General features: G+C 49.1%; 7 protein-coding genes and 1 pseudogene across 8 annotated transcripts; 2 read left to right on the top strand and 6 right to left on the bottom strand.

Moving 5' to 3' along the window:
- Positions 1-10,841: 10,841 nt before the first annotated feature.
- Positions 10,842-11,529, bottom strand: LOC112888489 (probable calcium-binding protein CML29). The gene has a single exon (XM_025954710.1). It carries the CDS (start codon positions 11,430-11,432, stop codon positions 10,959-10,961), a length of 474 nt encoding a protein of 157 aa, XP_025810495.1. The 5' UTR covers positions 11,433-11,529; the 3' UTR covers positions 10,842-10,958.
- Positions 11,530-14,978: 3,449 nt separating this feature from the next.
- LOC112889310 lies at positions 14,979-16,589 on the bottom strand. The gene is made up of 4 exons (XM_025955876.1): positions 16,453-16,589; positions 16,209-16,313; positions 15,782-15,869; positions 14,979-15,183 (listed from the first exon to the last, which is right to left on the bottom strand). Exons 1-4 carry the CDS (start codon positions 16,459-16,461, stop codon positions 15,131-15,133), a joined length of 255 nt encoding a protein of 84 aa, XP_025811661.1. The 5' UTR covers positions 16,462-16,589; the 3' UTR covers positions 14,979-15,130.
- Positions 16,343-20,144, top strand: LOC112889308 (tyrosine-sulfated glycopeptide receptor 1-like). The gene is made up of 2 exons (XM_025955875.1): positions 16,343-17,716; positions 17,870-20,144. The coding sequence occupies exons 1-2, from the start codon at positions 16,618-16,620 to the stop codon at positions 19,801-19,803; spliced, it is 3,033 nt and encodes a 1,010-aa protein (XP_025811660.1). The 5' UTR covers positions 16,343-16,617; the 3' UTR covers positions 19,804-20,144.
- Positions 20,145-25,395: 5,251 nt separating this feature from the next.
- LOC112889091 (tyrosine-sulfated glycopeptide receptor 1-like) lies at positions 25,396-28,764 on the bottom strand. Its single transcript, XM_025955579.1, has one exon. The coding sequence runs from the start codon at positions 28,762-28,764 to the stop codon at positions 25,504-25,506; it is 3,261 nt and encodes a 1,086-aa protein (XP_025811364.1). The 3' UTR covers positions 25,396-25,503.
- A 5,923-nt stretch (positions 28,765-34,687) lies between these two features.
- Positions 34,688-36,343, bottom strand: LOC112889090 (tyrosine-sulfated glycopeptide receptor 1-like). Its single transcript, XM_025955578.1, has one exon. The coding sequence runs from the start codon at positions 36,341-36,343 to the stop codon at positions 34,688-34,690; it is 1,656 nt and encodes a 551-aa protein (XP_025811363.1).
- A 3,878-nt stretch (positions 36,344-40,221) lies between these two features.
- On the top strand, positions 40,222-41,957 carry LOC112889089 (annotated as a pseudogene).
- Positions 41,958-45,926: 3,969 nt separating this feature from the next.
- Positions 45,927-46,562, bottom strand: LOC112890845. Its single transcript, XM_025957712.1, has 2 exons — positions 46,146-46,562; positions 45,927-46,038 (listed from the first exon to the last, which is right to left on the bottom strand). Exons 1-2 carry the CDS (start codon positions 46,552-46,554, stop codon positions 46,001-46,003), a joined length of 447 nt encoding a protein of 148 aa, XP_025813497.1. The 5' UTR covers positions 46,555-46,562; the 3' UTR covers positions 45,927-46,000.
- Positions 46,563-49,098: 2,536 nt separating this feature from the next.
- Positions 49,099-54,492, bottom strand: LOC112890844. 2 transcript variants are annotated; one of them, XM_025957710.1, is made up of 12 exons: positions 53,250-54,416; positions 53,037-53,145; positions 52,531-52,614; positions 51,969-52,085; positions 51,687-51,881; positions 51,409-51,600; positions 50,839-51,317; positions 50,525-50,624; positions 50,334-50,393; positions 50,156-50,248; positions 49,958-50,077; positions 49,099-49,635 (listed from the first exon to the last, which is right to left on the bottom strand). In XM_025957710.1, the coding sequence occupies exons 1-12, from the start codon at positions 53,330-53,332 to the stop codon at positions 49,312-49,314; spliced, it is 1,956 nt and encodes a 651-aa protein (XP_025813495.1). In that variant the 5' UTR covers positions 53,333-54,416; the 3' UTR covers positions 49,099-49,311. The 2 variants fall into 2 exon arrangements, with proteins under 2 accessions (XP_025813495.1, XP_025813496.1); XM_025957711.1 differs by lacking the exon at positions 49,958-50,077 and having other exon boundaries at positions 53,250-54,492.
- Positions 54,493-60,768: the final 6,276 nt, after the last annotated feature.

Raw genomic sequence — 60,768 nt, 5'->3', positions numbered from 1 at the left:
CGCTTCAGATGATTTAGGATTCTGCAGGAGTTTAGGGTTCTTTGGAAATCGACATCAAAGCTATCAAATCTATGTCTAAACATTAATGAACCACGTCCACGCGTAATGCGATACGGGAAAGAACTGACTCTGTTTGTTTTGTATTTGGCTTTGTTCTGTATTTCGCCATTGGTTAGTTTCTATTCCTGACACCATTGCTGCACTGTATTTTCAGCATTTCATAGCTAATTGCAGAATTAGTGATTACTCCTGAATCCTGATCATTGCGTCTTGTCATTCTGTTTGGCAAATTCATCGCAGTCTACTTCAGAAGATTGTGCAGAAAAACAAACACAGAAGTTGATCTGGACGCACAGGATATCAGAAAATCCAATAGGTTCCTGTTCTTCAAAACTAGCATGCTACTACTTAATTATTCCTCAAGTTTACACTTTACACCAACGTTGAGCTTGCCGTCGGGCCTTGACCTCGGGCACGGCGAACTGGAGCAGGAACAGAGAGTCCAGTCCGAACTCCCGGCCGGTCCGCTCTGAGAAGGACGACGAAGAGCCGAGGACGAGCATAAGTCCGTTCACAACAAGGAGGTGACCGTCACCCTCGCCAGACGAGCGTCGGCACGGCGGACTGCAACAGCGGCGTGCATGGCGAGACATGGGACCTGGCCATGGCTTGGTCGGGCGACGAAATAACAACCGGGGGTGGACGGTAAATGAAATACCGTCCACCCCTAGGATCCCTCATGGCCATTCGATCGGACTTGTGCGGCCAAGTTTTGCGTACTCACCGTCTCAAAGGTCTCAAAGGGATGATTTGGAGAAGTTATTGACCGCAGTCAACTCTCGGGCAGCAGGACCCTATCGTTGGATCGAAAGAGGGGGCCGGCGGCTACCTCGAGCCGTCGAGCGCCATCACGGCGGACTGTAGCTGAGCGTGAGCTTCCCAGCGTTCATCAGGTCCAGGAGCACCTCCAACGTGAGCCAGCCGTCGCGGTGAGTTCCGAGCCGTTCCCCTGCCGGCGGCCGCGCCATACGGCCATACCTCCGGGCTCCAGCTTTCCACCATCACCAGTCCATCAGACGTTGCCTAGCGACACGCGCTAGCGGGCCCTGGAACTCGGGGGGCGCCGGGGCGGTCACGAGGCCGTCGTTGTTGGAGTCGAATGCCTGGAAAGCCTACACCAGGTTGCTGATGAAGCTCAGCGCCTCCAAAGTCCACCGTCAGCGCCTGCCCCCAACCACCCCCCCCCTCGGCAGCCATTTCTGGGTGTAAGTGTAACGCACGGGCAAGGATCTCAAGGGGAACCAAGCAGAGGCGGAGCTTCCAATATGGCGAGCTCTGGCGCCCGCCATACCTACCGCTGGCGCAGAACCCCATGTACCCCTCTTTCCCTCAATAATTTTGGCCCTGGATCTGCTGGCGCCGCCATAGTTGTTGACCTGCTGCTGCTTGCTGTTGCCCTGGCCAAAGGTGGAAGAAGACACGTGAAGGGCTGAAGGGGTATGAGGCCTTATGGGCCAAATATGTTTTGTTCATTTTCTGGCCCATTTCAGCCCATCCAGGCTTCTTCTATCTTCTCTATTCGATCTCCACCATGGCACTACGGCAGCAGCCAGAAGCCCTTCGCCTCTCCGCCCCTCAAGAAAAAAAATCCCCAATTCCCAATCCACCCTAACCCTAGGTCGCCCATGGTGGGAGCAGGTCCAGAAGAAGATGGTGGGCCAATCTCAAGCTCTGGTGCCGGCCATGGGCGCCCTCCAGATGGAACCGACAGGTCTCGAGATGGAGCTGCAGCAGCAGGGCGCAGACGAGGAGCACCTGCCACGGGAACGTCTGGTGCTGGGAGGGGACGAGGTAATGGACTGCTATTGGGTATCTTGGGAGCTTCTCCTGACTCTACAACACCTCCAAGCATGGGCTCTAGCTCTAATTGCACAGGAGCAGTAAAGAAACGCTTTAAAAATTTAGGTAAAAACTTATGCCATTTTATTCAATGTGTATGCTACGAAGTGATAATTTTGAAATTGTTGCTTTCTTAATTAAATTATTTTTGTAGATTTGAAGAACTTCTTTAGTACTTCATCTAGTGCTAGTGGCAGAGGGTCTAGTCCAAGCACTCATGAAAGTGCTAATCATGTTGCAACTCAACAAGGTGAAGTAGTGCAAAGGGCTATAAACCAATTAGAAAATGTAGCAGAAACAAATGATATTGTTGATGATTCACAAGCTTCAGAACTTATTAAGGTTTTTCTTCCGGATATTCACCTTATCTCTGACCCTGGACTTCGTATACCGATTGAAAGGTTTCATCCAAATATTAGAGGTGATGTGAAGAAGGCTTATTTGTTGAAGGGACCAACTAGACCACATGGTCATAATTTTCCCCGCAACCATGATAATAGATCATTTTCAAAAATATGGTTTAAGAAGAATGATTGGTTGGAATATAGTGTGGAAAAGGATGCAGCTTTTTGCTTCTATTGTTTTTTGTTTAAGCAAGAACCCCTTGACGAAAAATTTGGGCATGATGTTTTCATCAAAGTTGGGTTTAGGACATGGAAGAATGCATACCATGCATTTCCACTTCATGTTGGTGGGCCAACTAGTTGCCACAATAGAGCTAGAACAGCATGTGATGATTTTAGAAATGAAAGGGCAAGTATCAACCATAGAGTCGAAAGACATGACATAAATACGGAAGCACGTTATGAAACTCGCTTGACATCTTCTTTATTGATTGCAAGATTTCTTATTTCACAAGGTCTTGCATTTCGTGGACATAATGTGAAATGAACCGGATTCCTGAATCGAGGAATCCGACTCCCTGTATCGTCGTGATAGTCCCTGGATCAAGCGCTATCACACACAGAACTCATTTCAGGCATAATATCACAGTCATGCTCATTATGAGGTCAATCACGGGTTTAATTATTACATAAATCCAGAGGATCTATAGTACGGAATTTATTACAAGCCTCTCGGCTAAATCGAACAAGCAGAAGGCGCAAAACGACAGCTAGGTCTTCGGCCGTCCTTCATCTTCGGGAACCTCCTCCACAGGCGACTTGAGCGTAGCTCGGGCCTCAGTCGTACCATCCGTCGTCGTTGGGGTTGAATTCCGGGTCGGATCCTGCATCGTACCAGGCTATCCCCAAGGAATGGGATAGGTTCACGTCACCATCTGTATGCAAGCTTTATTGTGGTCTACACTACGGATAAACAAGAGTTCAAGAGGTAAAGCTGGGGGTTTCCCTATGCATGCAATATATATATATATATATAAGAATACACAACTTCTTTCATTCCCGACTCGGGCTCTTCCGGCATTCCGGACTCCCAGTCACACACACCTTCCATAACCACCAAGTCGATGCGAGGACTCCCTCTCCCCGCATCTCAACTGCCCCCTGGCAGGAAAAATAATCTAGAGGGAGGTAGAAAACATGAGTAACACAAACTAATAAGAGCAACAGAGGAGTAGGGATGTCCATAACCGAGGACGCGGCTATACGTATAGTTTTCACCCTGCAGGGGTTGTACACCTGGACCCACTCGAATCGACACTAGTCGGAGATCAGCCGACTAGTATACGAAACACCGGTCTACTGAACGGAGATAGGAGCCACGGCACCATCCGGCTTTCCCGGGTCTTGGGCGCATCCTCCCACGAGAGGTCGCCCCGGGACTGTGAAGCCTCCCATGCGTCTCAGGGAACGTGAGGTCAGCACCACCTTCCCCTGCACCGATTCTCGATCCTCCTACCGGCTTGGTACCACGCTGGCTAATTCCGGACCGGGCCCACCCTCATAATGGGTAAGTGGTGTGCACGCTTAACAAATTCCCACAAGTCATGGTTACTCTCACCCGGTCCTTATCTGCCGGAGCGGGCATCTTCGCCAAAAGCGTATCCACCACGGTGGTCCGCGACTGCACCCTTGACGGGCGCCCCAAACACCTCAAACACGTAACCAGAACTGTACCCGCCACAGGTACTCCGTAGGGTGTGCCAAGATATACACCCCAAGCCCTCGATCCACGATCGAGTTAGGTTGCCCACTCCCAGCTAAACCCTAATCACCAACTCCTGAAGAGAACCACTTCACACACGCCAAGACTATCCATCCATATCCCACACATACACATTCAAGGATTTACAAGGCATTTCATATAATAAACAAGTAAGATAGGTTGGCAAGGAGTATGGTTCGTAAAGAGGCCATGCAGGTTTATCTCGACATACATATATACACATACAGCGATAGCATATCTACAAGCAAATGCCTAATAGGGATTCAAATCGTAGATGGGCGTGAACCTGGCGTCTCTTCGAAGTCCTCCTGAGCCTCCGGGTAGTCCTGGTCGTCGGTCAGCTCCTCGAGGACGGGTCCTATTCGTAAATACGGGTAAGAGTAGGGGCCAAAGTGCAAATATGCACAAAATGCTGCAAATAAGATCCAAATCACCACAATACTTATTCTAACAGGTGGTTCATGATTTTAGAAGAATTATGAAACTGGTTTCATAATTTTCGGAGGTCCGGATAATTTATTATGAATTTTCTAAGGAAAAACTTATTTCTGAAATTAATAAAAGAGTTTCAGAAAAGAAAAGCCTTTAAACAGAGACACGTGGCAGCACCAGGGCGTGCCACGTGGCATGCTGACGTCAGCAGTGGGCCCTGCTGACGTCAGCGTTGACCGGTCAATGTTGACCGGTCAACGGTCAAGGGTCAGGTCAGCGGTCATCGGGCCCCACTGGTCAGCCCAGGCACGAGGCTGACAGGTGGGCCCCACGGGTCAGGCCTGGGAAAGGAAAAAGAAAAAGGGTCATGGCTTGCTTCTGGGCTGAAAGCGGGGTTGGGCCGGCTCAAGGCCCAGCTAGGCTTGGCTAGGCTCGCGGCGTCAGCTCGGCCTGCGGCTCAGCAGGCCGGCTCGGGCAGCGGGCTGGCTAGGCTCGCGGTCTGGCTCGGCTTGGATTCTTCGCAGGCCGGCTCCTTCTCCACCGTGGGCTGGGCCTTCTTTCATCTTCTCCTCGTTGGGCTGCCCCTTCGCCTTCCCCTCCTCGCGGACCGGCGGCTTGTGGTCTTCGTCTTCGCTGACAGGGCGGTCCCACTCGTTGGCCTTCGTGGGATTAGGTGCGGCGGTTGGATCCGGTGCGGCAGAAAGGGGATGCGTGTGTGCGTGTGAGCGCCGCGGCGCGTGTGCGAGTGAGAGCACCCGGAGGGTGCTCGGGGAAAGGTCTCAACGACATGGCCGCGACGCGAACACGAGAGGCGACGGCGTGGCCGTGCCGTGCGCGGGGCACCGGCGCCCCGGGCCCACGGCACGGTACGGCGGCGAGAGGCGACGGCGGCTGCGGGGATGACGGCGGCGCGACAGGCTCCTGCACAAGAATAGCGCCAAGGCCGGGAAGGGAAGGGGTCCTAGGGATGGCTACACAGAGGGATCATCGGCTTGGCCGGCTGCAGCGGGGAAAAGCAGAGGATACGGCGGCAACAGTGCTCACCGGTGGGGCTGACGGGGAAAGCGGTCGGTGCGGCGGAGGGTTGGTGCCGGGACGAGGCGAAGCAGGGCCATGCAGCGCGGGGTCGTTGGTGTAGTCGATCGGGGCGCCGGCCTGGTGAAGCTCCGTGCGGCGGCGACCTTCTCCTCGTGCGGCTCCGGGTGGCGTCGTCCTCCTCCTCGCGCGGCTCTTCTCCTCCACCTCCTCCTCTCTCTCTCTCTCTCTCTCTCTCGGGCGTGGCGGCGGCGGAATGGAACAGGAGTGCGAGGGTGGCTAGGGTTTTGGGGCGGCGGCCGAGGGGTTTTATGGGGTGACCCTAGGGCTTGCGGCACGGGCCCGGACACCGAAGGCGGCGATGCCCGGCGTCCGTGCCACGGCCACGCGGCGGGCATCGGGCGGCTGCAGCGCGGTTTAGGGCTTGGCAGCGCGGGTGGCCGAGGCGTGGGGGAAAAGAGGAACGCGCGCGGGCGGTTACGGCGCGCTGTCGCGGAGCGGGGACAAGGGCGCGCGGTTGGCAGGTGACGCGAGGGAGCGGGGGCCGCGGCGGGGAAGAAAGAGGGAAAAGGGGAGCGGGCGGTTGGAGGTTCCTGTCGCGGAGCGGCGGCGAACGACGACGCGGGTGGAGTGAGCCGGGAGAGGGAGCGGCGAGAGGAAGGGGAAAGCTGACGGGTGGGACCCGCCCGTCAGCTGCCCCGGGCGGAAGGAAGGGAGGCGTCGCGGCGGTTCGCGAAGCTGGGCTGGGCCGGCTCGCGCGGGCTGGTTTACGCGCGGAGAAAGAAAGGGAAAGGGGGAAAAGAGAAAGGGTGCAGCTGGGCCGGTTGCGTGGGCCGGTGGCCCACGGGGGTATTAGAGGGTGGTTTCTTTGGATTTGAATTTGATTGGCCCCTTCCAAATTCAAATCCACACCATTTGAATCAAACAAATTCGAAAATCCAACTCAATTAAAATGCAATAACCCTTCAAACCAAGACCATTCACAAAATTTTTGAAATCCACCATTTTTATTACCAAACCTTATAAATACTAACATGGAATGTTACATAATGAGTCTCCCTCTTTTTTAAATAAAGGGAACTTCTTAGAGATGCTTGAGTGGTTCAAAAATAGAAATTCGGAGGTGAAAGTTGCATTTGAAGAGTCAATGTGGGGATCTCATTTTATAACACTTCTCCGTATTGAGTCAATGTGGAATTCTACTGTTAAGGTCTTGTCTATGATTCATGAGGATGAACCTAATCCTGGTCGAGCTGGTGGATTGGTAAAAAAAATGGAGAGCTTCTCTTTTGTTTTCAACATGAAGTTAATGTTGAAAGTGCTTCGCATTACAAATGAATTGTCTCTCCTCCTGCAAAAAAAAAGATCAAAATATCATGCAGGCCATGTCTTTGCTTACCGATATGAAGGCACCTTTGGTAACTTTGAGACATGAAGGTTGCGAGCCCTTACTTGAAGAAGTCAAATCATTTTGTGTTGCAAAACATATTCCAATCCCAAACATGGATGAGCCAATACAAAGATGGGGCAGATCAAGGCTTGATGGAAACTTAATCACTCAAGGGCGTCATTATCGAGTTGATACATTCTATGCTGCGCTTGATGCTATTATCACAGAACTGGATCATCGCTTCAATGAAGTATCATCTGAGCTACTTACTTGCGTAGCATGTCTTGATCCTAGAGACTCCTTCTCTAGGTTTGACATTGATAAGATTGCTCGTCTCACGGAGATCTATGATCAATATTTCTCAATTGTTGAGCGTTCAATGATAAGGGATCAACTTGAGACCTTCATTTTACATGTGCGAAGAGTTGAGGATTTCATTCCTTGTCATGATCTTGGAAGTTTCGCGATTAAGATGGTCGAAACTGAAAAACATATTGCATTTCCTTTGGTCTATCGACTTATTGAGCTAGCATTACTCCTTCCAGTGGCAACAGCATCAGTGGAAAGAGCTTTCTCGGCCATGAATATAATCAAGACAGATTTGCGCAATAGGATGAAGGATGAGTGGCTCAATGATTTGATTCTATGTTACATTGAGAAGGAGATTTTTAGAGCTCTTGAGTATGATAAAATTAAGAAAACATTTCAATCCATGAAATTTCAGAAAATGAGATTGCCAAGGCCTCCGAGAAGACCTAGACATGCTTAGTATCTTAATTGGTATGCATATTCTAGTTTTGTTATGAATTTTTTTTCTATACATGTTAAATTAGTTTTGATCACTAACTATATCTTAAATTTGCAGGTTCATCGTTTATTGATATGTTTATGTGGATTGTACTGCTCGCAAGTAATTTTAATGCATCATATAAGAGGTAACATCTATAATCTCTATGGTGCTTTTGATTTGTGTCTTGCGTTTTAGTTTGTGTCATGCACTCGCCACACCATAAATTTGTTGCTGGCTCCGCCACTGGAACCAAGTGGAATTAATAATTTCTTTAGTTCTAAGTTGCCTGCCTGATTGTTGGTGGCTGGCCCAAATACCGTTGCAAGATCAAGCTACAATACATGCGGTGCATATTAGCTAAAGTTGTTGACAGCAATCAACCTATGGCTCTGTGTCCCAGTGGCTAAGGGGCGTTGGGCCACCTCGAGCTGTCGAGCGCGGGCACGGCGGACTGCAGCCGGCCGCGCAGCCGAAGCTCGACGGCGCCGCTAATCGCTTCCGCGAGCACCTCCATGCCGGCGAGGCAGCCGCCACGGCGCCTGTGCGTACCTGCTTGCCGCGCCCTCCGCGTCGGACTTCGAGGATCGGGGTGCAAGCAACAAAGTGCGGGGGCGGCGACGAGGTCGTCCATGAGCTTGAACTCATTGCTGACGGTGCCGTCGATGGCTGTGCCTATGAAGCTTGGTGCAGTTGCAACCACGACCTGAGGCGCGTCGTACTGCTGCAGCGCCGACCTCGCCCTGCCCGAACTCCCGGCGTTCGTCGCGTCCAGGAGCACCTACGACGAGCCAGCCATTGCGTTCGCGCGCGGCGAGCCACTCCTCGGCGACAGGCTTTTCGACGCCCGATCAAATGGATCGTAGGCAAGCTCGCCGTGAAACCTGGTGGTGTCGTCGCCGCCACCGGCGGCTTCCCGGACGGACGCAGGGGCAAGGCCAACGCGTGCACGCGCGAGAATGGATCAGCCGCCGCGCTTGGCAAGACACAGACTAAAGCCCTGGCATGGTCGGGCAATGAAACAACGACCGGGGGTGGACGGTAAATGAAATACCGTCCACCCCTGGGATCCCTTACAGCCGTCCGATCATACTTGTGCGGCCGAGATCGCGCATTTACCGTTTCATGGGGACAGTTTGCAGGCGTTGTTGACCGCGTTCACGCTCGAGCGAGCAAGAGCCTGACGTCGCATCGACGGGGTGCGATCCCCCACCCCACTCGGCTACCTCGAGCCGTGGAGCGCCGGCCGCAGAGCGGAAGGCAGAAGCGCGCCGCGGCGTTCATCACGTCCACTACGAGTTAACTGCTGCGGTGAGTTCCACTGGAGCCGTTCCCCTACCTCGTGGCCGCGCCCTACCTCCAGCTTCCCACCACCACCAGACGTGGCCGGTGCTCTGTTCCATGGCTACAGGCTTCACGAGTTGCCAGCGGTGTCGGCGCGTCTGCCTGTCGCGTCCTACGAATCGAGCTTCCAGGCTCAGGGACTCAGGGTGCAAACAGCGAAGCGGGACAGCGGCGGTGTCAGGCCTCGACTCGGCGATGTACGCCGGCGACGAGGATGGAAGCTCGACGGAAGACGAGCTCACACAGCGGAACGCACGCTAGACACACTTGGAACACACGGTGGTTTTTGGTGCTGCGTACGACGAGCAACTTTTTGTTCTTTCTCTTCTCTTATTATCGAAAGGGAAATAGTAGAGATGAGGATCGTGCCGCTGCTCCTTGCGGATTTGTCGCTTGTCCATCCCCACGCCCGCAAGTGCGCTCACGTCCGCAATCCCAGGCATCGTGAACGAGCTATTCCCGATCCACGGCCTCCTAGCGCACGGTCACCACAAGTCGGAGCTCGTGCGCATGCAAGCAGAAATAAACGGCATGCATAACTAACTAGCCAATGCGTAAGGAGTACTAACAGCGGCGAGGTCGGCCATGAGCTTGAACTCCTCATTGCTGATGGCGCCGAGCCGTGCCTACAAAGCAAGATGCCTAGATGCAATGCAACTGCGAGCTCGACCGCGCCCAGCGCGCCGCCGGGGCCCCGATTGACCTGGGCGCGGCGCACCTCTGCAGGCTCAGCGCTGAGCTCGGCCTGTCCGAACTCCCGGCGCCGGCATCCATCGCTTCCAGGAGCTCATACGTCCACGATTTGCTGGCCATTGCGTTCGGCGGCGTCGATGCGCGCGGCGAGACACTCCTTGAAGAGGAGTCCGAGCATGCCGCGGAGCCCCGGCCCGGTGACGAGGCCATCAGCGGTTGCAGGGGCATGGCCAACGTGTGCACGTGCGAGACTACTGGGATGACCGGGCCTGTGACTGATTGCCACGGTGACTTTCGCTTCGCCTTATCCGATTCTATGAACAAGCAATCATGCAGGTCCCGCGTTTATGAGCAAAACAATGCCAAATTTCTCAACTCACGGCTGACGCCGCACTCGCAGTTGTGCCTATGAGGCGACAGCAGCAGCAGCAGCAGCAGCGAGCCCAGCCCAAAACGCCGGCGTTCATGGTGTCCAGGTGTTCATGCGCGCTATCAACAAGGAGGTGGCGGTCGGCGCGTCGCCCTCACCGGGCGGGATGGGCGGCCTTAAGCGCGGGCGGACGGCAGCAGCAGCCGCGCTTGGCGAGACACAGACAAAAGACCCTGCCGCGCTGGGCCTGGCGACTGGCGTGGTCGGGCAATGAAATAACGACCCAGGGGGTGGATGGTAAATGAAATAACGTCCACCCATGGAGTCCTTGGCAGCCATTCGATCGGACTTGTGCGGCCAAGATTTTCACATCCACCGCTTCACTTCAAGGGGATGATTTGCAGGTGTTATTGACCGCTGTCAACTCTTGGGCCTCGGGCGAGCAAGAGCCGGACCGAAAGGGTGGGGCCCGGCGGCTACCTCGAGCCGCGGAGTGCCGGCACGGCGGACTGCGGCAGCGCGAGCTCCCCGGCGTTTGTCAGGTCCAGGAGCACCTCCACCGTAATCCAGCGGCCCGCGGTGAGTTCCACTGGAAACGTTCCCCTGCCGCGCGGCCGCGCCATACCTTCAGCTCCAGCATCCTCCCGCCATCGGAGCCAGGTGGCCGGTGCTCTGTTCCATGGCTGCAGCCTGCAGCCTGCAGCCTTCACCACTTGCAAACGTCACGTGTTCGTCTTGCACGTTGCTCAGACCACGGAGGAACATAGATGAACACGTACTTGATTATTGTCGATCTCAGTACATAGATGAACAGCACGGTCACACAGCAAACTAGACACCGTTCCAACTTCCAAGCGTAGGCGCGGCAGCCTAGACTCGATCTAGAGCAGGTCGGCCACGAGCCTGAACTCCTCGATGGTGATGGCGCCGTCGCCGTCGCCGTCCAGGCACTCGACGATGGCCGCGCAGTCCTCAGCGCTGGCGGCGCCAACGACGCCGAGCGCCCTGGCGAGCTCGTCCGCGCCGACCAGCACGCCCCCGGCGGCCTCGAGCGCGGGCAGCGCCGACTGCAGCAGGTCGCCGAGCGCGCCCAGCCCGAGCTCCCCGGCGTTCATCACGTCCAGGAGCTCCTCGACGCTGAGCCGGCCGTCGCGGTCGGCGTCGGCGCGCGCCAGCATGTCGCGCGCCTCGGCCTCGGACTTGTCCAGGCCCAGCGACGCCAGCAGGCCCCGGAGCTCGGGCGCCGTCACGAGCCCGTCGTTGTCGGAGTCGAACGCCTGGAACGCCTCCACCAGGCTGCTGATGTAGCTCAGCGCCTCGAAGTCCACCGCCAGCGGCCGCCCCGGTGCCGCCATTGCGATCTTGCAGGGATGACTGAGCTTATTTTTTCCTCTTTCAGCTGCCTGCTGTGATTGAGCACTGCTCGCTTGCAAGCACACGGCCTTAAAAAGAGCAGGTGATCTTGATCCTCGGTGTTCGATCGAAGTTCTGTCAGAGCAGCAGGATTGCAGTGAGCGTTGTGCCTGAGTGTGACAGGGACTGGACTGGAGAATCTGAATCTTTGGCTGCTTTGTGTCGACATGGAATGGGACACATAATTGAGCATCGTGTTCGCGCGCCGCGATGCCCTGGGTTTGGATAAGCCGGCTGGATTCTCACGCAATGGTGGCGCGTGTGTGTGGAACTGTCAACTGCGGATGGAGATCGATGAACGGAGACGATGGGTAACTGGGCCAAAGTGGGCTTCATGTTCTGGGCAAATTCAACAGGAAAGGCCTAAACCTTTGGTGGGCTACTCTTTCGTGATCTGCAGCATTCCGTCTACCAAAAAATTAGGCCTGAAGGTGTTGCAGGCCTCCAATTCCGTATTTCCGTTATTGATGGGTCTACGACTAAGCCCTTTCCATCTTTCTTTCAAATTTTGCCGACCAACCCAACCTTGCCTCGAAGAGAGGAAAAAAGAAAGAAAAACTCGTCACGCTCGTCAGTCAACGGGTCCGTCAAGCATTTCCTCGAATAGCCCGCCAATCAATCCTTCAGAAAAAGCCTTTGACATCACCATATCTTACGCCAATTCTTTTTTCTGCCATTTTCCGTGTCACAACTAGCTTTTTGGTCTTTTCTCCACGTGTCAATTAAGTACCCATCAGATCGCACTTTTTCTCACCCAAAAGACACGGTTCGTTCCATTTTCACAAAACAAAAAACATTGCGCCTTGCAATCATTCAACACGGCCGTAAGACTTGCTGATCTTCTTTCGTTCAAAAAAAAAAAAAAAACCTTGCTGAACTTCGTTGCTGCATCCATTGGCCGTTGCGCTCCATCGCTACAGCTGCAGAAACGCGGTGCAAAATCAGCACACACCTACGCACAGCCCCTTATATTGACCGATCACAGTCCAGACTCCAGAGCTTGATCCGGCACCCACCCAACGAACTCGTCAAAAGCCAAGTCGATCTCCTCTCCTGCATGTTCGCGAGAAAGAGAGAGTCAGCAATGGAGAAAATTCAGGAGGCCCTGCATCCTCAAGTTTTCTGACCTGACCCTGACCCTGACCCTGAACCTGAACCTACTATAAGGACTAGAACTCTAGAAGAACCGGTACTGGATACGCAGAGATACGCCTGTGATATCTAATTGGGCCGGCTTACTTGCCCCCGTCTGCTGACTCGCCGCCATGCCGTTGAACTCGATCGAGGACTCTGAATTCAGAGATTCAGAATCAGCTTGCAGCAGGTAGAAACCATTGCAACCAAGTCTGAACCAGGAGCAACAGGTTACTAGTTATTACGCCCACCTGATGAGTGCTGAGGTGGAGACCAGGCAACTGTTTCAAGGAGTTGTTAGGACATTGGATCAGCACGCGGAGGTCAACTGCTCCCGATGCGGCACCAACCGGCGAGGCACCTAGGTTCTCTCCTTCCCGGTTTCAACCGGACACCGTGTGGTTGGAGTTTTTTCTTTTCTTTTTCATGTCTGTGAATACTTCATCACTAGTATGATTTTTACAAGGTTTCGGTTACGTGAAAGCCTACTCACTTGTTCGGTCATTTTCGATGAGGTGCATGTGATAGCACATTACAACCTCCGGGACATTTATTTTTTTTCTTTATAAAAAAGATCGGCCTCAATCAAGCTCGCGGTTGGGTGTGAAAGAAAAGTCTGCGCTGCTAGATCACACTTGCATGCGATCAGTTTAACACGATGCAAGTCAAGGACAGCGACGGGGTTCGATTGCTGGATCAGTACGGACTAGTATTCAATTGAGCCCTTGTCAAAACCACCTCACCTAATGCCAAGCGCCAGCAACCGGGCAGAAGCCAAACCGCTCACCCAAGATGTTGACAACGCGAGCACGGGGGAAGTGCAGGCACGTTTCTGACTTTGCACACACGATCGAGACCTGGTTTGGTTTCCGTGGTGCATGAACCGTGCTAAGCTTTTGTCGGAAGTACAATTGGTTGACCAGTGAGCTGCTTCCTTGTAATGTATAGACAGTGAGAACAAGATCTTCAGATGAGATTGGGGAACGTATGCTGCCTAACAGAAAGGCTCCCTTGAATGATTTTGCCCATGCTTTATTTCTACTAGTATGTGGCAGAAGAGAAAAAGAAAGAAAGAAAGGAGAAGCTCTGTGATCTGTTTTTAAGTGCAAGTGATGTTGCCAAGTGCTAAGCAATGCATGATGAAAGATCTTGACTATGAGACCCTGCCTCTGATTACAAACGGTTTGTATAATTTTAGTGGCGACAAGTCGAATATAAACCCATCCCCATCGAGTCAGTCAGTCGATCATGCAGTGTGTGGGCAAACCATTTCCCCGGCAACTCTTGGTGCTTCTACGATCGATACGGATCACTCACCAGTCATCACCTCATCCACCCACCCACGCACGCACGCACAGCCGTCCGTCAGGACAGGGACGGCTGCTGATGTGGTCCAACCCAACCACCTCCGGTGTCTGTCCAGACGCCCGGCGGAGAGCAAACCCCGTCGCCTCCCAAGTCCCAACCGAACCACCGGCGATCATGGGGTCATGTCAACTCTTCCCGTCGTCTTCTTCCCAGTAAAATAAAATAAAAAACTACCCGTCCCGTATTTTCTTCGCTCTCACCGTACGCAGCGCGAGAGGGAAAGTAATTAAACTGACCGACGGAGAGGCGACGACAGGCGCCGCTTGGGTTGGGCGTCAGCATCTGGACGCGTTCGTGGCCGCGTGCATCAGCTAAGCCGTCGCCTAATTGGCCGGTCGTCGCGTCTGATGGTGCGGCTTATCACCTGATCAAGTTTCCCGTCCACGTTCGTCGGTGGCCCGGTGTCGTAGTGTGAAGGCAGGGGAGTAGCGCGAGATACTGATGAGGGATGACCTGTGCCTTCCCAAGACCGGGTCTATACGCCGGTGATTTTTCCTGCTGTATTATTGTACAAATACGGTCGTCTTCGAGTCGCATACGTACGTGTATTTTAAGCCATGTACGCCTCCGAGTAGACTAGTCTGCAGTGCGTTCGTGCGCAACAGGAAGTGATGTGAACTGCATGATGCTGACACTAATAGGTCAAGAGTGAATTTAATTTTTTTTCCTGATGAATAAAGAGTGAACAATTTGAATTTTGAGATGGTTTTGGATCCGGATCGAGTGATTTTTGTCGGGCTTGTTCATCGACAGGGACGAAGGGACGGCGACGACGGCACGAGGTGTCCGGCATGGATGAATCCAACGGACCGTGCCGTGCAAGTTGTGGTTGTGTATAAAACGTTGCAAAACTACCACTAGCAAGTCAAAAACCATCGCTATTTAGAAAGAAAGAACGAAAGGAAGAAAGAATTGCGCTTCGTAAATACAGTATGAGCATAACGGCAGCAGCAAGAATAGGACCGGTTTTATGTGCATGTCCCTTTTCCTTTTCTGCGACTCGTCTAGACGTCTGGAACATGTGTTTTGCATGACACTTGCACCCAAAAAAAAAAGATATATCTCAGCGTTCATTGTTCTCCAAATAAACCTTGCATTGTTGCAGTTCCGCAGACCACAGCACTTCTGCAGGAAATGTTTAGTCTCGAACATTGATGGATAAAACAAGATCACAGAGATGATTCCATTGACCTGCAAAAATCACATGGATTGGTTAGCAATCCCAGCAGCTCCTAGAACTCTATGCACATTTATTTATTATCCTTTGAAAGAAAAAGATAATGATAAAAATCTATGCACATCTCACAGCGACCTGACTTGCTCATCTGACCATCTCCACTGTCCCACGTTATCTCCCATATTTTCTTTGTCACGATCCATGGATCCACAGCCCATAGATGCATAGGTCATCTTCGCAGAGTCATACGCCGTAGGGCCAAGGCAAACCACAGACGCTTTCCTTCCTTCCTTCCTTCCTTTCTCGCAGACGTACACATCACCCAACGCTCAAAAAGTAAACGGCCCGGCCGGGCGTAGCCGCAGCCACCCACCCCGGCCGGCCCCGCTCTCCTCTCCCCCCCCCCCCCCCCCCCCCCCCCCCCGGCCCGGCCGCGCCATTGTCCTGAGCTCCGACCTCCATCCACTTGCTCCGCAACCAGCCACAGGCTGCGCACACATTGACCAGGACGCTAATGATTGCCTTTTAAAAATTATTAGGTGGATTATTATGTGCGGGATGAGGCTGAAAGATATGTGTATCAAGATAAGTGCGTAGTGCTCTTCGATGCACCTGCCACTTCCTCCAGAAGTGCCCCGAGCGAACGCGAATCTTCAGCGCCTGATCGGCTGTTGGCTGTTGCTTTCGCCTTTTTCCTGTTCTGCAAAATCGTTCCGGAAAAGGGTTCACAACTGTCAGGAGAACATTGCGACGGACTTGTAAAGCAAACGAGCAGTTTCTTTTTGTAAAAAAAAATCTGAATTTAAACTGTCCTAGGTCATATTTTCCATGGGCAAGAGATTTGTTCTCAAGGTTTTCATGCGCTACTATATAGCAAAAATATGCCATGCTGCAGAAACTTTCATGTGTCATTAGGTTGGTGAAAACCATGGTCTGGTTTCTTATCAAGTATAAGAGTCCTATATCATTGATTCAGAAGATATGGATGAATATATGCAACTATAGATTATACCAGCATGGTGCAATATTCAATACCAACCTGGGCTCCAAAAAGATACTCAGTGGCAACTTCCAAAGTTTGATGACGACCTAGAGAAGGATAACCAACTACAGGATAGTTGGACTTTTGCACGTAGAGTTGTAGCTACCGAAGCAAAACGTCAAACATGTGAAGTGGGCAAGAAAAGTATTTCCCTTTTTTTTCCACTCTGGACTCTATTGAAAAAAAATATGCTGGTGGCAAACGTGTAAGAAACTGATTTGGATGTGTCTGCAACATATACCTTTGCCATTTTTCCTCCAGGGAAGAAGACGAGGAAAGATCAACAACACAGAGAGAACAAACAGCTTCTTCTTCCCCCATGCTGTCGTAGAAAGAACCTCTGGTTCTTTAGCTAGTCAGAGCCCAAATCGAGCGCCTCTGCAGAAGGGAGTTTCATGAGAGAATCATGCAGCCACTGAATTTGCCATGCAGCAGCAGTAGCATCTCAAAATTACTCGTGCCTTTCTTTGGCCTCATCTTCGTCCTCCTGCTCTCCTCGGCCTCTCACGTCAGCTCCTGCACGGAGCAAGAAAGGAGCTCCCTCATTGACTTCCGAGATGGGCTCTCGCCGGAGGGCAATGGTGGCCTCAACGTGTCATGGATCAACAACACAGACTGCTGCCAATGGGAAGGAATCTTTTGCAGCACTGATGGTGTGGTCACGGATGTCTTGCTTGGTTCTAAAGGCCTCAAAGGCAGCATCCCACCATCCCTCAGCAATCTCACCGGGCTGCTGCGCCTCAATTTGTCCCGCAATTCACTCGAAGGAAGTCTACCAGCAGAATTGCTGTTCTCCAACAGTATCATTGTCCTGGATGTCAGCTTCAACTACCTATCTGGTCCTCTGCAAGAGCGGTGGCAATCCTCAAATCCTGGTCTTCCTCTCCAGGTATTGAATATCTCAAGCAACTTATTTAAAGGGCAGTTCCCATCCACAACACTGGAAGTGATGAAAAATCTGGTTGCTCTTAATGCAAGCAACAACAGTTTTACTGGATCAATGCCATCTTCTATTTGCAACTACGCCCCATCAATTGCCATGCTTGACCTTTGTTTAAATAAATTCAGTGGCACTATTTCCCCAGAGTTTGCCAATTGCTCCATGTTAAAAGTACTCAAGGCTGGCCACAACAACCTTACAGGGGCTCTACCTCATGAACTTTTTAATGCTACCTCATTGGAGCAGCTCTCTTTTCCAAACAATGACTTACAAGGGATTCTTGATGCTTCCAACCTAGTCAGGCTCAACAATCTGATCATCCTTGATGTTGGATCAAATGGGCTCCGTGGTAATATACCAGATTCTATCGGGCAGCTGAGTAGATTGGAAGAGCTCCACTTAGACAACAACCTGATGTCTGGAGAGCTACCATCGGCACTAGGTAACTGCACAGGTCTCAGGTACATCACCATCAGAAATAACAGTTTTAAGGGAGATCTTAGCAGAGTTAACTTTTCCCGGTTGGATCTGAGAACTGCAGATTTTTCAATGAACAACTTCACTGGTACAGTTCCTGAAAGCATCTATGCATGTAGCAATCTAATTGCATTACGGCTGGCTTTCAACAAATTTCATGGCCAGTTCTCACCAAGCATTGCCAATCTCAGGTCCTTGTCCTTCCTTTCAATTACAAATAACTCATTTACAAATATCACAGATGCACTTCAGAAGCTCAAGAGCTGCAGTACCCTCACCTCCCTACTTATTGGAACCAACTTCAACGGTGAAACCATACCGCAAGATGAAGCAATTGATGGTTTTGGGAATCTTCAGGTCTTGACTATAGATGCTTGCCCATTGGTCGGAAAAATCCCTCTTTGGCTATCAAAGCTCACAAAGCTGGAGATGTTAGATTTATCAAACAATCAACTGACTGGACTGATACCATCCTGGATTAATAATCTGCAACTCCTCTTCTATCTAGACATATCAAACAACAGCCTTACAGGGGATATCCCAATTGCATTGATGAATATGCCAATGATACAATATCAGAAGAACGCTGTCCGGTTGGACCCCAAGTTCCTAGAATTACCAGTATATTGGACACCAACACGTCAATACCGGATGCTCAATGCTTTTCCCATTTTATTGAATATAGGCCACAATAGATTCACAGGTTCCATTCCTCCAGAGATTGGTCAGTTGAAAATGCTCGATGTCCTAAACTTCAGCTCCAACAACTTATCTGGAGAAATACCATGGCAAATCAGCAACCTCACAAGTCTGCAAGTGCTAGACCTGTCAAACAACCAGCTCACAGGTGAAATCCCACAAACATTGAGTGATCTGCACTTCCTTTCTATATTCAATGTGTCTAACAATGAACTAGAAGGGCCTGTTCCAACTGGATGGCAGTTTGATACATTTGCAAATTCTAGCTACAGTGGGAACTCCAAGCTATGTGGCCATGTGCTCAGCATCCCATGTGACTCAACAAGAACACATACAGCCCCCATGAAAAGGCGGAACAAAAAGACCATTTTTGCACTTGGTTTAGGTGTGTTCTTCGGCGGGCTTGCTATACTTTTGTTGCTGGCACGTCTTCTTATATCCATAAGAACCACAAAATCTGCCAACAGAAACAAGAGCAGTAATAACAGGGACATAGAAGCAACTTCATTCAACTCTGTTTCAGAGCACTTGTGTGATATGATAAAGGGAAGCGTTTTGGTGATGGTACCTCGAGGAAAGGGAGAATCAAATAATCTCACATTCAGTGATATCTTAAAGGCCACAAATAATTTTGATCAGCAGAACATTATCGGCTGTGGAGGTAATGGTCTAGTGTATAGGGCTGAGCTACCCTGTGGATCCAAGCTTGCAATCAAGAAACTCAATGGTGAAATGTGTCTCATGGAAAGAGAATTCACAGCAGAGGTTGAAGCACTCTCCATGGCACAACATGAGAACCTTGTGCCACTATGGGGTTATTGCATCCAGGGAAGCTCGAGGCTCCTCATATATTCTTTCATGGAGAATGGGAGTCTTGATGATTGGCTTCACAACAAGGATGACGCCAACTCATTTCTCGATTGGCCAACAAGGCTCAAGATTGCACAAGGAGCAGGCCGCGGCCTTTCATATATCCACAACACCTGCAAGCCTCACATTGTTCACCGTGATGTCAAGTCCAGCAACATCTTACTTGATAGAGAATTCAATGCTTATGTTGCTGATTTTGGCCTCGCCAGATTGATTCTTCCTTATAACACACATGTCACGACAGAGCTGGTAGGCACACTGGGTTACATTCCTCCTGAGTATGGGCAGGCATGGGTAGCCACACTGAGAGGTGATATATACAGTTTTGGAGTGGTCTTGCTTGAGCTGCTCACTGGGAAGAGGCCTGTCCAGGTCTTGATCAAGTCGAAGGAACTTGTCCAATGGGTAAGGGAGATGCGGTGTCAGGGAAAGGATATTGAGGTCTTGGATCCTGCACTTAGAGGAAGAGGACATGATGAGCAAATGCTGAATGTGCTTGAAGTCGCTTGCAAGTGTATCAACCACAATCCTTGCCTGAGGCCAACCATCCAAGAGGTTGTGTCCTGCCTGGACAGAGTAAATGTGGACATCCAGGTGCAGACGTAGTTAAAGGACAACAGACTCTAGGTGGTAATCTTGTACTTCACATTAGTTGTAACTTCTGTAGAAGAATGATTTTCTAACAAATCGTACTTGTACAGTAGTGTGTGCAGTGTGTACATCTCTGAAAAGAAAGGGCTCACAGATATGAGGCCCTTTATACAATTTTACTTATTTTTTTTAGAAAATCCTGTACTTCCAAGCTCAATCGCATGAACATGGAAAATGCATGGAAAGAATACTCAGATCTAGTTTAATTCATCTGCATTTGGTTTTCTAACAATTTGTACAGTTGTGTATGTACTTCTGTGAAATAAAAGGCTCACAGTTATGAGATTTTGTATTCACATTTCTTTCTCTTTGGTGGACATTGTGCATTTCCAAGATTAATTGCATGAACATACAAGTAATTGCTTAAAAGAAATATCGAGCTATTAATTAATCCATCTACATTTTTTTGGTTTGTTCAACATACAAGTAATTGTATCAAACAAGTGCATAATTCAGGAAGGGGGGCTGGATATTGTTGGTTGTTCCGGAAAGGGGTGATGATATGAACTAGTGGTGCTTAAAATATAACTTAGCGGCACCATCAGTATTGTTCAGTTCCAATTGCTTCTTTCCTACATGATGTTCAAGTGTCGCAACTGCCTTCCTACAGTCCTACCAGATTCAGAGCAACCATAGCAGCACAATGGGAGAAGTAAAAGCACCCAGTTGATTCAGAGCAAAACGAAAACAATGTACACTTCAACAGGCCATAACATCCTAACGGTCCGACAATTTTTCATGCAGGCTATACAATACAACCAAAACAAATGTCAGGGGCAACAAATGATATACTGACCAACGGGTATTGGTCGCGGTAGCTGGCTGCAGATGGTTTCCCAGCAGCGCGCCCGCGAATCCATGGCGGAATGGGACCGGCCGCTACCGCTTCGGCACGGCCGTGGCCGTGCGGGAGGGAAGCCAGACGGTGGCTGCGGCCGCCGGCGGGGAGGGGGATGGAAAGAATGGAAAGAAGAACGCAGCTTACAGGAGCTGGGCCTGGGCCTTCTGGGTCGCCAGTGGGCCGTCCTGCAAATTGCCGTGGGTTTCATCGTGTTTCCAGGATGTGATGAGCCTATGGGCCCTGACTGATGGAGTAAGGACGAAAACTTTTACGTATTAGGCCCAAAAGGGATTATTAATACACATGAGACTGAATATTCCTTCCTTCTTTGACCGAGTAGAAACGAATGGAACTGAAGAAACCTGCAAATCTACAGGACAATTTACTGAATTGAGGCGTTAACAGACTGCAGAAGTTGCACCCCTTTCTTGGATCCCTCCCTGGCCTGTTGCAGGTCTGCAGCCTCGGTTTTTAAATTGCTCTGCTCCCCGCTCCACTTCCAATCCATGCTTCTGCTTCCAGCTGCAGCATCAGCAGCACGCCGGTGGACATGGGGATCTGTGCGCGCAGGCAGAGCAGCAGAGGCATCGTATGAGTCCGGCGATCCAATCCAACACCGCATAAAACAATTCGGATACCTCAAGATCATTGATCGGGTACGCCTAATCAAGCAGCGGCGTCGGGCTTGGACCATCCCTATCCGTTTCGAGAAGAAAGGGTAGTCCCTTTTTCAGCTCTGAACCATGGCTGGTTCATGAGCTAGTGCGCTGAACATTCCCTGGAAGACGAAGAACAGCTTCAGCAGACACAGTTAACAGCTTAATCAGCGGCAGGAAGAATCTCCATCAGTAACTGGTAGCAGTAAATCTGTCGGTGTCGTACACCATTAGGAACGCGGACCACATTCCCCGTACGCGGCTGGCCGTCCTCCGGGAAAAGTTCGCCGTAGCTGGCGCGTGCAGCTCGTACACACACGTCCCGCGTACTCGCTGTACCGTGCTCAAAAGGCGAGAGTGAAAAGGCAGCCGAAGCTAGCTGGTGCTCGCCGGCCGGGGGGCACGTGGCGGCGGCACGCCGCCGTACCGATCGGGGCGCCAGGAAAAGAGCCTCACGTTCCAGCCATGGCTGATCACCAGCTAGCTCTGGCGCCTGCGCCCCGGCCTGTATTTTATCAGGCCTGCACGCGCGGCGCCATCCACGCGCGGCAACAGCTGTGTACCTGTGTGGCGGTCGCTTTGACTCGCTCGCTCAGCCATGGATGATGGATCAGCACCACGCCTTTTTTGCGCTCTCTCATCATGCAATCTCTACCAATCTTTGCTTCCAGATGCAGATGCCCTCGTCGTCTTATTACCGCGTTACAGGCTTAGGGACACTGCAGGATGTAAATTTAGAAACTAAGTACAGTGGTTGCAGAGTTCAGACTTTCAGACTGTTTGAAGTCTGAACCAGAATGCCCCGAAATTCAGAGCATCTGCGGAACAAAGTGCGTCATCACGAAGCCTGATTAAAAAAATTACCGGCCATCAAAAGGTTACTGAGCCATCTCGCCCATCGAGAGTGCCTGCCATATTCTTCCTTCCTAGGATCCATTCCTGCCACTGACTGATGAGACGCCGATCCCAATGCGAATGCACGACGACACTGGCAGAGCGGCAGGCTGTCACTGAATCTTCAGGGTTCCTCTCCAGTCAGTCAGTGTTAACCAGACAGGTTAGCTGCGTACTTAACATTTTAACCGCGATCAACTTGCATACGCTGATACACCCGACAATTTGGGCGCTGCAGTTAATCAACCTCCACCAGCCCTGCGGTTCCTTGACGTGGCCTGGCGATCATTCAGATCGTCTCCCGCCTTGTTTATTCAGTCAGACATTCAGAGGGCACGCCGGGGGCACGATGCTTTGCAATACTCTATTGCTGTTCCAAAAGTGCCTCAAGTGTGAAAGCTACTGCTACCATTGACTGTGACAGGACTTCAGGTTAGTTTTACCAGCAATTTCAAACCGTCCCTGCTTAATACATGAGACCAATCTTTAATGATCGAAGTTCAGAAATCTGAAACGTATCGGTGCAATGCCGACTTTCTGATTCTTTGGATTCAGTTTGAACTTCTGCAAAAGCATGTATGAACTGTTGTCTGAAAAAACGGCATGCAGTTACCTCCCTTGAGGCTTCCTGGCTTTGATGTAGCCATGGTTGAGTCTGATGAGGTGAAAACTGAAAACTGGAACTTTCTAGTTAATCTACCTCTGCATAGCGGTTTAGTAATTAACAACAAGAAGAACAGAAGGTTGCTATGCTTCTATGGACTGAATGTTTAGTTTAGGCGAAGAAACTTCGACCGGTAAAAGTGAGATGGATCACCAGGAACCACGAACATCTTCCCCCGATCACGTGCCTGCATCACGTGATCCAGCCACCTCCCCTGCAGAAAGGAACGTGATGTGCAGTTAAAAATTGGCGTGTTAGTCCTTGGGACCAACTAACCCCAGTCTTAGACCGAATTAAGCCAAAGGGTTTAGCAGTGCAGTCAAAGATGCAGCACGTGCCGCCCAGTGGGAAGATGCAGAAAACAATCAGCACATGAATTCCCACAGGATGCTCTGGGTGATGGTCATTAATATCTTGGTCAGTGTATGTAGCGGGTTCGGGTCATCGTGTAGCGTCCGACTCCGTTTGTCTATTTTTTTCTGAATCTTTTCGAAATTTGTCAGTTAGAAGGAAGGAAAAACAAAATCGGTGTGCATGCTGCATACTGAAGAATTGCATATTTGTACCGCATGTTTTTTTTGCCAGTGTCATCAGTTGGGGCGCGGGAGTTTCATTATAAGTATGCTATTTGGAGAAACATTTTCTTTTTGCACTACCACTATTTGTCTACTTGAAATTTGAATTTTGAAATCACGCGGCTTGCGGTTTGAATCCACCACCCGGGCCAGGAACCGACCCGGTTACCAAATAGCGCCGCTTGCTACATGCTAGTGGTATGATAGTGATTATAGTATCCGGCGCTGAAATAAAACCCGCCCAAAGCCCATGTTAACTCCCACCACCTCTCCTCGATCCTTGCTCTAATCCACACACCACCCACTACCTCCCTGAGCTCGCACACTGTCCCAGGCCCAGGAGAAACACACCACCAGTCACCAGGGGCCTGCAGCCCTCTGCACTTGTGCAGTCTGCGGATGATGATGAGTTCTTCCAGTTCCAGCAGGGTTTGTCCGGTGGCGCTGCCACTGCTGCTGGTGGCGCTCCTCCTACTGAGCTCGTGTCCAGCTGCGTGGTGCACGACGGAGCTGACGAGCGCCGCCGATGCGGGTGCCAGCGGCCGACCGGCGGCGCGGCGGCTGCTGGTGTCGCGGCCGTCGACGAGCCGGCAGAAGGCCGAGCAGGCGCAGCAGCAAATGCGGGTCGACGGCCGGAAGACGCCCTTCAAGCAGGCCGCAGCGAGCTTCGGCCGGAGGATACCCAGATCCGGCTGGAACCCCATCCAGAACAGATGAGGTACACACACACTGATTCTAGCTCATCAATTCTTTCCGATGATGGAATAGATAAAATTAGCGTGTGATCTACTGTATAATCTAAAATGCTCGATAATTCAAACCAGTGGCAAGCATCTGTCTCTCTCACTCTTTTTCACTTTCTTACACATGACCAGTAGTGCTCGTTCATGTGGGAATACTAGAGCAGGGCCAAGCTCTGCAGCCTGCAACTTCCACTGATTTCTGCATGGTGTTCCATGTTTCAGGGAATTAGCAGCGGTGAGGTCCTGGTCCTGAATGAAGCCATGGACGAACCTGACCATCGGATGGTTTGGAAGCGCGCGATCGAGGAGCTGGGAGATTGCACACCGTCCGATCGAGCTTTAGGGTCGTCGCGTCTGCTTGTGCTAGCTGCTACCTAGCTTTTGCAATTTTGTAGTGCTAGTAGTTCAATAGTTTCTTTTCTTTTCTTTTCTTAGCATTTGGTTTAGATAGTTACTGTTAGTATATGTTAATTAGCCAGTCAGATGGGCATAGCTACTAGCAGGTTATGTCAGGGTAGCTAAGCTCCTTTCCCTTCCTGTTCTTTCTTGTTCAGATGTTCTTTTATTTGTTGGTTTAGCCTGCAGCTGTAATATAAAGCTCTCGGTACATGGAAGAAGCTAGCTAGATGCTCTCTTTGTTTTCTGGTTTTTGAGTCTTGCGAATTTTGAGCATGACTGCATGAGCACCCATCATGCTCATGCATGTGTCCGCCGAATATTCTGGAGTCCAGCTCAGAATGCTGACTGGTTGAGTACTTGAGTAGGCAACGTACACACAAAGATGACGTGTTAGTGTGCTACTAATTAGTATAAAATATTTTTAGTATATTGCATATTGATGACCATGCAGAAGGAAAGTCCCGGAAAATTTTACAAGAGACACTCAATTACAAACCTTGAGTGGCAAAAAAAAAACAGTCTTCCAATTTATAAGAAGATTTCTGAAAAAAAAGACAGTAGAAAACGAGGCTATAAAAAGCAACTCAGGATCCAAATCCCGGAACACAGTGCAAGCCCAGGCCCAACTAAAAGTTTTATGTACAGGCCGCACAGAGCATGAAGGGCCCATTCTGGACCAGTTGTAGAAAGGCCCAGACTAAACAGGTGGGCTTGTGTCCGGAGCCGAACAGTTGGGCAACTGGGCTTCCTCCTCAAGTCGACCGAAGATTGGCGCTTATGGAAATGTGGCAGACCATTTATTTCCCTGATCAACTCGCACAAGATTTGCATTGCATCCAGCAGTTTGTAAAGTGATGAAGAAGTCTCTAAGAATCTGTCAAATTCAGCTCTGGCTATCAGAGATCTTTACATCTTCGGATGACTTGCCGCCGATGGTGTCCACGTTCTCGAGCCAGCTGACCACATCCTGGATCGCCGGCCGGCTGAACGGCGCGGCGTCGACGCACAGGCAGGCGAGGTCGAGCACGTAGAGCATCTGCGCCTCGTCGCCGCGGCCCCTCAGCCGGTGGTCCAGCACCTCGGCGTGCCTCCCCAGCGCCCTCATCTGCGTCACCCACCCGACCAGCTCCCACCGCTGCCGCTGCGTCGGCAGCACCTCCACGGGGCGCCTCCCCGTGAGCAGCTCCAGCAGCACGACGCCGAAGCTGTACACGTCCCCGCGCCGCGTCGCCACCCACGCCTGCCCGTACTCCGGCGGGATGTACCCCGGCGTGCCCACCAGCTCCGTCGTGACGTGGGTGCGGTCGGGGAGGATGAGCCTGGCCAGGCCGAAGTCCGCCACGCGGGCCTCGCCGGACGCGTCCAGCAGGATGTTGCTGGACTTGATGTCCCGGTGCACGATCCGCGGCATGCAGTGCTCGTGGATGTGGAGCACGCCGCGGCTGGCGCCGCGCGCGATGCGGAGCCGGTCGCGCCACCGCAGCGCGTCGGCGCCGCCGGGGCGGTCGTGGAGCCAGTCGTGGAGGCTGCCGTTCGCCATGTACGGGTACAGCAGCAGCCGCAGCCCGCCGCGGATGCAGAAGCCCTGGAGCGGGACCAGATTGTCGTGCCGCGCCGTCGCGGAGGACAGGGCCTCCACCTCCGCGCGGAACTCGCGCTCCACCAGGCACATGTCGCCGTTGAGCTTCTTCACGGCGAGCCGCGTGCCGTCCTCCAGCTCGGCCAGGTACACGAGCCCGAAGCCGCCGGACCCGATGATGCTCGCCTGGCTGAAGTTGTTGGTCGCCTTGAGGATGTCCAGGAACGTGATGCTCTTCGCCGCGTCGCCGCCGGCCTCCGACATGAACAGGATCGTCTCCTTGGAGTCGTCGCCGTTGAGCTCCGTCATGGAGTCGAACAGCGATGCGTCGGCGAATTTCCCGCCGTCGCTGACTGATCCCTTCGACTTGACCCTCTTGACGGCGATCACCACGCATCCGAGCAAGACGACGAGCGCCACCACTCCGAAGCAAACTCCAAGAACGATGGCCACCAGAACCCTTCTGCTGACTAGCTTGGACGATGAAGACTCGCCTGCGGCAAGGGGTACGGCACATGAGACGGCGATAGCCGGGCCGCAGAGTTTGGGGTTGTCCCTGAAGCTCCACGGCGGGAACGCGTCGAACTGTCCGCCCGTCGGGATCGCCCCCTCGAGGTTGTTGTACGAGACGATGAATACGGCCAGGAAATTGAGCTGGTTGAGCGCCTGCGGGATAGGCCCCGTCAAATTGTTTCGGCGAAGGATCAGAACCTGCAGCTTGGCGAGGTTGCAGAGCTCCGGCGGGATTCCGCCGGAGAGGTAGTTGCTGCTGACATCAAGCACCTGCAGCGTCACCAGCTGCCCGATCTCGCGCGGTATCGTGCCGGTGAGGTAGTTGTTGCTGAAGTTGAGCGTCGTGGCGACGCCGGACATCTGGTAGTACCCGCGGCCCTGCCTGCTCGCCGCGCCGTTGTTCGGCGTCAGGGTGAACGTGAGTGGCATGTGGCCTGGTCTGAAATCTGCCATGGCCTGCTCCGACGTCAGCAGCGGCAGCTCCGTCAGCGACGGCGGAATCTCGCCGGACAGCTGGTTGCCGGACAGGTCCACGTAGTAGAGCTTCTTCATGCTGCCGATCCAGCTCGGGATCGGGCCGGTGAGGCGGTTCTCGGCGAGATTCAAGATGTTGAGGTCCTGCAGCTTCGACAGCCACGACGGTATCTGGCCCGTCAGCTCGCAGTTCTCCATCACCAGCAGCCGGACATTCCTGACATGGTCGCCGACCCAGCCGGCGTCCGGCAGGGCCTCACCGTAGAAGTTGTACGACACGAGCAGCGCGGTGAGGTTCTCGCATCCCCGGAGGTTCCAGAACATGCCGCTGATGTTGGTGAACGAGTTTATGGTCAGCGACAGGAACTGGAGCTGGTGCAGGTCGCCGATCTCCGGCGCCACCTGCCCTCTCATCTGGTTGTTCCCCACGCGGAGCGCCTTCAACGACGTGCAGGAGTAGATGCTCGGCGGCATGGTGCCGGTGAAGTTGTTGGAGGCCACGTCGAAGACGGAGAGGTTGCCGAGGCCGGAGAAGTCAACGGCGTCGAGGTCCCCGACAAAGCTGTTCGACCGGAGGTCGAGGCACCGGAGGCCGGTCCAGTTGCTGAGCGCCGGCGGGAGCGTCCCGGTCATGTTGTTGTGCGCGAGCCGGAGCTCCTCCAGCTGCGGCAGCTGGCTGATGGACTCCGGCAACTCTCCGGTGAACGCATTGTAGCCAAGATCTAGGGCGACGAGATTGCTCAGCTTGGCGATGCGCTCGGGGTCGAGCATCCCTTGAATCTTGTTCGACGGAACCAGCAGCCGCTGCAGCGGCTTCACGTCGAAGATGTCGTCGGGGAATTCGCCGGTGAGATTGTTGCGGCCGACGTTGAGAACTCGCAACTGCGAGCAGTTGGCGAACCCCGGGGGGATGCCTCCGCCGAACGCGTTCACGGAGAGGTCAAGAACGGCAAGCGCCGGGCAGCTCACGCAGAAGGATGGGATCAAACCTTCCAGGCTGTTGTTGCTAGCGTTGAGCGAGACGAGGCTCGGCGTGTGCTCCCAGATCACGGACGGGAACTGCCCCGCCAAGAAGTTGCTCGACACGTCGAGCACCTGCAGCGGGAGCGCACGGCCGCCCGCGCCCCCGGGCGGCGGCAAGTCCGGCAACGAGCTGGAGAGGCGGTTGTAGCTGACGTCGACGACGGCGGCACTGGGCAGCGATAGCAACGCCGACGGGAACGCCCCGTCGAGGCCGTTGCCGGAGAGGTTGAGGTGCGTGAGCGCGGTGAGGTTGGCGACGGCCGGCGAGATCGTCCCGCCGAGCCCGCGGCGCGGCAGCCACACGCGCGTGACCGCGCCATCGCCGCCGCAGCTCACGCCCTCCCAGGCGCAGCAGTCCGGCGACCCTCGCCACGAGGCGGCGATGCCGTCGCCGGGCCGCGGCGAGAGATCGGCGAGGAAGGACAGCAGGGCCTCCCTCTCCTCCGCCGCGCACGCGCCGGCGCGGTCGCAAAGAAACAGCAGCGAGATTAGTAGTACCACCCCCGAGACGATGACCTGGCGATTCAGTTGCATCGGCCGCTGCCAAACCGCCATGAGATCGCTGAGTTCCAGGTGCTACGCATGGTGGTGACCAATGGGGTCACAGAACTCTCAAGTCTCTGGCGTAGTCGAGAAAGTGTGCGCAGCTCTCTTCGCTTAGTCTCGAAAAAAATAGAAGTATCGAACTGTCAATTGTTAGCTGATGCCCTCATCTAGTAAAAGAAAAATAGAATTAGTGGCTCATGCCCCCAAACTGAAATGGTCATCAACATGCAGGTCAGCTGCAGGCAGGCAGCTGAGCTGATGCTAGTGCGCTGCAAGTCATCTCGTAGGGGCAGGGTTGACTTTTGGGACTGCCCCGCCCTGGCTGAACCGTGATTGGGTGTGGAAAGGGCGGTTTATTATTCTATAACTGTCGAGGTACCAAGTTGCAATTATCTACAGCTGACAAGCTAATGGTTAGTCGGCCAGGGAGAATATTTAGAAGTGCATGTCGGACTATGCTGGAGTGGTAATGCTTTGGGTTCATCGATGTCACTAGCCTTACGTGTCGTGATGGCAACTGCAGGATGGGTTTTGTAGGGATATTGTTCTTTTTTTTTTGTTGCCGTCCGGGTCCTCGGCGAATGGGCGTGAAGTTTCTTCTATAATCTGGCGGATGAATATCGTAACTGAAAACGCTAGAAGTAAAAAACTTGAGTTTTTAAATTATTTCTATGGCATGGATTCAGCACTACAATTGTGAGTCTACAACGAACACAGTACTTACTGCTTTTCATTCTATTTGGTGATGAATTGTTTATTTTGTGAACATGATAATATGAAGTTCTAACTAGCACGGCGGTTCGCGCGGTTAGATGTCTAGCATGTGGTTCAACCCTAGTGCAACTTTAGCCAGGAGTAAAATTTTCACTTTGGCCCTGTTTGGTTCCCGCAAACTGACTAAAGTTTGGGGACTAAAGTTCCAAACAAAGTGACTAAAAATATTTTAATCCCATTAGCTCTTAAAGAGTAGTTAAAAAGAGCTAAAAGGAGAAGTTGAGAGAGCTTGCCCTTCATTTTAATCATTTAATTTGAAACTTTAGTCACTTTTAATCAATTGATCCAAACAGAGGGTGATTAAAATTTAGTCACTGCTTTCCGTCACTTACTTTTACTTTTAGTCACTTGATCCAGGCCCTTGTCTCACTCCCGTGCACCTCTCTCAAATCAATAGTTTAGAGTTCCATGTCACTACCTACAAAACAGTTCTTGTACCATCACCGATTTGCGAGCTAGGTCTTACTCTGTTGCCTGGCAACCTCAAGATACTATTTATTTCCGGTGCTGGAAGGAGAGAAAAATATATCGATGTGAGGTAGACGAACTTTTTTCCAAGAGAAATATCGTATATGAACAATGAAATGCACATTGGGTTCGTGTCTATTTGGGACAAGGATCATGGATGCAAGATTGGATATTATTAGGAACTCAGGGAGGGTCCTTTTCTTCCCAAGAAATAACAAAATACACCTTAGTTTTTTCTATTTGGATGGTGACTAGGTATTGATGTGCAATTGGCTATTATAATTTACTAGCAAATATACCCATGCGGCCATGCGTTGCTACGGGTGAAAACTACTTGTATTAACTATTAAATATAAAGACATAAAAATTCTCAAAGATTTCTATTAGTTTAAAGATTTCATTTATAAGATTAAATGTGAACCTTTCTAGCTAATAACAAAATGTTAATTGTTTAGTTTTTAATAAAAAATGTGATATAAATTTCATAGCACCTTTTTCAAGTTTTTTCTAGGTTTATTCAAGATTTTTTGGACTTTATTTGCGTGCGGTTTAAACTCAAACCTAGTTCATAATAATCAAAACTATCATTCCTATATAAACAATCGAAAGAAATTCCCTTCTGATATTAAACATTGAGTCCCTTATCAATTAAAGTCCGAAAGTCCGAACTTGCTCTTTTGGGTATAGTTGAAAGTCAATACTCAATGCTGACTACCGAAACCTAGACCTTTCTATTTGAGCAATCGTCAATTTCAATTTTGGACCATCTATTTATCCTATTCAGGTACAAATTAAATATAAACAACGCAAATGAACATAATTTTGTTGGTTCTCTGAATGAATTTCTTTCTAATTATTAATTGGATTCTACAAATAGTCTAAATCATTTGCACCAAATTTTATGAGCTTAATTTATTTTTAGACCAAATTTAGGCCCATCCAACGTGAATCTAATCTAAGTATAACTAAGTTATAACCGATCCGTTCAGTTTCCTTCCTGCCGCCGTCGCCACACTAGGTATGTTTGGATCACCCGACTAAATTTTACTTTATATCACATCGGATGTTTGGACACTTATTAGTAATACTAAATATATATTAATTAGAAAATTAATTGCATAGATAAATGCTGATAAACGCTAATTCGCTAATTCGCGAGATGAATTTATTAAATCTAATTAGTCCATGATACAATCATATTATACTACAATAAACTTATGCTAATGATGGATTAATTAGACTTAGTAGATTCGGGACCCGCTTGCTCCGCCGCTGCTAGCGTGCGGGCGCTCCGGCGCGGGGAATCTCCAGCACTGGGCCGCATCTCCGCTGCTCCGGCCGTAGCTCCAGCACCAGGCACTCAAATTATTGGAATATTTGGGCCCGTTAGTGCAAAGGCCCACAATTTAAATTCAAATAATTCCAATAAAATCTCAAAGGCACATTAGTGTAAAGGTGCATGGCAACAAGTTAGTCCCACCTACTAGTAGAGGTGGAGAAAAACTAACTTAAATAGTTGGATGCTCTCTATGCTCTTTCAAGTGTGGGTGAGAGGAAGAAGGAAGAACACGCGCGCTCGCTTGCCTTGCCTCGCCGGGTTGGGCGCGCAACGTGTAACGTGCGACGTCCGCCAAAATCCGGTCCAATCCTTGTGGGCATGTGGCTTCCTTTTGCAGATTTATTTTGCCACTTCGAATCTGTTACGGATTTCACGCGTGGAATTTTAGGACTCGGGCGAAGGGCGCGGGTGTGCAACGTGCGCGTGAATGGTCCGCCAAAATCTGGTCCAATCCTTGCGGGCACGCGGCTTCCTTTTGCAGATTTATTTTGCCACTTCGAGTCTGTTACGAATTTCACGCGCGGAATTTTGAGACTCGTAACTGACTTAGATTTTTGGGATGCCAAAAAACCCTAGCGGTTCTTTCTTATAAATACGCGCGGGTGCCAAGAAAAAAATATACAGAAGATGCACAACACGTCTCAACGTGCCTGCTGCGCCGCCGCGTACGCTACTTCATCCCATTCGTCGGCGTGCACCGGTGATCGTGAGAGCAGGTCTCGTCCTCAGCGATACTGCACCGGGAGAGAGCGAATAAGGTTTTTAGAAAGCGCTCTGCGCGACTGCTCGAACGCTTCCACATCACCGTTCTCTACGTCCTCGTCACCATGGCTCGTCTTCCTCCTCGTCAGTGGGGCGCCACTCGGCATCTTCAAACGCGCGGAGGTGCTGATCCTCTCCGTCATCTTCTTTACCCGATTATTCCGGTCCGACAAAAAACGTACGGTTTTCTGTTCCTAACCTAGTATGATCTAGTTAGGGTTGATTTTGCAACTGCAATATTATTCTTAAATCACTTGATTGTACCTAATTTTCGTCGTGATCATAATTTATCTTCAGATTAATTTAAAACCGAAACTCTTATTTTTCCCTCGCAAATCCCCTTCCCCTTCGCAACACACGCGAACGCAAGCTCCCAAGAACGCAGCCCCCGTGGAATTTGGTCATGGAGACTCGTAGACGAAGCAGAGAAAACCAGAAAAATCGAAGAGCAAGAAGCAGGAAGCCATGGCGTTCCTCCTTCACAAGCTCACCACGCCGTCCTGCAAGTTGCCCCCGAGCCCCCTCCTCAAGCCCCAGCTCGCCCTGCCAGGCCACGGCCGCGGCAAGATCCACGGCTCCGGGTCCAGCGCGGCACAGGCCGCAGCCCCGGGCCACCGCCGGGGGAGCTGCCCCGGCCGCGCGTGGCTGCACCGCGGCCCCGCGGGAGAGCTGCCTCGGCCGGCCGAGACCCCTCCGCCGTCGCGCGGGGCCTGCGGATGCTGGAGCTGCGGCGCGTCCGAAAACGCGTGTTCTTCTTGGTTTCGGATCCAGCGACCGGTTCGCACGATTTTGACACGGAACGACGGACAGTCAACGATACCGCAGAAACGTCCGCTCTTTTAAAAACAGATAAAGATAAAGATAAAAATAAATATGGGTTGGTTAAAGGAGAGGTGGTAGATGATAAGTGGTTTATAGGAAGAGTATGCAAACCGAGCTAACATCACTTGCAGTACGAGGTCGTGTGGTTTCTCATTCTTATTTATAAAAATTTTGCATGTTCTTGTACATTCAATTTTTTTTGTTTATTGTCAGAATCGAAATTTTCGGTTTATAAATTCCCTGTAATTTTTGCAAAGTACCGGTGCCATACTGAAGTAAAGTCCGAATCACTATTCCAGTTTCTGAATGAATCCAGCGGCACGCGCGTACCGCCAGAGCAGGGGCTCGAGTGCTCGACCGTCACTCCCGCCATACCGTTCGATCAATCCACCGCATTGGAATCCAAATCAAGCAGCCAGATTTGTTGGTCCACACTATGACAACGACTCAACCGCCCGTTCCGTCCGAACCAAGATTCACCGCCGGGCCGCCGCTCATGCTCCACCGGCGGCCGCTGGTCGGGCCGCAACTCGCGAGCGGGCCGGGGACGGAGACGCACGGCACGTGTACCGGCTCCACTCGGCGGCACGCAGGGCTGAAGAGTCGCGGAATGGAGGGAAGCGAGGCCACGGGGTACAGTCGATGGCGGCGGCTGGGCGTTCGCAGCTCCGGCTGCCGACGCTGGCAGCGAGCGCAACATCAAACGCCTCGAGCCTGCGTGGTAAAACATCGAGTTTTTTTTTAAATAATCCTAGAGTGCATTCCGAACACCCTTGTTGTTGTATGATTTTTGTTTTTGGGAAATTTTTGGTGGATTCAACAACTGAAGATTTAACACTACAGGCGTTTAGCCGTTTAAGAATAACCAATTCTGTATAGGTACCTGTACATTGCTAGCTAGGTTATGTACTGCAGTACTGTTAATCCTAGCTTTACAGCAGTAGGCAGCAGATCCTGAAAATTGTATTACATATTTGATTTGAGAACCTCATTTCAGCTCGCCAATCTCTTGGGGAACTCTGCCTGTGAAACTGTTGTTGCGTAGATTCGACACATCGGGGAAAGCATTCAGCACACAGTATTGGTGTATTTCTGTCCAAAATTCAAGTACTCAAGGAACTTTGTGTCCAACTTGGCGCCATTCTTCTCAATCTTGGATTGTAGCATTGTAATATCCATCAATGCGGTTGGGATATCTCCAGAAAGAAGAGAAGCTGAGATGATGCTAGTGCGCTGCAAGTCTGTAGCATTCTTCTCAGTCTGTTACTTGATATGTCAAGAAAGAAGAGAAGCTGCAAATTGTTAATCCAGAATGTTATTGGGTCCAGTAAGTTGATTGATCGATAGATCTAATTCTCCAACTTTGTGAGCTTTGGTGGCCAAAAAGAGGGATTTTTCCAATCAACGGGCTTTGATAGCCCGGTGAGATTGCCGAGAGGTGGCTTTAGAAGGCAGCTAGACATCCGTGTGAGACCGTGACCATACCATCACTGCTGCAGACCATGTCACGTTGAGGTTAGCATTGCCATCCAGCTAGAGCCCATCTTGGTCTTATCTTGCTTTATACAGGAGCTGGAGAGAGAGGCGAAGGAGAGAAGCACAAAGGCAAGGAAACTGAGAGGCACAGGAAATATAGTGTTGCTGCTGCATGGCAAATTGAGTGTCTGCATGATTATCTCATGAAACCCACCTCTGCTAGGATGCTCCATTTGGGCTCTGATTGGCAACATAGTCAGTAATGTTCAAGGCATGGCATAGTCAGTACTGCTACCGCCTCTGAAGTGGAACTAGGTTCTCAGTGTGATCATTGTATACCAATCTTGCAATCAGGAAGCATGCTAGCAGCGCAAGAGCAGAAAGTCCTCCAAAAATGACCCCAAAGATAATAGGAAGACGCGAGCTGTGCTGTCGTGAGCTGAACGTTTGATCTCTTGGTGTGGTGCCGCAGTGTTTGCTGAGTACGTCACCACACAGATTAGGATTCCCAATATAGCTAGAATTTGAAAACGTATCAAACTGTCCTCCAGTTGGAACTGGACCTTCAAGTTCATTGTAAGAAACATTGAAGGTAGAAAGGAAATGCAGTTCACTCAGTGTGGATGGGAATGCACCTGTGAGCTGGTTGTTTGAGAAGTCCAGAACTTGCAGGCTTGTGAGGTTGCAGATTTCTTGCGGTATTTCTCCGGATAAGCTGTTGGAGCTAAAATTTAGGTACATGAGCATTTTCATTTGACCAATCTCAGGGGGGATAGTGCCAGTGAATTTGTTGTTGCCTAGATGCAACGCGGCTGGGAAAGCACCGAGCAAGCGGTATTGACGTGATGGTGTCCAGTATATAGGTAACTCCAGGAACTCTGGATCCAACTTTTCAGCATTCATCTCCGCTTGTAGCATGGTCATCTTCATCAATGCAGTTGGGATGTCCCCTAAAAGTCTGTTGCTTGATATGTCCAGAAAGAAGAGGAAGTGTAGTCTGCTAATCCAGGATGGTATTGATCCAGTGAGTTGATTGCTGGATAAATCTAGTATTTTCAACTTTGTGAGCTTCGACAGCCAAAGAGGGATCTGCCCGACCAACGCGCAAGTATCTATGCTTAGTACCTCAAGATTCTGAAAGCCATCAATTGATTTAACCTGTGGCATGATTTCTCCCTTGAAGTTGGAGCCCATAAGTAGAGTGGTAAGGTTCTTGCACCTCCGGAGAGTCTGTATCACATCTTCTATATTTGTTACGGAATTATTTGTAAGTGAAAGGAAGGAGAGGGACCTAAGGTTTCCTATTTTTGATGAGAACTGGCCATGAAAGTTGTTGTAAGCCAGCCGCAATGCAATTAGATTGTTGCACGAATAGATGCTTTCAGGAATTGTACCAGTGAAGTAGTTCATTGAAAAATCAGCTATGCTTAGATCCAATAGGGTGAAGTTGACTTTGCTAAGATCTCCAGTAAAACTGTTGTTTCTGAGGCTGATGTACCTGAGATTTGTGCAGTTACCTATGGTTAGCGGAAGCTCACCAGACATGTTGTTGTTGCCCAAGTGCAGCTCCTCCAATCTTCTCAACTGGCCTATAGAATCTGGGACTTCTCCACTGAGCCCATTCGATCCAAGATCAAGGACAGTCAAATTGCTGAGTTTGACTACTTGGGAACCATCAAGAACTCCATGCAAGCCATTGTTAGGAAAAGAGAGCTGTTCCAATGAGGTAGCCCTGAAGAGTTCATGAGGAAGGATCCCACTAAGGTTGTTGTGGCCAGCCTTCAACACTCTCAACATGGAGCAATCGTCAAGTCCCTGAGGTATATTGCTGCTGAATTGGTTGCGGCTAAGGTCAAGCTCAGTGAAGGATGGGGAGACACAGATTGAAGCCGGTATCTGTCCTGTAAATCTGTTGTTGCTTGCATTAACCGCAACAAGGTTCTTCATGGCTCCCCATGTTTTGGATGGAAACTGCCCTGTAAAGAAGTTGCTCGAAATATTCAGTACCTGGAGAGGAGGACCAGGATTTAAAGATTGTAGATCCTGTAGGGAACCTTCCAGTTGGTTGAAGCTGACATCAAGGACGACAATGGTGCTGTGCAACACCAATTCCTTTGGTAGACTGCCATGGAGAGAATTATGGGAGAGGTTGAGGTTCATTAACCCGGATAGATTGCCAAGGGATGGCGAGATGCGCCCTGTAAGGCCTTTAGAAGTTAGTGAGATACCCATGACCGTGTTGTCACCTCTGCAGGTAACACCTTCCCACGCGCAGCAGTCAGTACCATGCACCCATGACATGTTAAGACCGCTATTGCCGCCATGTGAGAGCTGGGCAAGGAAGTCTAGTAGGAAGCGCTGCTCCTCCTCCGTGCAGGAACTGTTGGGTGAGGCAAAGGTTAGGAGCAGCAGAACAACAAGACCAAGGAAAGTCATGTTGAATTTTTGTTGGTGCTGAAGCATTGGAAATGGAGAGAAGACATGGTTCTCGTGAATCTGGACTGAGTAGTTCAGTGGTTATATAGACCTAAAGATCTCAACAGAAAGAAGGAAAAGAAACTTTCAGATTATGCAAATTGCATAATTTTAAGTTTACTCTAGAGTTTACAAACCGGTTGTTACGTGGGCTGCAAATAACAAAATCAGGAGAGCCAACCAGTTGCAAGCACTATGACTCGGTCGCAACCACAATAATAGATTAATAGCTATAAAATTGAAGTGAAGTTGCTGGGTAAGTACGGTCAGAATATATATTGAAGACTGCCTATGACATTCCAGTACAAGTCTTCTCAGTATAGAATGAATATCAAAAAGCTAAGTTTTGATTATATTTTTGGAAACACAGTAAGGTGAGACCCACGCAAACTTGGGGAGGAAGTTCAGCAGTGAGTTGTTGCTGTTACGAGGTCACGAGGACGACTGGACGAGAATGACTATTCCTCCCAGTGTTTTCATGGAATGGTTGCCATGATAATTGGACTCAAATGACTGGTAGTGGTCTACAGCGATTAGACATGTGTTGGGTAACGAAGGGGCAACAGAATACAACGCATTCTAAGGGCCTGTTTGGATCCGGAGGCTAAGTTTTAATCCAGATCACATCGGACATTTGAATACTAACCAGAGGGATTAAATATAACCTAACTGTAAAATCAATTGCATAAGTAGAGACTAATTCGCGAGATGAATCTATTAAGCCTAATTAATCCATCATTAGCACATGTTCACTGTAACACAACATTGTCAAATCATAGACTAATTAGGCTTAATAGATTCATCTCGTGAATTATCTTCTATTTATGCAATAGATTTTATAATTAGTCTATATTTAATACTTATAATTGGTAAATACGACGGGACTGAAGTTTAGTCCCAAGAAATCAAACATGCCCTAAGCCTACCTAAACGTTTAGAACCAAAAGAACAAAGGTTTACGGAAAAAAAGACACTAAGCCAGCACGTGCTTCTGAGGTTTGACCATACAAAGGCTAATGGCCAAGTAATCTCACACGTTGTTCAATCCTTTAAGCTAAAATATGGAAGGGTAAGACAAGCTTTGACCATTTAATATGATCATATCTTTCTAATTCTCCCCTCATTTTACTGCTGGTGGTATGTGTTATCAGTGGAGTGATAACAGATCATGGCTCTAATACATTTTTCATAATCCAATTTAATCTAATATATTTTAAAATTGTATAAGATTAGACCTCGATCCTTTTAGAATCCCATCCTTAGATTATCTAGGCTAAAATTTAAATTTTTTTACCACCCCTAGTTACGAAGGGAGGTCAAATCAGGGCGGAGCTAGAAAGGCCACCCAATCCGGGTTAACCAATGGACAAGTGCTAAATTGATTAAAATTATACTAAATACTATTGCTTTAGGCGTAATTAATATAAAAATTTATATAGAATAAATTAAGCTGGACATGTGCTGCAGCATTCCTAACACGGGCTGGCTCCGCTCCGAGGCCTGCTGCAAGTAAGGCGCGCGACTGGCATCCTGGTTGTCACATAAGCGGCGTCGTTATTTCGGCGAGGGCACACTCAATGGAACAACAGTAGTTACTTTTGGGAATCTTGCACATCATCCATATCCAGGTAAATAAAAAATTTAAAACAAAATTTCCGTAGAAACAAAAATTCATAGAGATCTTTAAGACTATATGATTATGTATGGATGATTGTGGATCAATTTAGTTGTGAAGCTAGAACAACTGGAATCTGGAAGTCTGGAATAATTGTTCTAGCTTTATAATTAAATTGTTCCCTTCACGCTCAAAATATTTAATCTTCACAATCCAAGGGACTATTTGGATCCAGAGACTAATTTTTATCCGGATCACATCGAATGAGCTAACTATAAAACTAATTACATAAATGGAGACTAATTCACAAGATGAATCTATTAAATCTAATTAACCCATCATTAGCACATGATTACTGTAGCATAACATTGCCAAATTATGGACTAATTAGATTTAGTGGATTCATCTCGCGAATTAGCCTCCATTTATACAATTAATTTTATAATTAGTCTAGATTTAGTACTTCTAATTGGTGTCCAAACATCCGATGTGACGGGGACTAAAGCTTAGTCCGGGAATCCAAACAACCCCCTAATTGTTCTGACTCCACAATCAAGTTATCCTCCTTCATCATCAAATTGTTCCTCCTTCACAATCAAAATGTTCTCCTCTCAACCAAATTGTTCTACCCTCGTAATAAAATTGTTCCAATTAAAAGAATACCCAAACATATTCAACTGTGGTATATAGTTTTAAAAATCTTGTCGTAACAAATACGATGATGTAATCGGGATTTTATTAGGATGTTTGGTTTGGAAAATACAGCATTTTTTATTTCGTATTTTGTTTGCACAAACTCCGACGTCATCACCTGTTGTTGCTCTGGATGCTAGGCCATCAAATGCAAAAACTGCGGCTGGGGAAAAGAACAGATAAGTCCACAGCACTACAGCAGAGCGCTCTGCAACGTAGCCGCTCGCAGTCGCGCGCCACTGCGAACATTGGCATCCGCCCCTGGGTCAAATCATACACAACCCCTACGACAAATTTACCAACTTTGCAGATAAAATAAGAATTACTCTAGAATTTTACAAGAAGAAAATACAACTAACATTTCCATTTTCGAATGTTGAAATGCCACTAGTCTCTTCTTCATTTAAGTTGTGTTTAGCTAACCCCAAACTTTTTCATAGCTCCAGATGCATTTTCATGTTGTTCCTTGCCAACATACATCCAAGTCACCTCAGCTCCTGAACAATAGTTTGCAATGTCTCTCCAGGCTTCCCTTCCATTAATACTTTAACAGTGCACGGATTGAAGTTTCTGTTAATGCATAAAACTGATACCATCTCTTCAGAGAGCAGCATTGTATCATTCCACGCATTTCCACTCATACTGCTTTTCTCCAAATAGGGCAAATGGTACAGAGTAAACTTTGGCTTCATCGATATCTTTCTTTTTTTGGTTGGCGCCAATATGTCCTCATTTTTGGTGTCCCAACTACCTTTCTCATCGTTTGACCTGTATTCTATGTCACTCTCAGTCAGAGGACTAATTCATCCTGTCCCTACTCCGATGGTATCCAACTTTCAACCATCAAGGTATCACCTAGAAAGAAATGTAAATTATCCCTCCAATAATTCCAACAATTAAATGGTAAACAATTGGAGTGGAGTGGCAACCCAACAAGGCAGCCACTACTGCAAATCTGGACCTCTGCAGCAGAGAGCCAGAGACACAGTAGGGAAATACTATTGCAGATCTCTTGATCGAAGCAATGGATGCTACTCCAGCGATGTTGGCGGCTGCAGTTGCAGTCCTCGCCGTTGTTGCATCGCTCCCAGTACTGCGGCGCCTCCTCTCTGCAAGCGCCGGCGGCAAGAAGACGAAGCCCCCACTGCCACCCGGTCCATTTGGTATACCTTTCATCGGGCAGACGCTCAGCCTGGTCCGCGCCCTCCGCGCCAACACCGCCGACGACTGGCTCCGGCGCTGCGTCGCCGCATACGGCCCCGTGTCGCGGCTTTCCCTCTTCGGCTGCGCGACGGCCTTCCTCGTCGGCCCCGCCGCCAACAAGTTCATCTTCGCCAGCGCCGCGGTGACCGCCAAAACCCCGGAGTCTTTGGCCCGGATGGTCGGCCGCCGGACGATCAGGGAGGTGGTCGGCGACGAGCACCGCCGCGTCAGGGCCATGATGGTGCAGTTCCTCAGGGTGGATGCCGTCAAGAGGTACGTCGCCAGCATGGACGACGAGGTCCGGCGCCACCTCGACGCGGAGTGGCGCGGCCGGGGCACCGTGGCCGTGATGCCGTCCATGAAGCTGCTCACGTTCGACGTCATGTGCACCGCCATCTTCGGCCTCGGGAGGGACGCCGCCCGGCTGGAGCTCTGGACGGAGTTCCAGCAGCTGGTGAGGGGCATCTGGGCGGTCCCGGTCAACCTGCCCTTCACCACCTACAGCCGGTGCCTCGCCGCGAGCTGGCGCGGGCGGCACGCCGTTGCTGGGGTCATCCAGGAGAGGAGGGCCAAGCTGGAGCGCGGGGATTGCTCGCCGACCAGCGACGTGGTCACCCACATGCTCGCGGAGGGCCTACCTGACGAGGAGATCATCGACAACGTCATGTTTCTCATGGTCTCGGCGCACGACACCACCGCCGCCCTCCTCACCTTCCTCATCCGGCAGCTCGAGGCCGACAAGGATGCCTACGACAAAGTTGTCCAGGGTAACTAGCTTTGCGTTCTTGATCATAATTTAGCGATACCGCAATAGCATAAATTTTGATGGGTTTGTCCGAATCCATGGACGATGGGATTCTATCAGAGCAAGAAGAGATCGCGCGGAGCAAGGCGCCCGGGGAGGCTCTGTCGTGGGACGACCTCGTCAGGATGCGGTACACCTGGGCGGCGGCGATGGAGACGCTGCGGATGGTCCCTCCGGTATTCAGCACGATGAGGAAGACGGTGGCCGACGTCCAGTACGGCGGCTACCTCATCCCAAAGGGTGGCAGGTGATCCACGCCGCCAACATGACGCAGTGGGACCCAGCCATCTTCCCGGAGCCCGGCAGGTTCGACCCGGCGCGGTTCGAGAACCCGTCGGCGGTGACGCCCTTCGCCTTCGTGCCGTTCGGCGGCGTCGCGCGCGTCTGCCCCGGGAACGAGTTCGCCAGGGTGGAGACGCTGGTGGCCGTGCATTACATCGTGACGCGCTTCAGGTGGAAGCTCGCCGCCGGTTGCGACCGCAGCTTCTCCAGGTTCCCGCTGCCGTACCCGTCCCAGGGCCTCCTCATCGACATCGAGCCTATTCAGAAATGAATGCTCGATTGCATCCGATTCAGCTCGAGGAATCCCTGCTTGCTGAAGCAGGAAGCGCCTTGAGAAAGTTCAGTAACAGCTGTTAGTTCAGTTCAGTTGGCTTGGTGTGCAGGTTTACTGGCTGTAAATTTGCAGCATAATTTTGTGTTGCTTGTCAGTAATTTTTTTTTGAAGCAACAGGAGGGGGTTGCTCCCCTACTGATTAGAAATATATTGAAAGCAAGTAAAAGAGTTTTACAGCAAAAGTCCTAGGAGACAAAGAACGAAATGAAGAAAATCTGAACTACTATCCAAAAAGGGCTATCCATTCTTCTAACAGAGATTATGCTCGGCTTTTACTCTGCAAAAGCAACACGAGCTCCTTCTTGAAGACCATACGACAGTTGCTTGTAGATGGCTGTAAACCTTGGAAGATGAGATCATCCCTTGAGATCCAAATGCCCCAACACATAAGAATCACAATGTTCATGAAAAGTGGGGTGTGTAACTGTAATTTGAAGCTGTCGACCGCTTCAAACTGTTAAAACTTAGGGATCGACTAAGTGCTAGATAGCTCGGTGATTAGCTAAACAATGATGGCACTTAGGACTAACCGAGAGCGAAACAGAGAGAGGGAGAGAGAGAGAGATATGGCGTACCTCCGGTTGATGAGCCGGATTCGCCATTGTTGGCCATGGTGGAGATGAAGCCGAGCCGGAGTCGAGGTTGAGGATGAGATTGCGGCGGCGATGCGGTTCAGAGGCGGCGGTGCTTCCCGTCGCCTCAGCGCCCCTTAGATCGGATTGGGCTAGGGTTTTTTTTGGTGGGGCTACAGGCGACGCGGTGAATCTCGTACTTCGTGCCCCGGCCCCCCACCTCTTGCTTTTATTTGGCGCTGCGCGACGGGGGCCCACATGCCATTGGCTTGGCTGTACGCCCCCGATCAGGGCGCGTAACGGACTCCGGATCGGTCGTTGGACCGATCCGGGATGAGATCAAACTAACATTCTCCCCTTTGATCTCAACTTACTTACTCACTTCTTACATCCGATTTCATTCAGATCAGTGCATCAAGCATGCCTCGTTTCAACAGTTATTACTGTTGGATTAACAGCCACAACATACTTTTCTGTTTGAAACAGAACCTTACTTTTGAACCTTACTGTCCAGCAATCATAGGCTTTCCCGTAAACCCATACCGGCTAAGTGTTCTCTGAACACATTGGGTGGTAAGCCTTTTGTGAGCGGATCCGCTAACATCTTCTTTGTGCTCAAATACTCAAGACTGATTGTATGATCCTGTATTTGCTCTTTAACAACATAAAACTTTATGTCAATATGTTTGGCAGCTTCACTTGTTTTTGTGAGCGTAAAATACTGCAGGCTCATTGTCGCAGAACATCTTTAGTGGTTTTTCTATGCTGTCAACCACTCTTAATTCGGGTATGAATTTCTTTAGCCATTTAACCTGCCCCGATGCCTCGTAACAAGCTATGAATTCTGCATACATCGAAGATGATGCAGTGACTATCTGTTTGGAGCTTTTCCACGATATAGCTCCACCTGCGAGAGTGAACACATAGCCTGACGTGGATTTTCTGTCATCCTTATCTCCCGCGAAGTCTGAGTCTGAATAACCCTCTATCACTAGGGATTTAGATCTCCTGTATGTTAGTATGAGGTCTTTCGTTCCTTGCACATAACGTAAGGCTTTCTTAACCATTTTCCAGTGTTCTATCCCTGGATTACTCTGAAATCGCCAAGTACCCCGGTGACAAATGCTAAGTCAGGGCGCGTACATACTTGAGCATACTGTAGGCTTCCGACAGCTGAAGCATGTGGTACCATTTTCATCTGATCGATTTCATACTGATTTCTGGGACACTGAAATTTCCCATAACTATCACCCTTGACTGTAGGAGCAGGTGTTGGCTTACTCGCATACATACCGTACTTCTTTAGTACCTTTTCTAGGTATGCTTTCTGCGATAATCCTAAAACCCCCTTGCTTCTTTCTCGGTGAATCTCAATTCCTAAAACGAATGAGGCTTCACCTAAATCTTTCATATCGAACTTTGAGGACAAGAATTTCTTTGTCTCCAATAGTAGATCAATATCACTGCTAGCAAGCAGAATATCATCCACATACAGAATAAGGAAAACAAATTTTCCATTCTTAAACTTTGCGTAAATGCAGTTGTCCTCCTCATTTTCTTTGAAACCAAACTTTCTTACGGTTTCATCGAATTTCAAATACCACTGTCTGGAGGCTTGTTTTAATCCATAAATGGATTTCTTTAGATGATATCCCATCTTTTCTTTTCCTTCCACGACAAAACCTTTTGGCTGTGCCATGTAAACATTCTCATAAAGGTCCTCGTTGAGGAACGCCGTCTTTACATCCATCTGATGTAATTCTAAATTATAATGTGCCACTAACGCCATTATAATTCTGAAGGAATCCTTGCATGAAACAGGTGAAAATGTTTCATTATAATCTATCCCTTCTCTTTGTGTGAAACCTTTCGCCACAAGTCGCGCTTTATATCTTTCTATATTCCCTTTTGAGTCACATTTTATCTTGTAGACCCATTTACAGCCTACTTTTTTGGCTCCTTTAGGAATTTGTTCTAGATCCCAAACATCGTTGGTACTCATCGATTTCATTTCATCTTTCATGGCTTCCAACCATTCAGATGAATGAACGCTTCTCATGGCTTCTTCAAATGAAGTGGGGTCACCCTCCATCTGAATTTCCTCGCTATTATAGATTTCATAATCGTTCGAAATAGCGGGCTTTCTTATTCTTTGAGACCTTCTCGGTGCCTCAGCTATCGGCACCTCTTCTACCTGGGGCTGCTGTTGCTCCCCCTCATGTGCGGCTATCGGTTCTGTCGGATCCTGAAGGACAGGTTCCTGATTTTGACTCGTCGCCGCAGCTGGAGAACTAACAATAAGTGCTGACACCGTAGGTGAAGCAGCAACAGGCAACACAAAAAATAGATCCTGGATCATCGGAGTAGGTACAAAAACCTGCTTCTCCTCAAGGTCAATCTTTCGAGCTACCATGCTCCCCTTCATCATCTGATCCTCCAAAAAGACAGCGTGTCTCGTTTCTACGAACTTTGTATTTCCATTAGGACAGTAGAAATGATAACCCTTCGACTTTTCTGGATAGCGAATAAAATAGCAACTTACTGTCTTAGGGTCTAACTTCCAATACTTGGATTAAATACTTTCGCCTCAGCTGGACAGCCCCACACATGTAAATAATTTAGTGTGGGTTTTCTCCCTGTCCATAACTCATATGGTGTTTTAAGCACCGACTTACTCGGTACGCGATTAAGAATATGAACAGCGGTTTTTAACGCCTCCATCCATAAATTAATCGGTAACGTGGAGTAGCTTAGTATACTTCTCACCATATCCATTAAGGTACGGTTACATCTTTCAGCGACTCCATTTTGCTGAGGCTAAAACCTTGCAAAGGGTCCAGGAATTTGGCCATACGGGGTGTGTCGACCGTAGTACTCACCTCCACGGTCAGATCTTACTACTTTTATCTTAAGATTTTGCTGATTTTCTACTTCAGCCTTAAAAATCTTGAATTTATCTAACGCTTTTGATCTTTCTTTAATTGGATAAATATAGTCATAACGCGAATAATCATCTATAAACGTTATAAACCAATCATAACCATCTACAGACTTTATGGGAAATGGACCACAGATATCTGTGTGCACTATCTCCAAAATCCCTGAACTGCGTTTGGCTCCTTTCTTTATTTTCTTAATGTACTTTCCTTTAACGCAATCGATGCAATGTTCTTCATCTAAAAAATCTAACGGATGGAGAATATTTTCTTTAATTAATCTCTCAATTCTCCTCCTCGAAATATGGCCTAAACGACAGTGCCATAATTTCGCTGAATTTTCGTTATCGCATCGTTTGCGCTTATTGCTTGCGTCGTTAGTCGTACGTTCAATACTCGTAGTATTGCTAACAGAATTCACAGTCTCATGCATAGGCAACATATAAAGTTTGTCTTGTCGGATGGCAAGACCAACACACTGATTATTAAATTGAATCTCACATTGTTCTTTGCCTAAATGGCAATCATAACCATCATCTGCCAAACATGATACTGAAATTAAATTTCTAGATAAAGAGGGTACATAAAGAATATTATGCAACTGGAGTCTAAAGCCATTCTCTAATTCTAATGTGAGTTGACAAACTGCTTCAACGTCGGCTCTAACTCCATTGGCGACTTTCAGCCATCTATCCCCTCTTTGCAGCATCGTCCTTGTACTTATACCCTGCAAAGAATTAGCAACATGAACAGTTGCACCTGAGTCAATCCACCAAGTAGATTTAGAATAACTTACGTACAGGGTCTCATCTATAAATGTGATAACATTCTCACCTTTCTTAATTAAATGCTTTAGAAAGTCTGGGCAGTCTTTCTTGTAGTGTCCTGTCTTGTGACACCACATGCATTGATCTTTCTCAATGTGCGGTTGATCTTTCTTTGCACCCTTGCCTGGGTGAGTCGAAGAAGAAGAAGAAGTGGAACCTCGTCTGAACTGAGGTTTCCCTTGTGCCCTCGTGTATTTATCAGAAGAGTTGTTTCTGTTGTTGCGCCTAACATAGTTGAGCGTGTCACCATGCGAGGCCTTAAGTCTTTCCTCTTCTTGCACGCACATCGCGATGAGCTTCTCTAGGTCCCATGTCTCTGGGCTGATGTTGTAGTTAACAACAAAGGTTTCAAACTCTTTTGGCAGGGAAGCCAGAACCAAATGGACAACGAAAGCATGAGGAAGCTCCATGTCCATAGGTTTGAGCTTAGATGCCATGTTGCTCATCTTCAGTATGTGCTCTCTCACACCACCGCCAGTGTACTTGTCATTTACTAACCTCTGAATCAGAGTTTGCGCATAAGCTTTTGAAGAGCCAACAAATTGACTCTCAACTTTCTTCAAGTACTCAACTGCGGTGGCGCAATCTGGGATTGCTCCCCTGATACTGTCTATAATGGAACTCTTGATGACCATCAAGCACTTTCTGTTGGAAGAGTTCCATTTTGCTCTCTCAAAATCATACTTCATTTGAACATTTGCATGTTCTCTCTAGCGAGCTTGCCAAGCGGCAGAGCTCTCATCCGGGTCCCTCACTAGTTCCCCGGGACTAACGGGACACGGTGAGGTGATAGCTAAGTCAATATCTGACAATGCGAGAGCCACTTCTAGCTTCTGTGCCCATATCCCGTAGTTGGAACCATCCAACGGCGGTATAGCATTAATGAAAGTCATTGCATTAGATCCTGAAATTTAAATCAAGAAAAGTGAGAACTGCTTTATAAAACAATAATTGCATATCTCAATTCAACGTTGGTCAATATTAAGACATACAAATAACTGGCTGCATTAATTCTAAATCACCGTTGGGCAGAATTAGAACAAATGCATGGAAACTTACTGAAAAATTATAATACTGCTATTATCAACGTTGGTCAGAAAATAACAATATTATAACTGAAGAAAGCATAAAACTGACTCCTTTAATTATAATGTCCCGTTGGTTCTAAAATAATTAAAGGATAGAATTTAATTAAATTTGCAGCGGAAAAATTAAACTATGCTTACTTTCATAAACTTTCTGACTTACTATCTCTCTATAGAATTTATCACGTTGGTGCAAAATAAAATAGAGATGAAACCATACAAGAAATGGCTAAAAGGGTTTCTGAAAAAATTACTTAATTGAAAAAGCTACTGTTCATCTGGTCCAGCCTACATGGTGGCCCATCACGGCCCAGTGCGGCCCAGCCCAAACGCGGTCAACCGCGCGCGGGGCGCTGACCCGCGCACCAGGCCGCAACCTGGGCCTGGGCTGGGAAAACGGCGCCCCGCCTGGGCCAAAAGATGCCCAGCTGCTCCGAACTCCCTTCGGCCGTCGGATCAGATCCGACGGCCGTCCGGCCGTTGCGGCCGGAACAAAACCCCGGTCCGCAGCCTCCCCTTCAAACCCTAGATTCATTTCGCCCGCTCCCCCTCGGCCTCTCCTTCTTCCTCCTCGTGACGGCGACCGAAGGTGATGGCGCCGCCGTGGGCCTCCTTGCCGGCGAGTGCGCTCACCTGTACGTGAGCGTGCCGCCGTCGAGTGGGCCCGAGGTGGCTAGCTGGCCCACGCGCGACGGTACGGTAGAGATTCACGAGCCCGACGAGCTTGGGATGTCTCGGTCCTTCGACGACGGTGGTCCGCCGGGGCTTCTGAGCCTCGGCGTTGCTATCCCGTGGAGCGGGGAGCTCCCGGTGGCGAGGTAAGTCTCATTTCTTGCCCGGTTAGGGTTAGGGGTAGGGTTAGGGTTTAGCACGGGGTGCTTGGGTTCTTTCACCCCGAAAGGGGCTCAATCGTTCTGTTCTTGCCTTCTTTCGAGTTGATACGAAATCCTCTCCTTCTAATTGCTGTTCAATGTTCTTACCCGAGCCTAACTACACTTAGTTAGGCCTACTGATACCATTGTTAAAACTTAGGGATCGACTAAGTGCTAGATAGCTCGGTGATTAGCTAAACAATGATGGTACTTAGGACTAACCGAGAGTGAAACAGAGAGAGGGAGAGAGAGAGAGATATGGCGTACCTCCGGTCGATGAGCCGGATTCGCCATTGTTGGCCATGGCGGAGATGAAGCCAAGCCGGAGTCGAGATTGAGGATGAGATTGCGGCGGCGATGCGGTTCAGAGGCGGCGGTGCTTCCCGTCGCCTCAGCGCCCCTTAGATCGGATTGGGCTAGGGTTTTTTTTGGTGGGGCTACAGGCGACGCGGTGAACCTCGTACTTCGTGCCCCGGCCCCCACCTCTTGCTTTTATTTGGCGCTGCGCGACGGGAGCCCACATGCCATTGGCTTGGCTGTACGCCCCCGATCAGGGCGCGTAACGGACTCCGGATCGGTCGTTGGACCGATCCGGGATGAGATCAAACTAACACAAACATGACAGCTTGATGGGCTCATGCAAACCCAAGAGATCCCAGCAACCGCTGGCAAAGGGACAGTGTAGGAAGAGATGCTCCATGGTTCCTTCAAAATTGTCGGTGCAGAGAACACAATCATAGGAAGGCAAAGCCAACGATTTCCTTCGAAGGATATTCCTTGTGCTCAATCGATCTTTGAGCAAGAGCTAAAAGAAAACTTTGTGCTTGTTTTGACAACATGATTTCCAAATCCAATGAAAGCTGTGATGTACTTGAGCATGACCAGTCAGTTGCTTATAAGCCTTCCCTGAGGAGAAGAAGGGACTTCCCCATATGTAATTCCACCAATCTGTATCATTGCTTACTGAAATTGAACTATATATAAAATTGAAGTTACAGTGATATACTGAATACGATTATATTTATTATTTAAAACTAGTTGCACAAATGCGGGGGCAGTTGGCTATAGTACAAAACTTTAGTGAACTTTACATACAGAGAAGAATCAGAATCGCCCCCAAAATTTACAAAATGTACAGCAGCTAATCTTTTCAGTTTTCACTATGTCAAAAATGCCAACTCTTGTTACTTTCTGCACATAGCCAATGCAGATTGTTTCAGTTCTGGCACCTACCGTTGTCAGTCAAGAACAGGTACCGGAATCTTGAATCAAATTGGATAACACTAAAACTGCGAACTCCAAGGAGGCGCTGCTTGTGCGACGATGAAGTATCTTGGATTGCAGCGACTTGGTCCAGGGTTAGATGACGGCAGATCCAGTCGGCAAGCAGAGAGGCCTCCACAATGCCCTTGGCATAGCTCTGCAGTAGCTTTGGGACTATAAGCTCTCCTTTGTCATTTATACCAACAGATGCTCGGATGTAGTCTCTCATTGATTCTTGAAGCTCCTGTCGAACATTTGCAGCAGAGAAAATCCGTACCTGGGTGACGGCAAGTTATCATTTTCACCATTGATAGGCAAGAACGCAATTTAAATATCATGATAGCTTTACTATGAGAACTGGAACTACAGTTTCTTCTTTCCAAAATTTCCGGAAAGCTATAGGATTTAGTTCTTTTAAAGCATGTAATACTACCATCTGAGAAAACTTAACTCTAGAAACTACACATTGAAGCATCTAAAGAATTTCTTCTAACATGGTCAGGTAGTTTAACAAAGTCGTTTTAAAAAAAATATTTAACAAAATATACTGATAACTTTTAATCTCAGTAACAGAGTTCCACTGTAACTCATTCACTTACTGCAGGTGAAGAGAACATCCCACAACAGAGTGCAAAGAGCACAAGGGGCTCAGTATCATCTATTGAATATTTCTTGAGCTTCTCTGAAGTTTTAAATTTGTGGAGGGCCAGCATCAAGGACTAAAGGGAAGGAAAGTAGTAAGATACATTATGACTTGTATAAATATAGAAACTGGCAAATGAGGAACAGAGTAGTACGAGTTGTGGCCGGTGCACTGGACTCTTCATCTTCAAAATCACAAACTCAATTTCAGCTGCACTAACAGGCTGCCCACCAACCGTGTAACAGGCCTGCAACATTATCTCTAGCTTGTCAAATTACTAATATGTTGAAAATCCAGCAAAAAATATAAATCGAAAGAGATAATAGTCAAACCTTTTGCATTAGCGAGAAAAGCTTGATGTCATTTTCAGGGACACCATATGCCAAGTATGCCTGGTAAAGTCCAAGTAAACATGCATAGTGTTCAGGATGCAGACTATTTTGCAAAGAAAGAACAAAAGAAAACATCATCTTCCATGCTAACAAGTAGGAAACCCTTAAAAAAGGTGTTAGATCATACTTACATGCATTATTAATGCATTGTACAGATTAATCCAAAATGCTAACCGTTCACCACAGTTCATAGAAGAAGGGTCAACCTTTGATAGTTGCTCCACAAGAAACCTGCAAAAAGAGAAAGGGAGGAACAGTTAACTACCATTTACAAGTAAATTGCAGTGCAGCTTAATTGTAAAATTTTTCTCACATATGTATGAATGCCTTAAATAATGTGGATTCACTTTTGCCAGGGTTGATCTAAATTTAAATGAATCATTTTTTTTAATATGCAATGTGTCAATTAGAATCAATTGCTGAAGGAAAGTGTTTAACTGGAAACCTGAACTTCTTCAGAGCTCCAGATGCATATTCAAGTTGTTCGTTGCCAATATACATCCAAGACACTTCAGTTACTGAACAATAGCTTCCAATGTCTCTCCGGGCTTCCTTCCCATTAACATTGTATGGGTCCAAGTTTTTAACTTCATCAACATCATCATGGTGCAAGTCAATTGAAGGACTGCGCAACACTGAGGCTATTACTGATGAATCTGATAAAGATGTCAATGTTGAACCAGATAGACGTTCTGCTGATGAAGATGAATTAGCAAAAGTCGCCTTTGGTGATATCTTGGAAGATGTAGATAAATGAAGGAAGATATCTTTCATGGAGCGCACCATCTCTTCAGATAGCTGATTTGGATTATTCCACACATTTCCACCCGTGCTGCTTTTCTTCAAATTGGATTGGCTAAATGGTAATGCATCTATCTTCTGATCTTCTTTGCTTTCTTTTTTCATAGAGCATGGCTCTTGCATCTGCAGGAATACAATTAGATTTTGCTTCACTGAAAACTTAATTTATGTACCAAGATGTGTAAAACAGATAAATATCACTGCAGAATAGGACCTCTTCTTTTCGGTGTTCCAACAGTCCAGTTAAAGAAACATCTCGGTGCTTTTCTAGCAGCCTATTTAGAGGTACCCGCTCTCTACCTTCAGTCTCTTTTTCGTCATCCTGGTGATCTTCAGGTTCAGTAGAAAAATCTTCTTCCATTGAGTGATAATCTCTGAATCCCAAATCTCTTAACATTGATACATGCTTAGAAAATTAACAAAGAATCAGTCACTAATTGCATAGTAAAAAAACTAACTTCAAAATTAGATTAAACTGTGAAGATAACTTACTTTTTCCCCTGTACAATCGCAAGCTGTGGAGGGTTGGCAATCCGATGATGTAGGTAGCAAGCATCCTGGGTTATTCTCTGCAAGTAGCCTTTCATTCCTTGCATGGCATAATTGGTAATGTAGGTGATTTAGATCTTCTTCAAGCTTTGTGATAGCGATCTCCAAAGAGGCTATGCTAATTAGTAGCTCATGTGCCTTTAGAAAGGAGACGATATCACAAGATTACAGGGTGCACAATGAGTGCCAGAAACAAATGGATACATAAATATCTAAAGTGTGCACCTTGTTTGGAAGCTTTATAGAAGACTTGAGAATCAGTGCGGCGTTATATGTGATGGCATCTGCCAATGCCAGATGCAAGTCAATCTCTTCTTGGAGTTGCCTTTGCAATTTCTTAACCTGTAGAGGTATGTCAGGACTAGAGTATTACACTTAGCACTCAATCACATCTGGGATTACTTGCTTTTGTTCTTTTAAATTTGCAAAAAATATTCTCATGTCACAGAAGCTACAGATTTCATGGAAAACTGCTCGAAATCAGTTACAAGCATAAACATAGTATATTTGGAACAAATTGCATGCATTCGCTGTGATTAAATGTTTGTGTCTAACATGCAGGGCATGAAAAAACAAGAAATGCACACCAGAGGACCACTCTCATGAGCAATTTTCAATGAACCACTGGATATGCCCACGGCCAATAGCAGCCAGTCCCATTGGCAAATGCTTCCATTTAGCAGGCACAGAGCTCATCACAACTCAAAACAACCAAAATTCTTTAAACTTAAAACTGCATTCTAAAAATTCAAAATTTTAGAGTTCATAAACCAAGAAAGGCACTCACCTCCTGCTCCAGCTGCGACCTGTACTGCTGAATGCTGCACCTTCGCCCCCCCTCCCTCTTGCCACTGCCAATGCTGGTGTCATCCTGCAAAGAAACAAAAACACTACCAGATCAGAGTTGCCATCAGACTCGATACATCACCATTGGATTGGAGGATACAGTCGAGGCAGGAAGAAACAATACATGCCCCTGCCTGCGAGTATGCGATCGCTTCTCAAGAGTAGCAAAGGGGAAAGCGACATGTCATCTGGGCCCCCGAACACGGAACGCGAGCAGACAGCTTGTCTGAAGCTCATGCACAAGACAGGATGCACAAGACAACACGGCGCGTTCTTACAGGAATTCTTGGAGCCAAAAAAATCCTCGAACGATGAACCAGAATGGCACAGAAATTGTCGTACGGAACTACGGATTCGGAAAGATCGCAGAGATAGTGTGGGACTGTGGGCAGAAGAGAAGCTTCAGGACGAGAGGGAACTTTGATCGTCAAGGAGGAAAGAACTAACCCCAGAGCAGCTCGCCGGCGCGCCGCCGCTCCCCGCGCGCGCCGAGCCGCCCGACCTCCTCCCGCCGCCGCCGGCCATCCTCCGCACCGCCCTCTGGATCGACCCGCCCCTGCACACGCGCAGACAGAGAGAAGCAGAGCAAACTTTGAGCAAGACTCCAAGACCTGACGAAGCGTGCTTGCAAATTGCAGGAGGCAGAGAGCAGGGGCTGACAGGGTCACGGAGCGCATCTTGTCGGACCCCGCGGCCGCGGCTGCAGCGGCGGCCAGCGCGTCCTCCGCGCGCACGCACAGCATCCAACCCGCCTCCAATTCTTTACTCCGGCGCGGTACACCTCCGGCACTAAACAAACCCGCCCGCCCAGGCGGCCGGAGACACCGCAAACGACAACCCCGCCGCCGCCGCCGGAGCCGCAGCGCATATGCGGAGGAGGATGAAGGAGTTTCTTTCCGGAATGGGACTGTGCTGCCGCGACTGGCCGAGCAGCTACTGATGGCAAGCAGGAATGGTGGCTACGCTATGATGGCTGCCATGACTAGCTCCATCACCGAGAGCTACAGCTACTACGACGCGGGTAGAGGAGATGGGCCGCGCGCGCGGTCAGACCCACGCCATTGACGCCACACCTGTCGCTTCGCTGCGGCAATAATTGCGGTGCCGGGACCTGGCGCCGCCAGGACGGCGTGCGGGGGCCGTCAAAAAGGGCAGCGGAGGCTGGAGTGGTAGCTCAGGTTGGTCGGTTCTTGTTCGCGGGTGGGCGGCGGGGCCCCCGTCGCAGCCGGAGGGGAGCGGCCGGCCGGGAACGGGGAGAGTGAAGAGGGCGCGAGCGGGTTGGGTGGAGTTGGTGAGCCAGGGGAGCAGCGTACCGGACCGGAGGCTTCGGCTGCTTGCGCTTCAACTCCAAGTGGGCCCGCCCCCGGCCGGGGTGGAAGACGCCAGGGGAAAAAAGCTTCGCTCCGGCATGCGTCCGCGTGAAACTTTCCGCTCCAGCTTTCACTTTCAGCAGTAACCACCATGAATTCCTTCTCTCTCTCTGAGCTGCGGCAGATCATCGGAGGATAATGCTTGCTGCTGGAGGTGAGCAGATCGTGGTGGCTTTGGCTTCGATTCGGATCTCGTGTCTTGCCATGAAACTTCCGAGGTAAGTGACGTCCGTGCCACGCCAGCCGGGGTGGCTCGCTCGTCAGTCACTCCAGGATCGGGATCTCCGCCGGGACGCCGGAGCGAAGCTGACTAGCTGAGCTTGGCAGCGACAGCTGCAGCCTTTTTTTTCCTTTCCCGTGCCGCCCGCGGCTTTCGCCTGCGTCTTCCTTCCCGTTGGTCTGCTGCATCAAAAGCAGAGCCGTTTCTATTTTGCCATATCCACTAGCTCTCCCAGGTCAATGCCAGGGTGTTTGTGCTTTGTGACAGTGAGTGACAGTGTTCGTCAGCTTGTTACTCTGCTGACTGCCTCCACTGCACTGCTACTGCTCCTTTATTTACCTCCACAAATCCGTAATCTTAATTGTTTTTTAAGAAAACTATGACACCCCTTAGGGTGCTTGAACTTTATTGCAACGTTTGGCATTGTTCATGTTATTTTCCAAGCAAACTTTAGCTGAATCTTAACTGTTCAAAGCTCAGTCACCGGAAAATAGTCATCTTAAAAGAAAACAGAAGGAAAAGGGTTCGATCACTCTTGAAGCCTGTTCCGTGCAAAGATTTGGTTATGAACTTATGATCGCGATACTGAACAATGTAAGGATGTTTGGATTTTAGCAGAGACAAGCAGGCATCAGCTTCTGGCCATCAAATCCACCGTCCCTGTTTATGCAAAAAGCTGGCACAAAAAGGAGGCCAATTTGAACTGCTGATATTTAGCTTAAAACCATTCAGAGGATTCCGTGAAACCAAGTGAAAGCTTATCCGCATGCGTGCCACCATTTCTTCTTGTTTTTTGAGAGATGATTCACTTAAACCTGATGAAATTAAGGTAAGTTGCAGTGCATCAAAGCAGCTGGTAGCAGAGATGAAGCGTCCTGAAACGCAATCCGGCTCAAGCGGAATCATACGCAAACCCAAGCATTCACCTTCCACTTCACCTCCAATCCCACCGGTCGCATGGTCGATCCGGTCGCGCGACAGGCCATGGCGGAAGTCCAGCGACCTCGCCCATGGTCGACGCCACCGAGGTGCCAGGGGCCGGAGGCCGGTGTGTCCGTGGAGAGGACAGGAGCATGCATGACGCGCGGCGCGGGGGGGATGCATCCTGCTCCTCTGACCTCTGCGTGTGGCAGCTTGCGGCGAAAGTCGGCGGCATGGCCGGGGGTGACGAGAGATGTCCGAGGAGCGCCCCTCCGATGGGTGTGCTTCTAGCCTTCTCGGCGTCCATAGCGACGGGACCAGCCGGGCCGGCGTCGTTGGGCAGCAAGCTAGCTGGCCAGCCAGAACGAGCGGAGGCCTCCTGGTCCTGCTCCTGTGAGAGCTAGTGGAAGGTTGGGACGAAGTTCAGACGGCAGCGGCATGCCCGGTGGTGAGTGGTGACGAGGGACGCCGGGGGCCGAGCTTGCCTCTTCTCGGAGTCGTCGATCATCTTGGCGTCCATGGCGGCACAGCCGGGCTGGTGTCGTTGCCTTAATTTGGGGCTCCAAGTGGTTGCCAGGGGGCGCGTGGTTGCGCCGGCTATGTCAGCCGGATGCCCGGGTGGGCGGTGGCGAGTGGCAACCCAACGTAGGCTATCTCCAGCGATATTCTCTAAATTTCATCCATTTTTCTTTTTCTTCACATCAACTTCATTCTCTATATCAAACTTAACTCCAACAACATCCTCTATTTCCATCTTCTATACCCCACAATCTCAATTTTCTATCCTTTCTTCCAACTTCCCTTTCCCCAGCCGCAACCGCCATCCAGCGCCGTCGCCGTCTCCCGCCTCCCGCGCCCCTCTACCGCCTCCGCCCGCGCCCCTCCGCCCACCGCCCCTCCTCCGCGTCCCGCCGCCGCCCCTCCTCCGTTCAGTTCGCCGCAGCGCCGCCTCGCGCGCCCCACCTCCGCCCCGCCCGCGCCCCGTCGCCGCCCCTCCTCCGCGCGCCGCCGCCCCTCCTCCGCGCCCCGCCGCCGCCCCTCCGCCCCTCCCGCACCCCGCGCCCCACCTCCCGCGCCCCGCCGCATCTCCCGCGCGACCGGGATGGAGGACGCCGGTCGTGCCCGCCTCTGTGCGGGACGCAGAGCGCGTCCCCCATTTTACCGCATGCTATACAGAGCACCGTTGGAACGATAGAGGAGGTACAGTGTGCTCCATAATAGAGAACAGACCCTTTTACAGCATACCGCTGGAGATAGCCTAAGGGTGTGGACGGTGTTTGAGATACCGTCCGGGGTGGACTGTAAATGAAGCAGCGTCCACCCTGGATTCCCTCACTGCCGTCGGATGGGACATGTCCGGTCAAGATTTCGGTGATAGTAACAAACGGAGACGCCTTTCTTCTTCCTTGCGCTTTCCACCATGCCGTTCCCATCGGCAGCTTGGGTGGTCCGGTGACGCAAGCAAAGGTAGCAGCTGTGACCCGTGGGAGCTCGCGGTGGAGTGGAGGCCGCGCCCCCGAACGCCAGGGTCAGCCACCTCCGCCTACATCCTGGCCGGTGAACGGGGGAGGATCTGCTGCGTTTGGGCTACCGGCGTGGAGGTTGATGCGGATGAATGCCGCCGAGGTGTCGCGGGCCAGTTCAAGCTTCTGTGCCAGCCTGCCAGGTCACTGTCGGCCATGGCGAGCGGTATTGTTGTAGGATTCGCATGCCAGATTCTGATCCAACATTGTGCAGTTCATCCTTCACTACTGTTATCCATTCATTATTATGAGTTTCCTCAGACCCCTTGAGCTCAGGCAGGCAGTCAGGCTACAGAGAAAAACCAGAAAGGCAACAATTTTATTCTTGTTAAGTCGTAGGTGTCGTTGCGAATCCCCGGATCCGCGTTCCCTTCCCGACAGCAGATGAGGCGTGAAGAAGATGGTAGATTACCCGTCTCCCTTCCCGATCCCAAGAACAGCGCAGACATGAAATGTAGATGGAACTGATCTCTTATTATTCAATAGATGGGTATGGGTTCCATTATATAGAGTAAAGAGTCAAACCCTTCAGGGCATATTCGGTGTAAGCCCATAATTATTTCTAATAAAAAGGGATATCTTAACACTCCCTCTTGAGCGAATACCACGATTAGAACATGTCTCGTTAAAAACTCCCTTCAAAAAATCCAATGGGAAAAAATGAATGGAGAAAAGAGTACATCCTTGCCGCTTATTGTATTAGCCTATTGTATTACACTTGTTGCCTCGTTAAAAATCTCGTGTGAGAAATTTTAGCAAAACTCACTAGAGGAAAAAAGAGTACAACACATATCTTAGAACATAATATAATCTTTTGGACTATACTATTCAGGATCTTCAGGATTCAAGAACATGAGCAAATATTCATGGGTGTTCTCCCCCTAAACGCTGCAAGTCTTTCAAAGATCTCATGCCGATTCCTTGGATGAATTTTCTAAATGTAGTAGCAGAAAGAGATTTAGTGAACAAATCCACTAGATTGTCACATGACCAAACTTGCAGTATTTTTATCTCACCTTGCTTCTGGACATCGTGAGGATAAAAGAATTTAGGAGTTACATGCTTAGTTAAATTGCTCTTCACATAACCTGTTTGTATTTGTGTAACACATACTGTATTATCTTTATAAATAATTGTTGGAGTATTGGCTGTATTGAGACCATATGACTTCCGGATGTGACTAATCATACGCTGTAGCCAAACACACTCACGTGTGGCTTCATATAGTGCTATTATCTCCGAGTGATTTGAAGATGTTGCTACCAAGGTACGTTTACATGACCGCCATGAGATAGCTGTACCACCGCAGAGAAATACAAAACCAATTTGAGATCTAACATTATGGGAATCTGACAGATATCCAGCGTCTGCAAAGGCCACGATGGTCATATCATTTTTCTTTAGGAAAAATACACCAAAATCAAGAGTGACTTTGAGGTATCTTAAAATTGTTTTGACGCCAACCCAGTACCTCTGTCACACCCGATTTCAGAATGAAACCAGATGCATCTCATATGTGCGCCAGCATCAAGTTCACACACACATGATAGACATCATAAGTAAAATATATCAAAGACAATATTTGAAAAGTAAACAAGATAGAATAAATAATATTATTACACCCCGAAAAAATAGACACAAAGATCTTAAGCGTTTCACCGATAAGCTAAGCGAGATCTGCAATGAAGTTTCTTCCACAGGCGATTGACTGATGAATGCACGCCTAGAACTTCTCGAAGTTGCTGTAGTGTTCAACTTCCACGGTTTCTTCTAAGCAACAGTTAGGCAAGGGTCAGTACTCTTATAGTTGGTACTCAACAAGTGGGGGAAGAATGCAATGCCAGCAAGAGAGGCTAAAGGTTTATAGCGGTTAGCATTTTTAGTCGGTAAATTTTTATTAGCAAGCACCTATTGACTAGGTGAAAGTTTATACCAGACCACTTAAGCATAAAAGAAATAGCATTATTCCAAAGCCAAAAGAACCACAATTTAATTCATTCTTTCAGTTCAATTATCATGTGAGGGTCCAAGTTGCTCGTAATTGTAAGCACGACTGATATATCAGTTTTAGACACTCTGTACACTTTCACCATAATTCGTGTTCCCCTGTGTCATCCGGGTTTGCAATACTCTTAAACACTTTTGAAGAGAAGGAGAGAAGAGAAGGTGGGGGGAGGTGGAAGACGCTGCTGACAGGTAGGATCCACCTGTCGGTGGCAGAAAGGAGAGAAGAGAAGGGGGGAGGTGGAACAGGCCGGACTGGGCCGAGCGGCTGGATGTGGGCTGACATGGGAAGAAGAAAGGAGAGAGGGAGAAGAAGAGGGCTTGGGCTGGACTGGGCTGGAAAGAGGGAGAGGGAGAGAAAGAGAGAGATGGAGATGGGCCGTGGCTTTTTTTTTTTCTTTTTATTCTTTTTTTTTTTATAAAAGGGTGTTACAAAATCTACCCCTTAAAGAGAATCTCGTCCTCAAGATTCGGAAAGATTGAAAAATAACTGAGAGAATTATGCAATCAGCTCATCTTCTCTTTCCCACATAGCTTCATCCTCTGAATGGTGACTCCACTGTCGAAAAGATAGAATTCCTAGCCAATCTAATAATTCTAAAGTCCTACACGTGTCATCAGCGACTTATTTTTCAAATCTGCTGGAAGATAAGGACATAAGACTCAAGATTAAATTGATACTCAGCCTGATTCTACGAGTCAACCTAAGGCTCGGGGGTTACTCCATATGGAGTGCAAGTTTAATCGCACCCATGTAAAGAAGACTGGACAACTACTCGGGGCATGAGCACCTCACAGCCTCGATGCAGCCAAGGAAGTACTCGGAGGACACCTTCAAGATGAAGTTTAGGAGAACTTGAAGACACCTTCAGAAGTACTCGGACACCTACAGTACTCGGCTACAAAGAGCTCGGGGGCTTGTCAGACCCGGGCACACGGAACTATCCACGTGGCATAGTTCTCCTAGGATACGGGATGGGATATGGCTCACGCCTTATATCTGTTATAACTACTCGTAATACAGTAGGATTACTCGTACAGTAGTGAAACTAGTCGGACACGGTAGGAAACTACCCGAGAAGTACTCGAGTAGGATTCCCGGGCCCGTACCCGACTAAAACTTTCATGTAAATCTATCCTCCAAGACTATATAAGGATGGACAGAAACCCCTCGGGAACAATTATCATCAAAGGCAATACAAACCACACAGGACGTAGAGTATTAGGCTCTCGGCGGCCCGAACGTGTCTAGAACTTATGTACCTTTGCACCTTCGAGTTCCTGGTCTCAACGACACCCTACCTACAAACTCACCACCTCGGGATATCCCTTGGGTGAGCGTGGCGGTAAAACATCGACACTTCCGTGACTCATGCATACTTTTTTTATTTGACTGCGTGAACTTCTTTTGTGGCACAGGAAAATGGTATCGAATTTATTAAATTAATCACATTACCACTTATGTACTCTCTGTCTCTCTCTCTCTCTGTTGCAGTATGTTCAAAAGCATGAACAGCAGAGTACTAACAATGGTGGATGGCAATACCATTTGGAGACTCTTGGCAACAACATAGAAATGAAAGGCCAGTCTTTGAGTTGTGAGTTTTGACTCCACAGCTAGAGTATTAGTAAAATAAAATCATCGGGGTAACTACCTACCTGCTGATAACGGTTGTCTTGCCACATCATAAAATCCTTGAACCTGTATTTCGGTGAAGTCTCGAACACTTCTGGAAAACCTATAGGTAGGTACATTTGGTCATTTTGCCAAAACCATCAACGATTTAAACATAATTGCTTGTATGAAGTCCATGATCTAAGATCAATCGATGGTCATCCCTCGAACAAATACGATATATAGTCAACAGTCATTTCGTCTTTTATGTTGCCAATATCTTAAAAGGCGTGATATAGTTTTGAATTTGATTGTGAGAAATCACTTGCTGACGAAATCTAACCTGACGTGATGGATTGAACCGTTCGTGATAAAACCTGCCCCTCCCTCTTCCGCCTGCTAGACAACGACATCAAAGTCAGCGTGTATTTTCGGGTACCTAAAGTTTAGAGGGGTCACATCAAAAAAAGAATCTTGTCATTTAGAAATATTAAATAAAGTCTAATTACAAAACTAATTGCAGAAC

Source organism: Panicum hallii, chromosome 4 (assembly GCF_002211085.1).
Source record: "Panicum hallii strain FIL2 chromosome 4, PHallii_v3.1, whole genome shotgun sequence".
NCBI lineage: Eukaryota > Viridiplantae > Streptophyta > Magnoliopsida > Poales > Poaceae > Panicum > Panicum hallii.
The sequence above is the reverse complement of the archived record's forward strand: the minus strand, read 5'-3'. Positions and strand labels throughout refer to the sequence as shown.

What these genes read in the sequence shown, in the direction of transcription:
- LOC112888489 (XM_025954710.1), bottom strand. Translation starts at nt 11,432, where the DNA reads ATGGCGGCACCGGGGCGGCCGCTGGCGGTGGACTTCGAGGCGCTGAGC.
- LOC112889310 (XM_025955876.1), bottom strand. An exon ending in AGTATCTTTTTGGAGCCCAG is followed by an intron (nt 15,870 to 16,208) that starts GTTGGTATTGAA and finishes ACGATTTTGCAG; the next exon opens with AACAGGAAAAAGGCGAAAGC. An exon ending in ACTTCTGGAGGAAGTGGCAG is followed by an intron (nt 15,184 to 15,781) that starts GTGCATCGAAGA and finishes TGATTTTTGCAG; the next exon opens with GTCAATGGAATCATCTCTGT.
- LOC112889308 (XM_025955875.1), top strand. Translation starts at nt 16,618, where the DNA reads ATGCAGCCACTGAATTTGCCATGCAGCAGCAGTAGCATCTCAAAATTA. An exon ending in TTCAATGAACAACTTCACTG is followed by an intron (nt 17,717 to 17,869) that starts GTACAGTTCCTG and finishes CAAATATCACAG; the next exon opens with ATGCACTTCAGAAGCTCAAG.
- LOC112889091 (XM_025955579.1), bottom strand. Translation starts at nt 28,764, where the DNA reads ATGGCGGTTTGGCAGCGGCCGATGCAACTGAATCGCCAGGTCATCGTC.
- LOC112889090 (XM_025955578.1), bottom strand. Translation starts at nt 36,343, where the DNA reads ATGAAGAACCTTGTTGCGGTTAATGCAAGCAACAACAGATTTACAGGA.
- LOC112890845 (XM_025957712.1), bottom strand. Translation starts at nt 46,554, where the DNA reads ATGGACATGGAGCTTCCTCATGCTTTCGTTGTCCATTTGGTTCTGGCT. An exon ending in AAAGCATTTAATTAAGAAAG is followed by an intron (nt 46,039 to 46,145) that starts GTGAGAATGTTA and finishes AATTCTTTGCAG; the next exon opens with GGTATAAGTACAAGGACGAT.
- LOC112890844 (XM_025957710.1), bottom strand. Translation starts at nt 53,332, where the DNA reads ATGCTGTGCGTGCGCGCGGAGGACGCGCTGGCCGCCGCTGCAGCCGCG. An exon ending in AAGATGCGCTCCGTGACCCT is followed by an intron (nt 53,146 to 53,249) that starts GTCAGCCCCTGC and finishes GCGCGTGTGCAG; the next exon opens with GGGCGGGTCGATCCAGAGGG. An exon ending in GGAGCTCTGAAGAAGTTCAG is followed by an intron (nt 50,625 to 50,838) that starts GTTTCCAGTTAA and finishes CTCTTTTTGCAG; the next exon opens with GTTTCTTGTGGAGCAACTAT.